Consider the following 72089-nt stretch of genomic DNA (forward strand, 5'->3'; position numbering starts at 1 on the left):
CCGGCAGATAGCGCGATTTTTAAAAATAATTGTGTTTGGCTTCTAGTGACGACGTGGTGGGTCCATGGGGCTTAGTGGGGCTTTGCCCCTACGCCCCAATGGACGCACCGCGCCTGCCTACTGGCGGTCGCCAGTAGGTATATATAGTTAGGATTTTTTCTCTATGGGATTTTTGAAAATTCTATGTCTAATAACTTTGGCGTTTGTGGACGGAATTGGCTGAAATTTTCAGGAAAATGGAACATTTTTTTCTGAGCAGCCCCTGAAAATTTGGGGGGGGGTTCGTCAAGGGGGGGCCGAGAAAAAAGGGGGGTTCCAAAACGTGTTTTTAACATTGAGTTTTCCATAGGGCGGTTGGCCTCACTTTTAGCCCGAACGGCTGAATGGATTTCCACAAAACTTGGCAAAATTGTAGGGACTGGTAGCCCGATGTGCCTTTGCTAGGTCTCAATATATGTGCTTCAGTGGATTTTGAGAAATTAACGTTCAAAAAAAGATATATATCTGTAACAGCGGACCGGGCAGCGCTCCGGTTCGCGGACTTTTCGCGGTACGGAGCTTTGTGAAGCGAAGCTGATTGGTTCTCCGGCGTCTGTGAACATTCCAAACAGTCCGTAGCGGCCGCCATCTTGTCTCGCGGTAGGATCGAGAGACAAGAGGAGGCCAAAGCGAAGGGGCAAATGACCATAAGGGGGCATAGTAGATCCTCGCTGACCCCCTAGGTTTGATGTGGAGGTTTTAAAAGGGCCCCGCAGGGCAAAAAATAATAATAATAATAATAATCGAACGGCTGAATGGATTTGCACGAAACTTGGCAAAATATTAGGGACTGGTAGCCCGATGTGCCTTTGCTAGGTCTCAATATATGTGCTCCAGTGGATTTTGAGAAATTAACGTTCAAAAAAAGATATATATCTGTAACAGCGCTCCGCTTCGCGTACTTTTCGCGTTACGGAGCTTTGCGAAGCTGATTGGTTCTCCGGCGTCTGTAAACATTCCAAACAGTCCGTAGCGGCCGCCATCTTGTCTCTCGGTAGGATCGAGAGACAAGAGGAGGCCAAAGCGAAGGGGCAAATGACCATAAGGGGGCATAGTAGATCCTCCCTGACCCCCTAGGTTTGATGTGGAGGTTTTAAAAGGGCCCGCGGGGCAAAAAAAAAAATAATAATAATAATCGAACGGCTGAATGGATTTGCACGAAACTTGGCAAAATTGTAGGGACTGATAGCTCGATGTGCCTTTGCTAGGTCTCAATATATGTGCTTCAGTGGATTTTGAGAAATTAACGTTAAAAAAAAGATATATATCTGTAACAGCGCTCCGCTTCGCGGAGATAAAATTATCTCTGTATTACCTAGCTGTTGCTAACACCAGTTAGCGACCGCTAGTAGGAGATAGCGACCATCTTGGGCCCCACTTTGCATGTCAGTGATATTTATCACTAATGACATGCAAAGTGGGCATGCCAAGATGTTAGCGACTTGAAACAGTCGCTAACATCGCTATCTCCTATTACCAACTTTTGGAGATATTCGTGCTAAGCGCGAATATCTCCAAAAGCTACCACCTGCCCTGAGCAGTTCTTAGCCATGTTATCCAATGGGAGGTGGATAACATGGCTAAGAGCATTAGCTCGGTAATGCATGAATATCGCTGAGTTTTCAGCGATATTAATGCATTGCGGTCGTTTTTTATGGCATTTGCGATAAACCTTGATAATAGCAAGGTTTATCTGCGATAATTTCTGACGATGCTTAGCGGTAAAAAATTAGTTGCTAAGCATCGTTAGGGATAAATATCGCTTAACTTTGGTAATATGCCCCAACGTCTGTTAACGTTCGATTCGAAGGAAATCAGGAAGTGTTGAAAAACATTGTCTGCGCCATCTTGCCTTTTTTCAAATGCCACACTTTTGTCGTGCACGGCAGCCATTTTAGATGACTTGACCAGACCCACTCTCTGCACGCTGTCGATCCTTAGCATGGCTCCCCACCCTCGCAAGCATCTCCCCCAGGCACTGGTCACCCCCGCTCTCTGTCTTATGCATGGGTAATAAACCTCCCCCCATCTGCGCTGTTCTTCCCTGAGAATCACACCCTGTGCCCGCCCGACACCTCCCTTTCGCCCTATTTACTACCGCACCCTCTGACACTCCTTTTCCTCTGTGTCCGATTGTCCAGGCCGGTCCTAGGCTATCAGCTAGCCCTGCAGATGTAGTTTATGGCCCCAGCTGTAAAGAATCACCCCTCTTCAAAGGAGTTATAGTAGATCAAGGCCCACACTCGATGAGATCCGTCACAGCACACGCGTTCCTACTATCTGAAAACCATCCTGTATTGTGATTGGGGAGGGGACCGAGCCTGAAGCGGAAGATTCCAGGGATGACTCTTTGTACATCAAAGTTTTTACAATTATGTGTCACATTAAAAATATATAGCACTCCAACAAAGTAGTAAGATTATAAAACTTTAATAACATAAATATATACAACAAAACAAAAACAGTAAAAACATATAAACATTTTTAGGGAAAAACAACGAAGTAGCGGTCGGCTGTGCGAATAGTCCCAACGCAGCACAACGTCCAGATTTCTGGACGGCACCCAGGTGATGTTGCCTGGGTGCCGCACTGATTTCGGCATCCGGCGTGGGGCGTCGCGGGGGGTGGGTCATCAGTAGCAAACTGTTGTGCGAATAGTTCCAAGGCAGCAGAACGATGGCACCAAGGTGATGTCCAGTAAGTTGCCGCACTGGTTTTGGTATCCTACAATGCTGCTCCGAATAACGGCGTGGGGCGCCCCGGGGGGGGGGGGGAGGCGGCGTGAACGGGCCTCTCCAGGTGGAGTCTCGTCTGTTGTAGTGGGGCGCCCCTTTACCGTTTCAGTTGCCATTCCGTCCGCTTTTGGTCCACTGTGTCAAAAGCCGCAATTCAGCTGAGTTGCGCCCACTCTTGCGGTGCAGCGATAGGCGGCTGCCACAGGACTCTCAAAATGGCGGCAGGCTCTTTTCTTTTTGGGCCTGGTCCACTGAAATGGCCCTGGGACACCTTGGAAATCGGACGACTGTCTGCTAGGTCTTGGACCCCATTCTCGAAAGCGTCCCCTCCGCCTTGAGGATTCAACAAAAGTTTTGGGGGCCCCCGACTCCTGCAGGCTTCTGGTGGGGAGCGGCTGCCATGATTGCTCGCGGAATGACCACGACGGAGCCACGAGATGGTGGTGCTTTCATGCTGACGCCAGCTTCAGTCTGAAACATCCAGAAACAAGGTGGGGCTTTCATCGTTTGGGAAAAAAAAAATTTTCATCCAATGAAAAGTGTTATTTTTAGGTCATATGATCAAGCCTTCCATCATTAGGAAACCAAAAGTAAAATGAACCAATGAAAAGTTTTATAAACAAGTCACATGACCTGTTATGCGGCATAGGGTATAAAATGCGGAGAAAATACGTTGGCACGTGAGGCGGCGTCAGTAGCGGACCGATGGCAACACAACGCGCCAAGATCCGGATGGCACCGAGGTGGTGTCCAGCAAGTTGCAGCACTGGTGTGGCCATCCTACAATGCTGAAAGTCAGCGTGGGGCGCCCCGTTGGCCTGTGAGTTCGCGTCAGTAGCGGACCGATGTGCGAATAGGCCGAAGGCAGCACAACGCGCCAAGATCCGGATGGCACCGAGGTGGTGTCTAGTAAGTTGCCGCACTGGTGTGGCCATCCTACAATGTTGAAAGTCGGCGTGGGGCGCCCCGTTTTGGCACGTGAGGCGGCGTCAGTAGCGGACCGATGTGCGAATAGGCCGAAGGCAACACAACGCGCCAAGATCCGGATGGCACCGAGGTGGTGTCCAGCAAGTTGCAGCACTGGTGTGGCCATCCTACAATGCTGAAAGTTGGCGTGGGGCGCCCCATTAGCCTGTGAGATGGCATCAGTAGCGGACCGATGTGCGAATGGGGCCAAAGGCAGCGCAACAATATTTTCTGAATAGAAGACACCACAAGGCGCTGAGATGCCAAGATCCGGATGGCACCGAGGTGGTGTCTAATAAGGTGCACTGGTGTGGCCATCCTACAATGCTGAAAGTCGGCGTGGGGCGCCCCGTTGGCCTGTGAGATGGCGGCAGTAGCGGACCGATGTGCGAATGGGGCCAAAGGCAGCGCAACAATATTTTTGGAATAGAAGACACCAGAAGGCGCTGAGATTCGGTTAGCACCGAGGTGGTGTCTAGCAAGCTATGCAGCTGAGTTGCGTGTGCACTTGCGGCGAATAGGTCGAAGGCAGCACAACAATGTTTTCTGAATAGAAGACACCACAAGGCGCTGAGATTCGGTTACCACCGAGGTGGTGTCTAGCAAGTTGCTGCACTGGGGTGGCCATCCTACAATACTGCTCCGAATAACGGCGTGGGGTGCCCGAAGGGGGGGGGGGGGAGGCGGCGTGAACGGGCCTTCCTAGGTGGAGGCTCGTCTGCTGTAGTGGGGCGCCCCTTTACCGTTTCAGTTGCCATTCAGCTGAGTTTTGGCCGCTCTTGATGCTACAGCGACAGGCGGCTGCAACAGGACTCTCAAAATGGCGGCCTGTTCTTTGGATTTGGGCCTGGTCCACTAAAATGGCCCTGGGACACCTTAGAACTCGGACGCTCGATTTTTTTTCCTTTCCTCTACATGCAAAAAAAGGTAAATGCCCGGTACGTTATACGCTTCATCTGCCACGATGTACTCTCCAGAGGAACCGAAAAAAAATATAGTTATGGTAACTATACCATGCATCGTCATATGGAGAGGTGGCACCAATTAATTATAGTGCTGCATAAAAGAGAGATTTGGAGGAGAACCCCCGACCTGCCAGTACATTCATCAAAGAAGTGGCACTGACAGCATCAGAGGCAAGGGAAACGGTCCCAAATATTTAGAAGAACTTTGCAAAGATTAAAATGACATGTTTAGATTGTGGCAAATTAATTTCATGTGGACAGATGAGTGTTACTCTATAAATACAGCATATGAACATCATCATAGTCGATGGTTGGTAGAGACATTTTGACTATATCCTGGACCTGCCCGTCCTCGCCCAAAATGGCGCCGGAATAAATGGGACTCGTAACTCCTTGTTGTGTACTGGTTGCAGAACCTTGAAATCACGAGATACGTATGCAATTTTGAAGCACATGGCGGGCGGGGACGAGAATTGATTGAGTATTTCGACATCCCTATTGATATTAAGTTCTGATGTGTTATTGATTACTGTACTATTGAAAGTTCGAATTAACGTCACGCATGGTACTTGCCCGCAAATGTATATCTAGATAATTTTATTGTAACTGGCCCTGTCGTATTTTAATTATAAAATGTACGTCCACCGATTCCGCAACTGTTAGACACCTTAGTTCTTGCAACCTAATGGCCCGCCCGTTACGTTCCTCTACAGTGTAAATGTCTACTCATCATATACGATTACAGTTTGCTCCGTGGTCGGCCCACGTGGTTATAGGCTCGTATTTGTATAATGAAATTTTCACAATAAAGGTTTTTAAAAGAAAACATGGTAGTAGTATATACATTGGTAAAGTTTTTAATAATAGTCACTGTTTTAGAATCATTAAAAGGCAAGTGAAATAAAGCAGACCAATCACATGAAGGGTAAAAGGTATAATACGCAGGAACGCAGTAAAGATAAATGGTCAAGGGCTGTTGTGTTTTCTACTCCTGCAACATAAAGTGATCGATAAGAATCTCATATTCAGGCGTATCGGCGACTAAGACAGCAGGTCGACCCTCTTTTGCTCAACGGCTCCGTCATGGGACGAAGAAACGCCCTTTTTCTCGAAAAAAGAATATATTTTACTAGCAGGACAGTTGTAAATTTTCCGGGAAAGTACATTAGCCTGGAACATTATAACATATATTTAAGAAAAAATAATGTTCGGAAGTAATACTCAGACATGAGTCCCTTTCTCACTGCTCCATCATGATTCAAGCAAGCCGGGCCGAAGAGGCTGAAATGAAGAGGTTCTGAGCTGGGATGGGGCAGTGAGATAAATAACGGTGATGGATCAAGCCCTGATCTTTGGACTGGGTAAGAGTGGTCTGCTTAATTCAGACACTCTGTTCATCACCACCCCCTTTTCTGTATCGGAAGTAATAAAAAGCGTAATTTTTAGGTCATATGACCAAGCCTTTCATCATTAGAATAAGAAAAGTAAAATGAACCAATGAAAAGTTTTATTAACAAGTCACATGACCTGTTATGCTTACGTTACGCGCTGCGCGTCGCGCCCCGGATGACTTCCGGATGCACTAACGCGGCGCGTCATATGACGCATTACGCGACAACGCAGGTCCAGAATATAGTCAAAATGTCTCCACCAACCAGCGGTCGGAACACAACCCCTTTCAGCAGGCTAAATAGTTCTGTTAAATGACAACAGAAGGGACAGGCAACAAGAACCATCAGTCAAAGAGGGGAGGGCTAGTTCTTCTCTACCGGGTTACATTGGGGCGCTACCGGAACTGATCGAATTGGTAGTCTACAGTGTTTCTGGATGTTTCAGACTGAAGCTGGCGTTAGCATGAGAGCACCACCATTTCGTAGCTCCGTCGTGGCCATTCCGCGAGCAATCATGGCAGCCGCTCTTTATCGTTATTTTGGGCGGGGTGGGTGGCGGAGCCGAGCTGTATTGCAGCCATCATGGTGTGGAGTTCAGTTCATCTCACTAGTTTCGTATTTGTCATGAGGGGTTGTTCTTAATGTTTCTATTTTAGCGAGGTCAAAAAGAGATCCCATTAGTGGCCTACTGATTTTGCTCGATTCCTTTTGTTTTTTCTAACGATTTTTCGTTATCTGCAAAGACTAAACAGAGTATTGCGACTCTGTGTTTGTTTGTAAATAGAGAATGAACCAAAGAGAACCAATTCTAAAACAGTAAATGCTTGGATAACAATCAATCAAATGGAGAGAGAAGCAGGCACGACGTATTACAACGGGGGCAAAGGCCTGCGTTAACTACCTTTCACTATCTGCAAAGAGAGAGTACTCCTAATAGAAATGAGGGGGGGGGGGCAGCATTCAAAGCAGATCAGTGTGCATAAACACGAAAATGTTTTTACTTACCACGTACTTGACATTCGACAGCTTATGATATTTGCTATTAAAAAACCATTGAAATTCACTGAAAAAACCATAGGTTATAGACCATATATAGTTAGGAATTAGCATTTACAAAACCTTGAAAATTCACTGAAAAAACCATAGGTTATAGACCATATATAGTTAGGAATTAGCATTTACAAAACCTTGAAAATTCACTGAAAAAACCATAGGTTATAGACCATATATCGTTAGGAATTAGCATTTAAAAAACCTTATTTTACCCACACAAAACCATTGAAATTCCATATATAGTTAGTTGCACTAACTATATATCGCGCACCCGCAATCCACTGCTGATGATGTCACATATTACATCATTCATGACATGGTCAGTGACATCACTGATGACATCACTGATGACATCTCAAATGACATCACTGATGACATGACTGATAACAACATCCAGTGATTTTTTGTTTCTGTAAAGTTTAAATATGTCTTACATATTGAAGAATGAGTTAGGATTTTTTCTCTATGGGTTTTTTGAAAATTCTATGTCTAATAACTTTGGCGTTTGTGGACGGAATTGGCTGAAATTTTCAGGAAAATGGCACATTTTGTTTCTGAGCAGCCCCTGAAAATTGGGGGGGGTTCGTCTAGGGGGGGTCGAGAAAAAAGGGGGGTCCCAAAACGTGTTTTTAACATTGAGTTTTCCATAGGGCGGTTGGCCTCACTTTTAGCCCGAACGGCTGAATGGATTTGCACGAAACTTGGCAAAATTGTAGGGACTGGTAGCCCGATGTGCCTTTTGTAGGTCTCAATATATGTGCTCCAGTGGATTTTGAGAAATTAACGTTTAAAAAAAGATATATATCTGTAACAGCGGACCGGGCAGCGCTCCAGTTCGCGTACTTTTCGCGCAACGGAGCTTTGTGAAGCGAAGCTGATTGGTTCTCCGGCGTCTGTCAACATTCCAAACAGTCCGTAGCGGCCGCCATCTTGTCTCTCGGTAGGATCGAGAGACAAGAGGAGGCGAAAGGGAAGGGGCAAATGACGATAAGGGGGCATAGTAGATCCTCCCTGACCTCTTAGGTTTGATGTACCATTTTGCCAAGTTTGGTGTAATTCCGTTCAGCCATTCAGGCTGTAGACGTATCTAAATGTCAATAATCGAACGGCTGAATGGATTTGCACGAAACTTGGCAAAATATTAGGGACTGGTAGCCCGATGTGCCTTTGCTAGGTCTCAATATATGTGCTCCAGTGGATTTTGAGAAATTAACGTTCAAAAAAAGATATATATCTGTAACAGCGCTCCGCTTCGTGTACTTTTCGCGTTACGGAGCTTTGCGAAGCTGATTGGTTCTCCGGCGTCTGTCAACATTCCAAACAGTCCGTAGCGGCCGCCATCTTGTCTCTCGGTAGGATCGAGAGACAAGAGGAGGCCAAAGCGAAGGGGGAAATGACCATAAGGGGGCATAGTAGATCCTTCCTGACCTCTTAGGTTTGATGTACCATTTTGCCAAGTTTGGTGTAATTCCGTTCAGCCATTCAGGCTGTAGACGTATGTAAATGTCCTATGGAAAATTGCATGGGGAAAACACATTTGAAAGTGTTGAAATTTAGAACCAATTAAAATGTTACTTTGGTTTTGTATTTGTGTGTGATGAAAGTTAATTGGTTATGTATATATGTCAAATGAGAGGAAACCACAGCCATTTTGTGATACTACTGTCTGAGGTACATTTGTGAGGAATTTTTGGTGGTGAATTTCTGGTGTTTGATTTACACAGTACTAACACTTCTCCTACTTTTAAAAAGGTGAGTTGTTAATTTGTAAGGGGAACTATGTTGTACACTTTAAGATAATTTGAAAAATGTTTTCTGTTATTTATTTACAGTCCTTCTGTTATACTAAATACTTGATAAAGTTAGTTTTATATTATGTATTACTAAAAACGATAAATGAAAGTGATTATTTTTTTCTGCAACTTACAGCAAGCAATTTCAAAATAAAATGGCTCACAATGAAGAGACCGTGGCAATTTCTTTTGAATTGTCCACTACATTGATTGAAATTGAGAGCACCAATAATGAAATATTGTTACATGGAGGAGATGACTTGTATGATTCCATTAGATTGATTGAAATGGACAGCACCAATAATGAAATATTGTCACAAGGAGGAGATGACTTGAATGATTCCACTACATTGATTGAAATTGAGAGCACCAATAATGAAATATTGTCACAAGGAGGAGATGACTTGTATGATTCCATTAGATTGATTGAAATGGACAGCACCAATAATGAAATATTGTCACAAGGAGGAGATGACTTGAATGATTCCACTACATTGATTGAAATTGAGAGCACCAATAATGAAATATTGTCACGAGGAGATGACTTGAATGATTCCACTACATTGATTGAAATTGAGAGCACCAATAATGAAATATTGTCACAAGGAGGAGATGACTTGAATGATTCCACTACATTGATTGAAATTGACAGCACCAATAATGAAATATTGTCACAAGGAGGAGATGACTTGAATGATTTTTTTGATCAATCTGTTGATGGCGAATTTATCGAATGTTTGGAGACCATAGAGTTACAAGAATCATCATTGCAGACTTTTCATGAGGAAATTGCTGATGAGGACATGTTACTAGTTCTTTCAAATTTAGAAAATTCTGAAGAATAAATTTATATTTAGAAATCAAAAATTGTTTGAGACATTATTCATTTTTATTTTTAATTTATGAGGTTGTAGCGAAGTGATTGTAGTATAAAATGAGACTTATAGTATAGAGTGCAACATTTTTATGTTACATGGTAAGTTTACTCATATTTACTTCCCTTCTGCCACTATATTATCTCCAATGTGTATTTGACATCTCTTCTTCATCTCCGGCCTCCTTTCTCTCACTGTGTGTCTCCGATGCATCTTATCGCTGCTATTTTGTGTAATTACAGAAGAGAGTAAAATAAAATAGTTCGGAACGTGAAAAGGGGGCAAAGTAGAGTACCCCTCACCCCGTAGGCCTTTTCAGGCGGTCCCAAAAGGATCAGTTTCTGCTTTCCTGAGAGATTATGGTATGAGTTCCATATACCACAATAATTTGCATTACAACATGCAAGATATCTATCTCCTATTACCAACTTTTGGAGATATTCGCGCTAAGCGCGAATATCTCAAAAAAGTTATACCTGCCCTGAGCAGTTCTTAGCCATGTTATCCAATGGGAGGTGGATAACATGGCTAAGAGCATTAGCTCGGTAATGCATGAATATCGCTGACTTTTTAGCGATATTCATGCATTGCGGCCGTTTTTTATCGCATTTGCGATAAACCTTGATAATAGCAAGGTTTATCTTCGATAATTTCTGACGATGCTTAGCGGTAAAAAATTCGTTGGTAAGCATCGTTAGCGATAAATATCGCTTAACTTTGGTAATATGCACCAACGTCTGTTAACGTTCGATTCGAAGGAAATGAGGAAGTGTTGAAAAACATTGTTTGCGCCATCTTGCCTTTTTTGAAATGCCACACTTTTGTCGTGCACGGCAGCCATTTTAGATGCCTTGACCAGACCCACTCTCTGCACGCTGTCGATTCGTAGCATGGCTCCCCACCCTCGCAAGCATCTTCCCCAGGCACTGGTCACCCCCGCTCTCTGTCTTATGCATGGGCAATAAACCTCCCCCCATCTGCGCTGCTCTTCCCTGAGAATCACACTCTGTGCCCGCCCGACACCTCCCTTTCGCCCTATTCACTACCGCACCCTCTGACACTCCTCTTCCTCTGTGTCCGATTGTCCAGGCTATCAGCTAGCCCTGCAGATGTAGTTTATGGCTCCAGCTGTAAAGAATCACCCCTCTTTAAAGGAGTTATAGTAGATCAAGGCCCACACCCGATGAGATCCGTCACACCACACGTGTTCCTACTATCTGAAAACCATCCTGTATTGTGATTGTGGAGGGGACCGAGCCTGAAGCGGAAGATTCCAGGAATGACTCTTTGTACATCAAAGTTTTTACAATTATGTGTCACATTAAAAATATATAGCACTCCAACAAAGTAGTAGGAATATAAAACTTTAATAACATATAAATATATACAACAAAACAAAAACAGTAAAAACATTTAAACAACGAAGAGACCGTGGCAATTTCTTTTGAATTCCTGATGAGGACATGTTACTAGTTCTTTCAAATTATGAAAATTCAGAAGATGTTGCCTGGGGGTGGGTCGTCAGTAGCAGTCTGTTGTGTGAATAGTTCCAAGGCAGCAGAACGCGCTGAAATCTAGATGGCACGAAAGTGATGTCTAGTAAGTTGCCGCCCAGCAAATAACGGCGTGGGGCGCCGCGGGGGTGAGTGAGTCCAGTAGGCACCACAGCTATTCTTACCGGCATTGCAGAATTACTGCTGGGGACAATGCCTGTGCTGTAGCAGGGTCACAGCAGAAACAAAAAGGATTCTGTTGAAGATGTTGAACTTGTTGGTTTTCAATTTGAAAACAGTTCTGGTGTCAACTGCTATGCTAATGTAGTGGTTAATGTTTTGTTTTCTCTAGAAAATGTAAAAGAGGGGGAGGCAGTCCAAAGTTCCGTTAAAAGGGCAAAGGAAAGGATCGGTGGTTTGAACTATCAGTCAAAAAGGGGAGGGGGTGCAACAATTTTTCCTACCGGGTCACACTGTGCTTTCACCGGAACTGAGGTCTGCAGGATTCTAGTAATTCAAAGTGAGGCTGGCGCCAGCATGGGAGCGCCGACGTCCCGCGGATACAGTTTCGTCACTCCACGGGCGATTATGGCAGTCATTCCCCATCGGGGGTGTCTGCGGGGGTCGGAGACTCCCGCGGCTCCTGTAGAATCTTCAAGGTCGTGGAGGACTACGGTGGTGGAGTCAACCAGTGACCGGGCCATTTCTTTATGCTGGGCCCGCTCTTGCCAGGTCGACCGCCATTTTGAGAGTTCGGTAGCTACTGGCGATCGCGGGGTCAAATGAGCGGACGGGCTCCACCCTGCCGGGCGAGACGTTGCAGCATCGCCACAGTGGAAGAACCCTTTTCCGGGCGCTTGGAGCGCCGAGGGTGCAGGTGGGAAGCCTCCACTGGGGAGGCGGGAGAGGCCTGTTCGCATCGTCTCTCCCTCCCAGTGCACCCCACGGCGTCTCGCTTGAGATTTGTTATGGCCGGACCAGGCGATGAGGATGAGGGGGGGGGGGGTCGGAGGCATGTGCAAGACATCCCCCCCCAGTGTTGTCGCAGCCATTATTCAAGAGAGAAGAAGTGTCCCGTCCGTCTTCGGGCCGGGCTTCCGGTGGATGTCGGCCGGACGCCCCTGGCTCTGGCCCCATGAACGGGTTTCTTGGTTTATCGGCTGCAGCCGGATCTCGTCGGCCTCGGCCCCCCGACCGTTGGTAGCCGGACCGGAAGAGCATGTGGCGGGACTACCTGCAACTCTCAAGGGCCACCGCGGCCGGACTGGGAGAGAGAGGGGAGGGTCGAGGAGACATTCCCCCCCTGAAACTCTTCAGCGTTGTAAAGGCAATCCCCTGGCCGGGTCCGTGGCAGCAGGATCCGCCTTATATGGGCTGCTCCCGGCTGGGCGTAGCCGCAACCCTGCCCCACCTTGGAAGTTTCCAGAGTGGGGGCGGATGTTCTACTGACTTGCATTTTCCCTAGTCTATCGATTTTTTTGGCGTGGCAGGCGGTGGGACAGCGAGGGGTGATTTGGTTTCTCTTACTGTTTTTCTGGTCTCTCACCACTGGCATATTTCTAACGTTTTCTTGTTTCTAGGACATTAATAGGTTTTATCATTACGTTATGTTATCGTTTCTTTGTTCGTTGTTTAATAAAAGTTTATGTTCATCAGTGGCCTACTGATTTTCGTTTTCCTATTCTTTTCTTTCCAGGTTGTTTCATGCTAAAGTTTCTGTTAACAGGATACAGTGATCACTTCGTTATTATTGCATATGTCCTTTTCACTAGGGGTGCTCTCTGGTCGGGCCAGATGACGTATCTCTAGTAAATGGTCCGGGTGAAACAGGTGCATCAATCAGTGGGGAGTAGATAGGCATGACAGATTACAACGGGGGAGAAAGGTCCGCATTACGTACCCTTTCACTATTTGCAAAGATTTTCCTACGTATATTTGCAAACAGGGAATACCTCCAAAAAGAACCAATTCCCAAACAGTCAATGTTTGGGGAAACAATCAATCAATGAGGAACGAAATAGGCACGACGTGTTAAAGGTTTGCGTTACCTACCCTTCACTATCTGCAAAGGGAGAGAGAATATTCCTATTCTTCCTCGTTTGCAGGCAGAGAAGATTCTTAAGAGAACCAACTTCGAACAATTCAATGCTCGATTCAAACAATCAAGAAGGGGTACTGTGAACACAAATGAACGCCGCTTATGTACATACACATTGGTATTATCAACAGAGTGTTCCTAATGTTTCTATTTTAGGGAGGTCAAAAAGAGATCCCATTAGTGGCCTACTGATTTTGCTCGATTCCTTTTCTTTTTTTACACGATTTTTCGCTATCTGCAAAGACTAAACAGAGTATTGCGACTCTGTGCTTGTTTGTAAATAGAGAATGAACCAAAGAGAACAATCAATCAAATGGAGAGAGAAGCAGGCACGACGGATTACAACGGGGGCAAAGGCCTGCGTTAACTACCCTTCACTATCTGCAAAGAGAGAGTACTCCTAATAGAAATGAGGGGTGGGGGGCAGCATTCAAAGCAGATCAGTGTGCATAAACACGAAAATGTTTTTACTTACCACGTACTTGACATTCGACAGCTTATGATATTTGCTATTAAAAAACCATTGAAATTCACTGAAAAAACCATAGGTTATAGACCATATATAGTTAGGAATTAGCATTTAAAAAACCTTATTTTACTCACACAAAACCATTGAAATTCCATATATAGTTAGTTGCACTAACTATATATCGCGCACCCGCAATCCACTGCTGATCATGTCACATATTACATCATTCATGACATGGTCAGTGACATCACTGATGACATCACTGATGACATCATCCAGTGACTGTGTGTTTCTGTAAAGTTTAAATATGTTAGATATATTGAAGAATGAGTGGATGTATAAGTGTCTCGATGAAGGATTTAGTAGGTGCGTGACTGACTGTATGAGTGAGTGAATAAATGTGTCGTACTAAATGCATGGGTTAGTGACTAAACTGCCTGAATGTTTGCTTCAGTATGTCTGTTGTGATGTAAACTGCTGCATGTGTGGATCATTAGCTATACGAGAGGCTACATATGTTATTGATTGGTTGCCCAAATATTTGTATGGGAGATTGAGTTTGTGTGGGGGTGGCTGGGAGGTGTGTGACTCTGTGCATAGATGTGTGAGCAGTTGATTCACTAGGTTATGAGTTCAAGAGTGCATGTGGAAACAGCTACATGGGTGGTTGACTGTGTGCATGAGTGTATTGATGAGTGAATGGATATGTCAATGCTACATGTCATAGTAAGTACATATGTAAAACACAGTACATGTGAGAGTTGGCATATATAAATAACTGTGCATGAGAGCCACTGAATGTGTGAGTGGCTGTATGGATCATTGTGAACTTGTATCAGGGATTGTATAAGAGAGTAAATATGTGTTAGTATATGTTTGAATAAGTAAGGTGTGTATAACTGTATAGTTGAGGAAATAGAGGTGTGATTGATTCTTTGCATGACTGACTAGGTGTGTGAGTAACTCCATGGATGAGTAACAGTGTGTGAGTGTCTGTATACACTGAGTGTATCTAAGGTTTTATTAGAGTCTGAAGAGGTTTATCTTATTAGCACAAGAATGATGTCAAATGAGATGTCATCAGTGATGTCATCAGTGATGTCATGTGAGATGTCATCAGTGATGTCATCAGTGATGTCACTGACCATGTCATGAATGATGTAATATGTGACATGATCAGCAGTGGATTGCGGGTGCGCGATATATAGTTAGTGCAACTAACTATATATGGAATTTCAATGGTTTTGTGTGAGTAAAATAAGGTTTTTTAAATGCTAATTCCTAACTATATATGGTCTATAACCTATGGTTTTTTCAGTGAATATATATATATCTGTATGTTTAATAACTATGCAATTTTGAATACTAAACATGTTAGTCTAATTAATATAATAGAACATATACTTACATTAGTGTTGCTTTACTTTTCTTGATGGTATGTTTTGATGGTCGTTGGTTATTCAGGGATGTGGAATTCCTATAGCCCGATACCCGGGACATATTGTTTGGGGTCAAGGGCAACACGTTTTCATGTGTATTTTGTCCTTGGGAGAAGTAGGCCCAACCCCCTACAGCACAAACCCTTTGGCTGTCTGTTTACAGTACTACATTATGGATCAGGAGAGGGCTATGTCTGCAGTTACGGTAATATTTGTGTCCATGTGTTAAATGCTCTTCAAGCTTGTATTAATGGTTCATTAATGCAAAGCCTTTATTATTAGGGTGAGAACTAAAAGTAAATGTTGTAAACTCGGCCTGCACTACTGACGTTGGTTCCCTTATAAATGTGTACACACAATTTCAAAGTTTAGTAGTATGAGACTAAGTATAATGCTCCCAGAATGCTCTCTGATTATAAGCAAATAATTGTCGAAGCTTGAAAGCAAGAGTGATGATTCTTTGCTTACAAAATAAAGTGTTCACGAAAAAATGCAAGAAGGAAAAAAAACATTTAGCTAAACTACTGTAAAATGTTAGATACCATATTGTTGCAGCATCATTTAGAAACATGTTGAGGTATGCTTGTATTTCCCAAAAATATTCATAACAGAAAATCAGTGTAACCAGTTTAAATACGATTATGAAAAGCAAAAATAAACAAGCATTGGCAAAGCCAATAGGTCTGAAATTGGTGGTCAGCCCTTTGGTTTTGTCAATGTGTGACTTGTTTAGGCATGGTTTATGTAAAACCTTATCAGTGTGAGAGTTGCTGGGCCCTCATCATTCCAACAAGCATTGGCAAAAGCAAAAAATGTTTTTGGTCTCAAAAGGCGCACATTGCCACAGCAGTTCCGGGCACTGAACAAAACTACTTTGTGTGCCAATAGGCTCCTTGTAAAAGAGCAGAATACTGTCACTTACAGTGAAGCCAGCTGATATACCGTGAGAGAGACAGAGAGAGAGAGACAGAATTTTATTAAACACAAAATGTCACGGTTGACACAAAGCCTAATTAAAGGCCCAATTATTAAAGAAAGTCTCAAAAGTGCATCCATGGTATATATCCTTGTATTAAGTGCATATATACAGTTTCCGTGAATTCACAAGAATTTACAGAAGTAGGCCAAAAAATAGTACTCCTCGAAAATATTTGTGAACTGCATTTTAGCATGAGAAAATGTGCATGTGTGGATTTACTCATGTGAAAATCTGAATGTTTCAAGTTAATTTTTTCTCCAATCACTTTTTTCCCAGCCCTGGAAGTAGTTTTACATCTGCCACTGTCAGGAGCAAATTTCCAACTTTTTCAATAGGGGAAAGGATTAGAAAAGAGTTGGTGCAAACCCTTAAAACACACACGTTAGTAGGCTTGCACAGACTCAAAAGGGCATTCAAACATTGAAACATTGTTTACCACTACCTTCAACCCCAGTATGTAGACCTGCAGAAACCTAGCAACATAAGGGAATTGCTAGTATTCAACCCTACTATGGTATGAGTCCTGGCATAATTAAACAGGCTATATCAGAACTCTTACATGCCGAGATTTCTGATGTAATTTGTTGCCACATTAAATGGCACAAAAGGGACAAGTGGACTTTGTTATAGGACAAGTAGATTTATGAGGTAACCTGCCCCATGGACAAGTAGATATTTGGTTAAATTCCACACCCCTGTATTTTCTGTTGGTATGAAAGCAAAATGTTTGTGTTATTAAAATGTTACATACATTTTTTATTTTATTGTATCGTTTTGTATTTAGTAGTAAAACAATTAACACTTACTAATTGTAGTTGATGAATTTAATTTCGTCAATGTTGTTTGTTGGTGCAGTTTGTGGAAGCTGTGAAGAGAAAAGTATTTATTAGTTGAAATTGTTTTTTATTTAATGTATCGTTTATTAGTTTGTTCTATTTGTTAGTTAATTTAGATACTTACTTAGTTTGATATTTTTCTTTAATGTAGATTTAGTAGTTTCCTTCGTAGTTGGTTGTTGTCACGGTTTTTGTTGCAATTGTAGTGAAGTGTAAGCTGTGAAATAAAAGAGAAAAGGTTATAAGTTTTAGTTAATTAGATTACTTACATAGTTTATGACCACATGTATGAAGCTAAAGATTTGTGAATGCTTAAGAGCGATTTTTAAGGAATCGCTATTTAGGAGTCGCAATTATTAATGCATGTAGAAATCGCTAAATAAATTGCTATTTATATACAATCTGTAATAGGGAGTAGAATCTTTTGTCATTAATTCCTATGGGCCTATAGGGCAATATGAATGAATTGGAAACTATTTGCAGTTTGATAGTAGCTATTTTGGTATTGCATTTTGAGTTGATGTATCCTAAAAGTTCTTTTACCGATCTCTAATGAGGCTATCCTGAGAATCAGCTTGTTTGCGACTGGTAATAAGCTTGATGCATGTGCTCATTAGTCTTTATTTTAAAACTTTTGAAATACAAGTTATATACTTACTATTCTTCGTTGATGAAGTATCTTTTGTTGATGTTGTTTTGTTGAATTTTGTGGAAGCTGTAAAAAGAAAAGTATTTGTTAGCTATGTTTTGTATTTTTTTTTGTTTAAAAAAATCTAAATAATTTACTTTCTTTTTAGGTTCAGTTATATACTTACTTTGTTATATTTTTAATGATGTTGATTTAAATATTGTGGGCATGAAAACCTTTATCCTGTATTTTGTAAGTGGATTTTTAATAAAGTTTAATCTGTGATATTTAAAGAAAAACATGTAATGGTTTTAGTTAACTAAATTTAAAAAGGCGAAGTATTTATATTTTGTTATAAAGTTTTATTCTTACCTGTATTGTTGCATTTTTGATATAGTTGTTTATTTAGTTCTTCTTCCTTTTGTGTTTTCTCTCTTGCAAAGTATCGCTCTTCCTCCTTGTTTGGCTGATATACAGTAAAATTGGTGTTCATTAATTCATTGTTTTTATAGTGTTTATTTAATTAGTTCGCTTTTCTATTGGTTTGTGTTCCGTTAGTTTAAATGTATTGGTCGTGATAGATTTTTTTTTTTTTAGCAGTTACCTTTTAATTTCTTTAATACATCAAGGGGTCTATTAGAATGTCGGTGTCGATCCGCCCGACATTCTTCTTCGCCCGCATCCCATTTCCCCCCGCCATATTAGTATGGCGGGGGGACCCCGGCGGACGGAAAGCCTGTCTGCCGGTTTTCCGCCAGATTTCCATGTGTTCCACAGTCCCATCGGAAAGCTTCTCCTACACTCCCCCTTTCACAAAATCCTGGCCTACAAACCAACTTACACACTTAATAAATGCGCTCAACAGCTCCTTCCCACTACCTCCAGGAGCCCACCCCTCTGTTGCTACAAAACTCTTAGAGGCATAGATTAGCACATCTTTGGAAGATATGGCCACTCTTAAAGCTTGGGCACATCAAAAACATCCAGCCACCTCCAGGTATAATGACTGGATTAGCACTTTGAAAAGGCAATGCAAAGCACTTGAACATAAGTGGACATTTGCCTATGAAGCAGGTGCCAGATCCACATACAAAGCTTCCATCAAATCTTATCAACATGATGGTTGTGCTGCTTGTTTAACTGCTATGATTGATGCTGTCTCTAATTGTCCTAGGGAAAATGTTCTCCATAGTTCACGCCCACCTACAGTCAAAAATCACCAATCCTACTTCATCTCCTCCTGTATTCTGCAATATGCCATTGAACATAAAGATGTCAAGCTTTCATCTACCACTGGCTCATCTCTGTCAGAACTTTTATATTTTAATATAAAATACTTTCTCTGTCTTGTCTTAGTTAATGATAACCTTGTTGGCCTCGCAATACAAGCTTGCAGAGCCCTGTAGCACTGTAGCCCAATCTTCGTCTTATCAGCCAGGACAGCTTCATCTGCATTCATTGTGTAAACAAGATATTGGAAACAGTCCTAATTCAGGGGGAAATTATCTCTCCTCTTCTAGATGTTTTCGTCACAATCACAGAGACCACTGTTCTCTTGCCTTCTATCAAAATCCAGCTCTCATTTTGATACTTGCTTCACTCAACAGATCTTCAAATAGGTTGTTCCTGCAAATAGCCCCTATAAAACTAATCTCATCAATCTTTCTTCTGAGACACACATGGTATCCACCTCCTGGAAGAAGGCTATGGTCCTTCTGCCTCTCAAGAAACCTTCCCCAGCCCTCAATATTTCAGCCAGATTTGGTCTTGCATCTTTATTCTCTTTTCCTGCTCAAATCGGTGTAATTCGTCTACTCCCAGCTCTCAGACTTTTGGAATGCAACACACTTCTTAATCTATCTCAGTTTGCATTCCATTCCTCTCATAGCATCAAAACAACCCTGCAGTGATTGACAATATTAGATCCCTCCTCTTGGACACAGAAAGCTTGGTTGCCTTACTCCTTTTGGACCTCTCTGCAGCCAGAGGTTCAACATAGATTCCTGGTCTGCATGAAGACTGCAGCCTTTTGGATCAAACATCTGTCTCATGCAAAACAGTGAGAAAACAGAGGTCCTCCTTTTGCCAATCACATCTTGCTTAGGCACCAGCCTGGTAGCCGGATATCTTTGAGAAAACCTGGCACATTCCTCTATAGTAAAGATTTTGGGGGGTCATTAGCATGGTGGGTGGATCGTCACCGTCCGACCGGCGGTGGCAGTCCACCCGCCAAAACACCCTGCTGGGCGGCCTGTTATCCCTGCCAAATTAGCATGGCGGGGGTACCGCGGCGGACTGAAAGACTGTCCTCCGCTTTTCCGCCGGTAGGCAATCATTCAGATTGATTGCCTACCGGGCGGAAAAGGACCATATTATCGTGGCGGTGCCTGCACCGCCATCCATATAATGATGTAACATTTTCAATGCCTTTCCATGGGGGAGACGCCACCATGGAAAGGCATGCAGAGTTTTCTTTGGGGGCCCATTGCGGCCCCTAGGGGGTGGGGGACTGCACCTGGGTGGTACCCATGGTACCCCACAACATTGGCCTGCCACGTTGTGAATGCCAATGCACAACATTTATATATTGCATTGTGGCGGGTGCTGCCTACAGCACCGTCCGCCACAATGTAATGTATGTGGGATGCCACCACCACCGTGACGGCTGCATCCTAATTGCCAGTGCGGGACCGCTACACCACTGGCGACCGCTCCCAACACTGCTAGGGTGGGGGCGGACTTCAGTGACCATCACCTACTTTTCCCTGCTCAGGGCACTGAAATGTTTTACCTTTTCGACCGGTCCCTGTCCACAAAACTGCTGTGCAAGCACTGATAATTAGATTACTTGGAGTGTCCTGTATTTTGGCCTGCAAAAATATATTTTTCATCTGCTTCAAATAACCCAGAATGCTGCAGCCAGTCTTCTCCTGAAAGTCCCACACCAGCACTCCATGTCTATCCACCTCGCCACTCTTCACTGGCTACCTATTGCTAAGTGCTCAAATTTTAAACCCTCTGTATGGGGCACCGAGCACTCCATAAAAAAGGCCCAGAATATTTTTGCATCCTAGCAGTACATTACGACCGTGTTAGAAATCTCTGCTCTTCCCATAAACAACTAATTCTGATCCCCGATTCAGAAGAGTCAGACAAGGCAGTCACACCGCCAGCTTTCTGGCTCCCACTCTCAGGAACACTCTTCAAATGGACCTGTGTCTTTGCGTTTCACCTTACAGCAGAATCATTCTTCAGGCTCCCTAAGCAGTTTGGGCCAGGGATGCCACATAGTGTGTAACAGTGTGATTTACAAATCCCTCAAAAACATAACATGTTGGTTGACTATTTGTGCTGCCCCGATGAAAGGCCATAGGAAAAAACCCACTACTGTGGAAAAATGACACAATAAAAAAAAAGAATGGCGGTTGCATACAAGAAATGATGAAAGGAAGAGGATTAAGAACTGAAGTTCACCATCCCTGAAGGGAAAAAAGCACATTAGGAGCAAGAAAGATACAGTTAAAAATAGTATCCTATGAACTCTACAGAAAGGCACAACTGTGTTCTAAAATGTGTGTAAGGACCTGATGCAACATAAACATGCTTACGAAATGTAATTTTTATTTTTCTAGTTTCTTAATCTACTCTCATATTGCTCCTCCAACCATACTGGGCCCTTTACGATTAGGCAATCAAATCAAATTCATGTACCACAGAGGTACTGATCATCTGATGAATCTTCCTCCACCGATAGGAGGGGTGGAAATTAGTATGACAAAAAATCTCTGTTAGCTGTCCAATGATTACCATTAATTGACATCCAACTCACAAGTTAGAAATCAGATTTAGATGCACCACTCACAAGACCATACAGTAGATATAAAGAATAGCAACAGGAAGTCCCAACTTCCTAAAGAAGTTAAGAAGAGTAAGGATTATACAAACCAATAGATCTGCGGTTGTTACACAGAATAAGAGGATTAACACCCAATGTTCTGTCAGAGCTTGCTAATTCTTCCACAATACAGTTACACCATAAATCACAGTCAAATGGACAAATAAACAGGACTCAAGAATAGACTCTGAAAAAAAGGAATATATTGGTTATTGTAGTAGAGATGCAAAATTCATCATAAGTAGCATTTGCTTAAGAAGTTCAGTCAACATTATAACAGATTTAATAAAAGAGCCTAAGCAAGCTGTCAAATCAGCAAATAGCCACAGAGTTAGAGTCCAATCACCAAATAGGCAGAAGGATAGTTTGTAGACTAACAGCTCAGATGCTAAGGAGATGGAAAGCTTCAATTAGCATTCTTTTAAGGGCGAGTCCATTAGCATAACCAGAATTAAAGAAATTAGAAAAGTTTGGCATAGAAGCTCAGTCCGTATGCTACTGACTGTAGCATAGACCAAACAGTCCAAAGTTAGTAAATAGTTCAAGAATTGAATAGCATCCAAGTCTGCAATGCAGTGAGATGAGCTTAAAAAGAAATTGCAAAGAGTGTGATATTGTATGTGAGTGGATTTCTCCTGCGGTGCCTGCGTACATTGAGAAAGCTGTGAGATGGGTGGGCTGGCTTCCATCCCACCCCCGTTTGGGGTTTCTTCTTTTAGAAGTTCTTTGGGAAAGTCCTAGTGGTGTGGCATCACACCACCATCGAAAAACCCTCACATGACTATGGCCACATCATGTCACCTAAGATAATTGAAACATTGAGCTGGTTTCCCATGCTTGCCATGAGAAATGAAACCTTGTGAGTCCACACAGTCCTAACTTTACTAAAAAAGGAACTACAAAGTTGCAGCTTATGGTCATAGCTAAGATTCTATTCCACCAAGAATATTTCACTGTGAACATTTGAAAAAGAAATGAAAATATTTCAAGGGACTGTAGTGTAAAGAACAAACAAGTTACATTAGTCTTTTGCAAAGAACAATTCATTTATTTAAATCCGGGAAAAGGTCAACACCAGTGAAAAGGGCATCTATTAAAAGAAGGCCTTTCAGTTAGCATCACACAGTTAAATGAAATAAAGGTTTAACACTAAACCTCAAATATAATGAAATAAAATCAATTCATATAAAAATGTATAAACTTTCACAAAATGTTATTACACAGAAAAATCTAACGTCAGGAATATCCTACCACTACAAATTTTAACGTTATTCATATAAAAGCATGTTTTCCAAAAATAAAAAATTCTAATATCGTTTGGAGGTTTTCATAAACTATAATGTCTCGAATACCATTCTAAAATATCAAATTTATACTTCACTGCTTATACATTTTTGCACCGTCTTTTCCGGTGCATATTAGCAAAATGCATTAAAACAATAGGCCCCTTAATTTGGCATAAAACTCCATAAATATAGATTATTATGCAAAAGTAAATCATTAGTGCAACTTTATTTATATGCATTGATATTACCTTATATGTTTTCTTCAACTCACATTTTAAAGCACACTTTTTAAGTGCTCCTATGACACTTGTCTCTGTTTCATGTATCTCTGTATCTATCAGGTGCAACGTATATTTTCTGTGTTCTTTATGTATAAATGTGTTGTGTTTTATGATTTCAAAATCTCACTAGATCCGACTCAAGTAGAGGCCTAGCACATCCAGTGACTGCAAACACAAGGATAACATGCCCAAATTGATACCTTTCCATAGCAGCAATGCTGCCACGGAAAGGCGTGCGGTGTTTGACATTGCGGGCCCGTTGCAGGCCCCCAGAGACTCTGGGGGGTGGGGGGTGCGCATGGGGGGTACCAGTTCCATGCACAACATGGCAGGCACCGCGCGTTGCCTGCCATGTTATGCATGGAAGTGCACAACATGCCTTCCTGGCATTGTGGTGGGCGGTGCTGAGTGCCCGCCCGCCACAATGTAAGGAATGCAGGATGCGCCCCCCACTGTAGCGGGCGCATCGTAATTGCCCCCACGGGATCCCGTCCTTATGGTGGGCGGTCCCGTTTCCCGATAGGGTGGCAGGTGGACAAAGTCCGCCCGCCATCCTAATGACCCCCTAGGACTACATGAAAAGGCTGCACTTGATTACAAATTTTAGGGCTCACAGATTGCTCATGAGAAAATAGGAAAAGCATATAATGATAATTGTTTAAATAGCTCCACTAACTTAAAAAGGAGCTTTAGAAGATAATGAATAATCTCTGAACATTGGATATTGAGAAAATAAATATTCCTTTTACCCTTTGTGATAAAAGTGCATATTTTGTTGGTTCAGAAAGAGAAAATATTTATCACAAATTAGACCAAAGTCACCCTAACTCTGGAAACAGTCTAGGTGTTATCAAATATGACTTTATTAATCATTTTACTGAGAATTCTCTTATGAAACTATGATGGTCGTCAAAGATGTTAATCTGCAGGTACCATTGTAGGTGTCTAACCCACAAATATTTTTCAGCAAATCATGTTTTATCTACATTTATTCCTATCTTTACTGCAGCCTTAAACGACTCCCAAATTTCAGACACACTTCCACTCGACTGAAAAATGAAAAAATATATAAGCTGTCATAGAACCTCTGATAAAATAGGCACAAGCAAACCCTACTATACTGACGAATTTTAGAACTTTAGAATTTCAAACTTTTATATAAGTAGCCAGGAATCAACACCAAACATATGTCTGCAGTATCACTGGCCCTTCCAAACATAGGGGTCTATTATGATAGCGGATGGATTGCCCTCGCCGGGCCGGCGGTAGCCACCACTAGCTTGGCAGGGGCGATCCGCCCGCCATCCATGCCTGATTGACCCCCGCCATATTAGTATGGCTGGGGGGTCTGCGGCGGACGGAAAGACTGCCTGCCACTTTTTCGCTGGTCGACTTGTCGACCGGGTGGAAAAGGGGCATAATATGGTGGCGGTGTCTGCAAGACACCACCATCCATATTATGATAATGGCTGAGATCAGCCTTTCCATGGCGGCGTTGCCGCCATGGATAGGCATGTAGTTTTTGCTTTTGGGGGCCCGTTGCGGGCCCTCTGGATGTTGGGGGTGAGGAGTGCACATGTGGGTACCTATGGTAGCCCCCTGCATTTGCATGCACAAGTTGGCAGGCACCGCGCGGTGCCTGTCATGTTGTGCATGCAAATGCACAACATGCATTTTTTACATTGCAGCGGGTGCTGCTTACTGCACCGCCCGCTGCAATGTTAAAAAAGCGGGATGCGCCCGCCAGTGTGGCGGGCTCATCCTAATTTGAATGGCGGGACTGCCGCACCAATGGCGGGTGGTCCCCTTTGCAGTTGCTGTAACAGGGCGACTTTGTCCGCCTGCAATCGTAATAGACCCCATAGTCTTAAAACATGTTAGTCGCAGGGATGAAACAATCAAATTAGTGGCCATGTACGTGTAAAAATCTGGACAAAAGTAGGGCATTTTTATCTTCCGTTATGACTTCAGTTACTTGAACAAATATGTGTTGGGGGTCACCATTTCCTTTGTGTGTTTGCCATAAAAACGGGGCAAACGCACAGATTATGGGTCAATGACTCCAACTAATATTTAAAATTACTCTAGAGGGTAATCTGGGTTTCGATTCTGGAAAAAATTCTCAGAGGACAATAAACCAAACCATAGCTTAATAAACTTAATACATTTTTATGCTAGCTAATGGCAATCACTCATACAGAAAATTAAGCATGAATTTATAACTATATGTATTTATCACCACCCTGCCGTGTCTCCTGTTTTTTAAATCTCGAAAGTCTACCTGCTGGCAAATACATTTCAGTCGATGATTTACTCTACTTTTAAATGTAGCAAAGCTAAATGTTTTCTCCGAGAGATCATTAGCTTTTAATGAGCATAACGCTTCACTTGGAAACACCCCCCATGGCTGGCAAATGAAGCTGCTTTTAATGACCCACTGCATTGTTGCCAATTTTAAACCATGCTTTTAAAAAAGGCACCTCATTTGCTCTGACTTGTTTCACAGGTACAATTTGTAATAATTCTTGTGCTCAATATGGGCACCCCTCCCTACACGAACTGTACAGTGTGCCATATCCAGTCTTCTTGATATTTTCCCAGACAGGCTTCTGCTTTATGACTTAATGCTGATATAAAGGTTGCTTTTGTGACATCTAACATGCAGCCTTAGTAGGTCGCTGAGGTGTTGCACGACAAGCAACAAAGGAAACAAGCAATTGCAATGAAATAGGACTCGAATTTGCGAGAGTTAGAGCTATTGGAGTTGTAAATGATAATATTATTTACCCATGTGTTTTGGTTTGGAGTGTAGTGGATGCATGTGGTGTGGAGTGGAATTATGTGGGTTGAATTGGAATTGTTGGTGGTTGAATTGTGTGGGATTGAATTTTGTGGTGTGGAGTATATTTGTGTTGAGTATTATGTTGCATGGTGAATGGATAGGGGTGACAGCTGCACAGAATAGATTGAAAGAAAGATCGAGTGGGATAGTTAGTTTGTGCAGAAAGTGGTAAATGAGCTCAAGATAGAGGAGCAGTAAGAGTGTGTGAGAAAGAAAGAATAAGGGGAGAGCAGGCCATAGACGCATAAAGAGAGAAGACCTGTTTACACAGAAGACACCCTAAGACGAGAAGGAGTGCGTGGGTTTAAGGAACAGACACCTTGAAAGATTTTGCAACATGATTCAGCACATTTTATGGTGTTGTTATTTCGTAATCTGTTTTTTTTTAACTCAAATCATTACTGTCTGGGCATAGTTTTACCTCATCAGTGCCAGTCTTCAAGCAACTAAAAGGTAATCAGTTATCCTTTGAAAAATAGTATACTATTTTACAGCACTACTTATGGCAACATTTTAGTAACTTTTGACCTGTTTGCACTGCATACATTTGGTTGTTGGCTTCTGAAATAATGCAGCATTTGGTGAATTATGTGGTAAATGCAGTAAATCCATAATTAAATAGAAAGCCTGTCCACAGAATTGCTGAGTTTCAGTTGCCCCAAACATCTAAAAGCAGCATGACAAAGTAAAAATAGATTCAGACACTTCTCCTACACTAACTCACATGCATAGTTATGTCAGGTTGCTTATTTCATTTCTGTATGGAAAATAAATAAACTGAAGAAGGCAAATACCAAAAAACAGTTAAAAGATGGCATAGATTCTCTCTGTATATCACAATAAGACCAATCAACAGAAAAGAAAAAAATTCACTATTTGACAGAAAATAGCCAGTTGCCAGGGTGTATTGTAAGTAGGTTTTTGTAGCAAGCTATAACCATTATGCAGTGTAAAGCGCATGTATGGATTGGAAATGCAGTACTCCGTGGGAGTGCTACTGATGAAAGTGTGTTCTGGTTAGGTGTCCCCAAGCTTGGACATTGTGTAATATTAACATACTGATTTTACTTGCTATCCCAATTAAGCATTTTTGGGGGGTAATCGCCTCACAATAGAAGGTGGGGGCGGTGACATAGCAAATAAAATAACATTAGAACAGATAGGGTGAAATAAGGACTCAAAAAGGGCATGCCTCTGTGAAAGGTAAAAATCCTGTAACATGGGTTCAGTGTGTGTAACGAGAAGTGTTTAGAATGGGTTAGATTGTTTTAATGCCGGTGTACATGACCTACAGCCAGCTTAATTGTTCCAAGCTATCCGCGAGATTAACTCAACACAAATAAAATGCAAAATTTACTTTTTTAAATCAAATGCCTGAGTTCTTTACCTATAAAAAAAAAGAAACACCTATTGCGTATGGACGTGGTCCTAACGAACCACAGAATTAACGTACATTGACATAACTATGTTTTCTAGTACTAGATTTGATGTGAGCGCTGATGATAATGTAAACACACTGTGGGTGGTCCTATTACTGGAGTAGTGAGTGATGCTGCAGAAGAAGTATGAGACATATGGTTAAATGTTTATTTATTACAAACCAGTGTGCACAAACTGAGTGGCATTCATCTCGGACAGGCTAACAATAAAAAGCAGTGACGGGCGAAAAACAACAATTCCAAAAAAAGAGTTCCAAAAAAGAACAGAAAAGAATGAAATCATAAGGAGACCGTACTTGGCCGGTGCTCTTCTGCCTTCAACTGAAGCGAGGTATTGTCCGTCAGAACAATATAGGAGGCAGCAAATAATAGCGATACTGGATTCAACCAATCGCAAGCAGTAGGTGGGAATAACGTTGTATCAGTGATTACAGCAGGTCTTGCAAGCACATGCGCGCTGGCTTGGCCTGACCTAATAAACGAGAGAGTGTGTCTTCCTTTACGCTGTTGCCATGCACAGTCTATGGCCTCCCCTCATGCATAGCAAAACACAATATAACTCCTTACTCTCTTGTACCAATAATTTTTTAAGAACTATGTAACATGCTTTTTATATTTTAAATATAGATCTTTTTTTGTCATGTCTGTGTTAATGGTAACTTGGTTGCATTGCAATAGAGACTTAAAAAGCCCTTCAATACAGTAGACTGATCATTGTCTTCTCAACCAAGAGAGTGTGATCTGTTTGGTGGAAACAAGCTGTTGGGAGCAATCTTAATTTAGGGGTATATTATCTCACTTCTTCCAGATCTGTTTGTAGGTCATCCAAGTGCAATTTCAAGCTCCTAGTTGAATACATCTTTCCATACTCTAATGAGTTGCCCTTAACTTGACCCTCACCCTTATAATATTTGTAAAGCACAAAGAAGGGTTAAGGGGATTCCCCAATCATAAAGCTTCCACCATAGTTTTTCTGACTCCATATAATCAAACACAGCTTTAAAAACAACTGAACAAGAATGTAGAAGTTGTTTAGAAGAAATAGGTCATTAGATTATTAGGTGATGTGACAATGCTATCAGTAGTGCTGTTTCCTGCTTCCAAGGCAGGTTTATTAATCAAGATCAAGAGTTTTTGCAATGGTAAGCTCTGTGATCCAAACCAAGCATGCATGGGAAGAGGCAAAGAAATCTTATAAAGACATTTAGTGCAGTGCAAACGTTCCCACCCATTATGAGTTACAAATACGTCACAAATACTTAATAGATACATGATAAAAACGTGCACTTGACACACAATTGGTGGAGGGAATGCAGAACAAATAAAAACATTCACCCCTAGTCAAGAGATTTGGGTTAAATCCATCATTCTTTTGCTCACCATGCCACCCCAGTTTAGACCTGGCCATATGCAAATCAGTCTTGACCATGTGCCTCATAGGAACAGTCCAGCCAGCCCGAACTGCCAAGCCAGGTCCTCCCTGGACCGGAAACAAGCATCCTAGAACCAGTTTCGCGGTTTCATCCCTCATCAGCCAGGAGAGCTTGAATCCAGTGGTACAGTGAGCCTGGGACCCACGTCTGGGAGTTTTGCACTTGACATTATTTTTAGAGTGCATTTACTGTAGAACTAGTGAACTTACTTATGGTATGTGTTTTAACTGAATCAAATAAGAAATAAATAAATCATCCTTACTTAGTATACATGTACTCACTATAAAACAAGTTTGACTGACATAATATGTGCCTTAATTCAGTAATTTACATTTACTGTTTAGATGACTGTATAGAAACCATCCTCATATATGTAGAATGTGATTACTCTACATATATGTCATTAAAATGTAGTTCTTAGCCATACACAAACATGATTATTTTAAAGATTTACTGTATGTTACATGTAATGTGAACCTAATGCAGTAGAAACTTATATTCAGTTGTTTTTAAATGTGCACATGCCTACTGAATGAGAACCATTGAATTGATGCTTTAACTTGTTCTGACTAGGCCTGTATTTCACCATGCTGCATTAATACTGTTGTCCATTTTCTGCTAATGTGACATTTCCTGCAGGTATTCAAAGACCGTGTTAGAATGAGAATAGATACATTACTGTACTAGAGGTAGAAGAGAGAACATGAGAAGAAGACCTTGCCAAAAGAACAAAAGTAGCCAGAGCGTCAACTGACATGCCTATTCAGCAACGTTGCGCTCTAACCTTAGCGTGAGAAGGTGATGTCGTTCCCATGCCCAGTGTGAGATTATTCCTTGATGTTGCAGTTTGCAACATGAGAAATAGACGAGAACAATGGGCCTGTGATGATGCGTATAAAGGGGTGTTACCTTGAAGAATCCTGTGTGTTCTAACTTAGGGGCCGATTATGATGGCGGACGGACCTGAGTCCGTCAGCCACCATAGAGTAGGGGGGAACGTCCGCATGGGAAGCTGCACCCGCCGCAATGTAAAAAATGCATACTTTGCTTTTGTATGCAGAAAGCGGCAGGCACCGCGCAGTGCCTGCCGATCTCTGCATACAAATGCAGGGGGGTACCATAGGTACCCCCCATGTGCACCCCCCTTCACCTAGGGGGCCCGCAACGGGCCCCCGCAGTGAAGTTCCACATGCTTTTCCACGGCGGAAAATCCGCCGCGGAAAAGCATCTTTTCAAGCATTTCCTAATATGGTGGACGGTGTCTGAGAGACACCTCCACCATATTAGAGCTTTTCCGCCGCGGTTGTAAGCCAACCGCGGCGGAATAGCTGCGGACGGAAACCAGGACCACCAGCCATCCTAATGTGGCGGTGGGTCTCTGGTGGGTCCGCTGCGGTTTTTCCGCATCCTCTGGGCCGGCGGTGGCTTCCGCCGGCCCGGAGGATGCGGAAAAACCGCAATCCTAATAGGCCCCTTAGTGTGTTCATGTTAGACAGCAGATGCCCTTCAGATTTTTCCAGACTTCAGAACCGTTTTCCAGAAATGCTTTAGGGTATCTCATTCAGAACCTTCCCTGCCCCTTCTAACCCTACCTGTCCTTTGGACTCTAAGAATTTGAGACCGCAACGGTTATTTTTGATTATTTCTGAAGTGCGACCTAGGTTAACACTTATTCTTTGACCCATTCAAAACTCTTGACCAAGCTTCCAAAATGCTGACACCTTCCTAATTAATTCTCCCTTGCCATCTTCTAATTTCCTTTATGAAAACTGCCTGATTTTTTAAATTCTTTAGGGTATGAAATTATCCCTTTAGCTGGAGCTCTACTTTAGGTGATATAGGTTTATCCATGTATAGACAACAAAACGCGTGACTCTTCTCTGAGCATCAAATACTTCTCCTGATCATTTATATTGCTGTGACTGAATTGCTTGTTTACCTCACATTGGTCCACCTCAATTTCTTCCTTAGATTGGGCCTACCTGTTGCTATTTTGTAATTTTTTTAGCATGGTGTTGAGTCATGTATATTAACTTGATTTTGAATTTGTGATAAACCTTCTTAACTCTAACTACCGATTCTTGGTCCTCATTGTGTAGCCACATGGGTTGCACTGTTGATTGATGTAAATACTAACTCCCATCACCTCTCAGTCGGACAAAAAGGACAGTCGGAAGACCAATGGTAAGCAAGTGGGCACAGAAAATGCTGTATCAAATCTGGTAGCATGTCGGATGGTTTTCCACTGACATGAGGGAGTTAGGCTATCCTATTTAGAATTATTTGCCCAAGCCCAGTCCAAACCCCAATAGCCAGTGGTTCAGTCAAAGGATTAATGAAGTCCACCGGTTTGGAAACAACTTATAGCAGCAAAGGAGTGTGAGTAATATTAGAGTTGTGCATTGCAATTGTTATGCTTAGATTGTGGTATTGTGCAGTGATTGAGTGGTGTTATGCAGAGATGGTTTAAGTTGCTCTGTGAATGTGGCACTTAATGCAGATAAGCTGAAGTGGTTATCATTCTGTCGTGGCATAAGAGCCCGGGATAAAAAGATGAAAAGTCAAGTTTCAGGGTAGAAGACAGTGGGTGTAGTTGTCAGCTGTGTTGTGGTGCTGATCTTGAGACTTGTTAACAGCATTATTGACATAAGGACTTTATCTTTGTGTGATTGTGAGATATGGTCGGTATAGTTGATCTCAGTGCACAGAGAGGAACTGTATCAATGTGAATGAGATCCCGAAGTTCGAGGTTTCACTTGAGGTGACTGTCAGGATTGGTTGGAAAGTGTTGTTTCGAACTGTTCCCTGTGTGTGTGTGTGTACATCTGTAATTTCTTTAGAGGAGCAGACCTAGAGGCCTATTAGGATGGCGGACGGACTTGCGTCCGTCCGCCACCCCCGAGGTGGAGGCACCGTCCGCAGGGGCAGGGGCGGTCCCTTCGCTGCAATTAGGATGTGACTGCCACCCTCGCGGTCACATCCCGTATCTTTAACCTTGCAGACGGTGCAGGTTGAAGCAGCACCCGCCGCAAGGTTAAAAATGCATGATTTGCAATTACATGCATAACCCGGCAGGCACTGCGCAGTGCCTGCCGCTTTGTGCATGTAAATGCAGGAGAGTACCATAGGTACCCCCCCATGTGCACCTCCACCCCCCCTTCACCCTGGGGGCCAGCAAGGGGCCCCCAGAAGCAAAGTTCCACATGCTTTTCCACGACGGACAAGCCGCCGCGGAAAAGCATGTTCAAACACACATCCTAATTTGGCTGACTGTGTCTTGCAGACACCGCCACCAAATAGCGCTCCACACCCCGCGGATCAGCGGTGGACCACCGCTGTTCCCACCTCCATCCCACCACCATACTAATCTGGCGGTGGGTGTTTCCTGTGACCTCAGCGGTGAATCCGCATCCTCCGGGCCGGCGGTGGCTTCCACCAGCTCGGAGGATTCGGATTCACCACCATCATAATGGACCATTGTTTCTTTGGGGCAACTAGTGCACCGGCGCATTTCTCACCAGCCAGACCCCACACCGTAGCTCGGGGGAAAGTTGCTGCGGGTCTCCCTCACCGTTGCCGGAACCATCACGCGGCCGGTGAGTCGGGAGACTACAGCCCCCAGCTTCCTCGCAAAACACGCCCACTCCAGCCCACATCTGCGCCCGGAGGCGCTTAAGAACGAGTCGCTCCTGCGGTGGAGCGGGGGCCATTGATTCTTTGGGGCAGCTAGTCCACCGGCGCATTTCTCACCAGCCAGACGCCACACCGGAGCTCGGGGGAAAGTTGCTGCGGGTCTCCCTCACCGTTGTCGGAACCATCACGCGACCGGTGAGTCGGGAGACTACAGCCCCCAGCTTCCCAGCAAGACACGGCCACTCCCGCCCACATCTGCGCCCGGAGGCGCTTAAGAACGAGTCGCTCCTCCCGCGTCGCGGGACACGTGCGGGCAGCGCCGGGAGAAGCCCGGGACAAGGGCGGGCCGTCTGTGGCCGTCCGGGGCAGGAGGAGGCAGGGCTGGGCCAGCCCTCTAACAACTAACTATGGGTAAGCGCAAGAAAGTAACAAATGCAGAGGAGGGGGGGAAGAAGGCCAAAGTGCCGAGACATTCGGAGACAATCATTTCCTACCTTTCATCAGCCGTGGGGGCCCTCTCTAAGGAAATTGCAAATGCCGAACAAGAGCTGGGCTTGGCACCCCCCCTTCAATTCGATCATACTCTACTGACATTGCCCAAGCACCGCACATCCCACTAGAGTCGGAGGTGGTTGTGCTGAACCCCAATCCCATTATTGCTACTACTGCACGTCTCTCCCCTGGTAATTCCCCTGCTCCACCTTTGTTACAGCAGACCCAGGTGTCTGGTCACGTGCCAAAGATGAACATAAAAAGGAGGAAAAAGATAGAACGTGTTTCAAACATTGCATCTGTGTTGAAGGATAATCTTGGTGACCAGTTAGAGGCCTTGTTTATTGCCCGCATTGAACCTCTGTTATTGGGTATAGCGAAAAACATTGTGGAGACACTGAACACTTGCCTTGCTGGCCTATTAAAGAAATGTGCCCTTATTGATACATTGGTCAACAAACAGGCCCCAGCCCAGGAACCCCACAAGGAGGCCGTGGATCCCTCAGGCAATAGAGTAAACGATGTAGCTACCCTTTCTGAACCCATGCTGACCAGTAACGGGGTGGCCTTAGATAACCCCAGGATCCGGGACTCTTGCACAGCTCTTAGTAGCTCAGATATTATTCATACCAATCTAGGCCCCTCAGACAGCCTTGCACATCTACATTGTCCACCCATCAGCACACGGGTAAGGGGTTGCCAACTTAAATTAGACCTGCCCCGGAGCCCGCCTCCTTAGTTGCTACATTTATTGGAGTTGCCCCTCTCGGAAAGGGAGAGTCCGAACCCGTGTCTTACCTAATATATAAGGCTAGACAATGGTGTGCTCAAGAGTCAGCACACCATTGTCTAGCCTTATATATTAGGTAAGACACGGGTTCGGACTCTCCCTTTCCGAGAGGGGCAACTCCAATAAATGTAGCAACTAAGGAGGCGGGCTCCGGGGCAGGTCTAATTTAAGTTGGAGGGATGAACATTTCTAACAGGATAATCATGGCAAGAAGGGTGGGCTGGATTGGAAATCGTACCAAGATCATAGAGGGGGACTGTGTTATAGTAAACTTTGAGAGCTCTGATATGGCTGACAGATTGTTCTGGGATGGCTCGGAGATCTCAGATACAGGCAAAATGAGACCAGTTCCCCTGGGTTTTTTCTACCCACCCCCAGACACACACTACCCACCCTCAGATATACACTACGGGGCACGTCGTCCAGCTATGGCAGGGAGGGGCTGGAGTTCAGTACCAGGAGGTATAAGAACAGGTGGGAATTTACGCCCGCATCCCACAAAGGAGGGGCAAGTTGCCCCGACGGCACTCCACCTTCAGACAGCTCACACATCTGGTATGGGGCTTGGGCCAGTTCTGAGCAACCGTTTCTCCCCTCTCTCAGACATAGAGGAAATTGATTGACAGCTAGCCACAACGACGCTTGCCACGCATGGGGTTTCTAACCCCGATGTGACAGCGGCCTGCAAAATTATTAGTTGGAATGTAGCCGGCATCAGAGCAAAAAGGTCAGATACAGCTTGGGTAGATTTTGGTGCCAGCCATGACATTATAGCCATCCAGGAATCGTGGGACCCTTTCCCTAGCTTCTGGCTGTACGGCTTTACTAGCTTTGCCGTCCTGGCCATCCCAAGCATTGTGGGCAGAGCAAAGGGTGGCCTCATTTCCCTCTTTTCGTTAAAACTCATGGAGATACTAAACCTGATTGAGGCGGGGTCTTCAAACCTTTTAATAGTGGAATGGGTAGCTTCCCCTACCCGTAAACTTATTCTAATTAATTTTTATAATTCCTGTGAAAGGGACGATGGTAACGAACACATTGTCTCCCTGGAAAAGTTTTTATCTAATCTCAGTCTAAATAATTACACTAACTTCGAGCTTATTTTAATAGGTGACTTTAATATTCACCCCTGTAGCGATTTTTGCTACACAGGAGAGCATGAGGGACCACCAGGTACGATGGCCCCCGATTTTGAGCATACTAAGTCAGGAGAGGCCCTTGAAGAGTTGCTGGCTAATTTTAATATATCTGAACCGATTAACACAGAGGGGGGAGCAAGAACAAGTACGTATAAGGGTACCAACCATGGCTCAGTAATAGATTATATCTTTTTGACCCCTGGCATCTTCAATAGGGTTGTGACGTACAAGGTAATTGTCTCGAAATGCAGTGATCACAACCCGGTGTTGCTTGAGTTGTCCTGGGGCGACCCCATGGATAATAAGTCTTGCTCCTCCCAATTGGGGGCTGCACTAGTACCCACGGACCAAGGGAGAAGGCTTAAGTGGGCAAAGGTGGTCCCCAAAAGCTTTACAGAAAAATGACTCCCCAAAATTGAGAGTAATTTAGCTATCTGTCAGGATCATAAAGCTGCCAACTCAGAAATTATGGGGGCCTTTCAGCGAATATGCGCACAAATCTCAAACGATTTGACGACCAATTCTAGCCAGAGAGGTAACAAACCATATAAATGGTTTGACTCTAACTGTTCAAGAGCCCATAGGGCACTAAAACAAGCATTGATATCTACCCCGAGAGATAAGGTTGTTATCGCCAATTTGAGGAAGGAATATAAGCTAACCATTAGTGGCAGGAAAAACGCCATAAAAAAGGAAGCATGGGAAAAACTACTCTCAGTAGACGTACTGCGCGACAGCAGTCAGTTTTGGGCCACAATCAATCAGCCCTTTTTCTCAGACCTAGATAACTCGGTCATGGACTGTGTTAACCCTGACGATAAATGGCTCCTTCACTTTAAAGAAGTTTATGGTGATTCAGATTCTGGCGCCCAATGTTGTTCACCGGTGGCCCCCGAGTCTGCTCCTCTACTCTTCAGTTATGATGAAGTGGAGAAAGCAATCCTAGAGACCTCGAAAAACAAGACGCCGGGGCCGGATGGTGTACCGAAAGACCTTTACAGACATTCACCAAAACTTTGGGCAAAGGTGTTAACAAACGTCTTTTGCGCCGCCAATGGTAACACTTTTCCTACCACCTGGGCCACCTCAATTATTGTGCCGATCTTCAAAAAGGGGCAGCGGGATGACCCGGCGTGCTATAGACCCATCTCCCTCCTAGACTCTGCGATTAAGATACTAGGCAGAGTCTTATTGCTTAAGCTAAGGGCCAACATAGAGAGTAGCGGGGGTCTTTCAAACATACAATATGGGTTTAGAGAGAAAAGAGGCACCCTGGACCAATGTTCTAACCTGCACCTTTTAATTTCTAAATACACGGTAGCCAAGGAGGGGTCGTAATTTTTGGCATTTCTGGACCTCTCCTCGGCTTTCAATTTAGTAAACAGAGCTAAGCTGTGGTCAATCCTATTGGAGATTGGGATTGACCCGTCACTTGTTAACTTCATGGCGTCCCTTCACCAGGAGCTGTTTGCCTCGGTTAGGGTCACCAGGGAGGGTAGGTGCACGAGCCGTTTTAAATCTGAGAAAGGAGTGCGCCAGGGCTGCATTTTGGCCCCCCCTCCTCTTCACCATTTATATTAATGGCCTGGGAAAGTATCTAGAGGTAGCGGGGGTGGACGTTCCGCGTGTAGGAGATGCTACAATACCGGCTCTCCTATACGCGGACGACGCAGTATTAATAGCGTGTACTGGTGTCGGACTCCAGAGACTGTTGGATCTATTTGGGGCTTTTATGGATCGGCTAGATCTAAAGATAAATGCTAAAAAATCCCATTCGATGGGGGTTGGCCACCACAGATGTAAGTCAAAATCTAAAACCTTTGTTTGCTAGGGCGAGGTGGTTTCCAGGGTTGCCGTTTTCCCTTATTTGGGGGTTCTCTTCGATGAGAAGGGGTCATGGGCCCCCCAAATTAAGGCTAAGAGCATATCTGTGGCTCGATCCACGTCAGCCCTTATGGGTTTCTCAAAAAGGCTAGGGGCCAGGCCCATGGAGGCTCTCTTAAAAGTCTATAACACCAAATGTATCCCAATTGCCACTTATGGCTCATCTCTGTGCGGCTATGTATCTCAAGATAAGTTACAAAGAGTGGAAAATTGGGTTTTGAGATACCTTTTGTCTGTTCCCAAGTCCACCCCCACCTTTTCGATCCATTCCGAGGTGGGCCTGGACTACGTTACAGATAGGCTGAAACTGGCCCCACTAACATTCTGGGCAAAAACATGGCTCAATCTAGAATTAACTCTGAACCACTCTATCCCGACTGACTTCATGGCACTGGATCACGCAAAGAAAATACCCTGGTTGAAATATCTGAGAAATGCTTTCACACAGTTGGGACGCCCGGAACTCTTTCTGTCACCATCTAGCATTAGGAGGGAGGACGTTAACTGGATCAAGAACCATTTTCTAAATAGGGCTAGATTGGCTTGTGAGGAGCAGGAATTTGTGAAACCAACAGTTAGATCGCACTTCATGTTAACAATTTCCCCCTCACTCGAGCCATATCTCAAAATCGTAACCAAACCCTTTCATAGATTCTTATTGACAAAATTCAGATTCAATCTGATCCATTTTTCCCTGGGTAGCTACCAATCATGGGTAAAACCAGAAGGGGGCCCACCCTGTAACTGCGATACATTTTCTCAACAAGATACAATGCATTTCATCATGTTTTGCTGGCTTTACACGGGCATAAGGAACAAATATCTGTTACCAATTCTGAGAGAGGCCAGCTTTATTCAAGTCAGGCCCGCATTAACCTACCTCCAGTTGTTGAGTAACACCCGCACCATTTATTGCGTAGCTAGTTTTCTAGTGGCGGCAATTAGAATTAAGACAAAAAATGCACCACTTAATGTATTATCTTAATCAACTGTATTTTTTATGCTGATTTTATCTTGATTAACTGCAGCGTATCTGTTTACAAAGATCTTGCACTGATTTGTAAATATATGAATTGCTTGTTTTTATGCATGTATGTAAACTTTATGCCTTTTATGATTTTAACAAATCGAATAAAGTGTATTTGACTGACTGACTGACATCATAATCGACCCCATAGTTAGTTGTTGAAATTGCTTTCATTTGGTTTGCGTAAACTGCTTATAGAGCGCGCTTGTGAAAATTGTAAAGGATGGTCAGCTGCTGCAAGGAGTGAGATTGACGTTACAGTCTGCTGCGCTGGTATTGGTCGGTTGGTGTACAGCTGCACTGCATTGGTTGAATACCTCATACAAAATGTCCAGCTGGTAGTGCTGAGCAGAGAACTGTGGGTGGAAATCATTTCCTGGTTTCCATGAACAGTCAACTGTGAATACTGCAAATTGTTGATAGAAAATGACATTCTTTAAAGCATTACAAAGCCTAATGAAGGGAGATGTGACTGTGCCTGTTAAAAAAGGGGAAGAGGCACCACCTGAAGGTACGGCAGGTAATGTTATGGAAATATATGTGGGTCTTCACACATCTGTTTGGCTCATACATTGGCATAAGATCACTGACAAAGAGGGTGCATTTACATTTCCTTGTTATTGTACATTTGATTTTAGAATCATTGAACATTTCAGGAGGATGCTGTGTGAAATGAAATAAGAAAACGTAACAATTTGCCAATACTGAGCAAAACTGCAAAATACTTTTTGTTAGCCAGAACCTACGAATAAAACATATAGGTCCACGTTTCTACTACACCATCAATTGTTTTATTTAACAACTCACTTAGAAATCTCTTTATCAATAATGCTTTATCTACATGTGTATCAATAATGAATAAAAAACAGAGCAAAAAGCTATCTACAATAAACTACATTACATCATACATGACACCAGCAAACAATTAATACAAACCTTCATACATACCTCATACAGATTTGGCCAGACACTAATAGCACACACTCACACCATCCAAACAACACACCAGAGTGGGTCAACAACACTTTTGCATGGGCCTAGATCTGGTGGACAAAATTCTTAATCCCAACGTCAAACGACACCATAAATCATATGTACTCCTAAAGGGATGTAGAGATGATTCAAAGTAATCACTGTTTCCTACATCTAATGCCTAAGGCATTACATCAATAAAACAAGTGTATTGCATGATTTGTTTGACAAGGGAAACACAAGGTCGACGCGTTTCAAACCCAACTGTTTTTCGGGTTCTCATTAGAACCGTAACATTCTAAAAAGAAAGAAACAAGACAAACATTCAAATTAACATGACCTCCAAGCGCAGTTAAACAGAAGGAAACACCCACCGGTGCACACCACCTACCTTATTTTCTTGATAGAACTAATCTGTGACTTCACTATTATGAGGATGTTAGCATTCTGAAATGACAAACATAAGACACGACACACTCTATAAACCTAATGTCAAAGTCAGGCTATTACCTCACGTCTGAGAGGCTCACTCGAGTCCGCTTACCAGTTGCTGAACTTGTATGTATATTCCCTGTTGTTATATTGCCGGTACCAGGGTCACCTGCCAAAAATGGCCAATTATTAAAACATGTAACTTAAAGACCTATAGCATGTTTGATAAACATAATGAGGCTGGTCTCACCTTAATCGCAAGCCGATACAGTTCATCAAAGCTCAAGTCGATCTATTAATTTGCCAGTACCGCTGGAGGGAAGGAAAGACATCCGTTTAAATCCTTTGCACGTCATCCAGATGGACAAGCAAAATATTAATAAACCGCATGCTGGTTACCTTAAACAATTCTCACTCCTTTTCCACAATCGCATACACGTCCTCCAAGTGTGTTTGTATCAAGCGTTCCCGCATTGAATGATGGGATAGTGGGGTAGAAGGGAAATGTAGTATTTAAGCTGCTTACTGTGTGCGCCAATGCCTACTCAGTTTACGAGGTCACGTGTAAGTCTACCGCGTTGTCATAGTAACCTTCGTGAAGCAAAAAAACGTTATTGCTACTTCACCTGATAATACAGTAAAAGAATATTGTGACAAAGACTAAATAGATCACGTACCCTTTCAAATGATGGAAACACTTGTTTGAATATGTCGGAGATTTCACTGGGCTGCCCAGCGCCGGTGGAGCATGGCTTCAGCAAGTTAATTTTCAGAATCGCCTTCCACACAAAGATTCAAATTTAGTCAACTTTGTTAGATGCACGGACAGTGTCAAAAATGGGGATTTAACCTCATTTTCATAGAAGACATTGGTATAATTCTTCACCACATTCCCATGGTGCTTTACAAATGATGCGCTTATCATTAATACAGCAATACATGGATTAAATGAGGTATCTGACATTTTCAAGTCATGAAAAGGCCATAAAGTGTCTGCGAAAATTATATGTTGCTGATAGGTTAGATTATTGATTCACTGTAATTGCCCTCTAGTTGCGGTACTATATAGTCTACAGAACTCAAGAAGCATAGCGTTTTCCCAGGTCAATGAGGGCGACAATCCACCTTCGATGTCTGATTACAGCAGAGCAGGTTGTTCAATGACAAAGGTGCAAGTGTGTAAAGAAAAAGTATAGTGAGTTAAAAATGTATTTATTGTTCCCTGAATTTCAATATGGAGCAATAAGACAACATTAAAAACAAAGTGTGATGCCAGTGTAGGTTAAATTGGCCTAGGGCATCTGAATAGTTTCTATTCAGATGCCCTAGGCCAGGTTGGTGAGTAAGGGGTTCTTTTTAAAATAAGAATAACTTTTTTCTCTTTTTAAGCGTACTGTTTTATCTTTTGTTTTGGGGCAAACTCCCTCATTTGATTACTGGATTATCTCTAAGGGATTGGGAGTGTTCCCCATCTAAATAACCCTTTCTCTTTTATGATGACTGAGTGGGGTAAATAATTAACATATGACTGAAACTTTTGATGTGACCACCGCACCAGTGAACAGGAACCCTGATCCAAATATATATATATATATATATATATATATATCAACACAAACGTTTGGCTGAACCTCTGCCTCTGTGTCGGCGGGCTCACGGCAGGGGTAGCCACCCCCAGACATCAACACACTCCACCAGCGTCGCCTTTCTCGTACTCACGGAAAGAAAAACACAGGAGCCGTGGCCTCAATAAACGGTGCAGGTTTAATGCAGTTACAACGTCCTACGCGTTTCGGAGTAAGCCTACTCCTTCATCACGGGCAAACTTTGTGCATATTACTGTTTGTTATAAAGTAAAAAAATTATGTCACGTGATAAAGAACATAAACAAAATACTTTTGCCATTTACATACTTTTCGACAGTGTAAACCTTATGAGTGACCTTATACCTCATGTTATTATAGTGAAACTATAAATCATAGCTCTTATTCGACACTGGTTATAATTATAAGTGAGTTTGAGCGACCTGCGCTTTACGTACCGCCCAAATCCTTTACATCAGGAAATAGCATGATACTTGCAGTACTAAGTCCAATAATATGGCATTTGAGTAATAAAGTCATCGTGTGCACCACTAACACATATTATAATTCAAAACATCACATTTTGAAAAAATTTATATAACAATTGAAAAAAAGGGGGCTTAAAGCGACCTAACTGATGGAGGAAGCGAACCCCTAACCTCAAAAGAGTATCGTTCATGATGAGCCAGCCCGCTGCGCTGTGTGTTCACCCTGTTAACACGAGCTGAAAATTACCCGTCATAAAGCAACAATCCTGCGCCTTAAAGTAACGGACGGGAAAGAAACACTGTGTTGCCCAAGTGGGCAGACTCAATTGCGGTGCACACATAAATAAAATAAACCAATTAATGCCCCAGTGGGTCTAAATAGTACATTCATAATATTGTATTAACGAAAAAGTTCATAGCGCAAGTAGGTCACTTAAATCCCAGTTCAGCCCAAGTGGGCAAGTGCTCAAAGCAGTGCCAGCGAAAGTCTTCTTGGTCAGGTTTTGTTACACCTATGGACAATAGTAAAGGCAACCTATTAAAATCTTCATAACCAAAAAAAAGAGTATCATGAAGAAATACACAAAATTCTGAAACAACATGCAGAAGTTCATGAAGCAGCAACAGTCTCCAGACAAAAACTCATAGTTTCAATATAAATGTACTGACAATTCCTCGTCCATATTCAACCCCTGGGGCACCATGGTGTTGAACCGTATGATAAATTTGGACTCCAATTTCCTAAGTTCCAGAAGTCTATTCCCACCCCTTATGTTGGGGGGGATACAGTCAATGACAGCAAATTTTATAAGATTGGCATTGCTCTTGTGATATTCCTGAAAGTGTCGAGCCACTGGGTAGGTTTTGTCATTTTTGCTTATGGCTCGCAGATGCTCTAATACACGCTTTTTACCTTTGTGGATAGTGCTACCAATATAGTATTTGGAGCACGGACATTTCAGGGTGTAGATGGCATACTCAGTGTTGCAGTTCAGATGTTTTTGTATGATCCATGGGGTATCATTGCTGTTAAGTTTGAGTGATTTAACGCTACTGCTAAATTTACAGGCCTTGCACTGGTTACACGTAAAGAAACCTTTGACTGCATTGGGTTTTTTGGGAGTGGATATCATGTTACTGCATAGTTGATCTCGTAATGATCTGGGTTTACGGAATGTTAGAGAAGGATGTTCACCTATACAGTCTCTTAAGTCAATATCTGTTTTTAGTACATCCCAAAATTTGTTCAAGCTTTTTTTCACTTCCCATGCATGAGTGCTGTAAGTGGTAATAAATCTTACTGTATTTTCAGATTTAATAGGAGATTCTGATATTTTGGGAAATAAAAGATCTTGCCGGGTAAGAGTTTCCACTCTAGAGATGGCTTCACTCACAACCTTGAGACTATAACCTCGTGTCAGGAATCTATCCTTCATGATCTCCTTCTCATGTTCAAACTTGACAGCTGTGCTACAATTTCTACGTGCCCGTAGTAGCTCCCCATAAGGTATGCTGTTGATTAGGTTACGGGGATGGCAACTTCCCGCATGAAGCAAGCTGTTGCCGGCCGTAGTTTTCCTAAACAGTGAGCTGACAATTTTATTATCAGCTACCTCCAATTTGAGGTCTAGAAACTCCATGCTGTCCTTACTCATCTGATGTGTAAATTGAAGATTCAGCTCATTGTTATTGAGCATTTGCACAAACTCTGTAGCTTGTGCAGTGGTGCCATTCCATACACAAAAAATGTCGTCTATATAACGTAGCCAGAGGACGGCGTGGTCTTTGAATAGCCTGATGTTATAGACTACCTGTTCCTCCCAGCGACCCAGGTAGATACCCGCGAAGCTGGGAGCAAAGCAGGTTCCCATCGCCGTCCCCTGTGTCTGCCTGAAGATGGAATTGTCAAAAAGGGAAAAATTGTTACTCAAGCACAATTCTACCATCTTGAGTAACATCTCAGTGTGTTGGACACCCTGAAATGTCCGTGCTCCAAATACTATATTGGTAGCACTATCCACAAAGGTAAAAAGCGTGTATTAGAGCATCTGCGAGCCATAAGCAAAAATGACAAAACCTACCCAGTGGCTCGACACTTTCAGGAATATCACAAGAGCAATGCCAATCTTATAAAATTTGCTGTCATTGACTGTATCCCCCCCAACATAAGGGGTGGGAATAGACTTCTGGAACTTAGGAAATTGGAGTCCAAATTTATCATACGGTTCAACACCATGGTGCCCCAGGGGTTGAATATGGACGAGGAATTGTCAGTACATTTATATTGAAACTATGAGTTTTTGTCTGGAGACTGTTGCTGCTTCATGAACTTCTGCATGTTGTTTCAGAATTTTGTGTATTTCTTCATGATACTCTTTTTTTTGGTTATGAAGATTTTAATAGGTTGCCTTTACTATTGTCCATAGGTGTAACAAAACCTGACCAAGAAGACTTTCGCTGGCACTGCTTTGAGCACTTGCCCACTTGGGCTGAACTGGGATTTAAGTGACCTACTTGCGCTATGAACTTTTTCGTTAATACAATATTATGAATGTACTATTTAGACCCACTGGGGCATTAATTGGTTTATTTTATTTATGTGTGCACCGCAATTGAGTCTGCCCACTTGGGCAACACAGTGTTTCTTTCCCGTCAGTTACTTTAAGGCGCAGGATTGTTGCTTTATGACGGGTAATTTTCAGCTCGTGTTAACAGGGTGAACACACAGCGCAGCGGGCTGGCTCATCATGAACGATACTCTTTTGAGGTTAGGGGTTCGCTTCCTCCATCAGTTAGGTCGCTTTAAGCCCCCTTTTTTTCAATTGTTATATAAATTTTTTCAAAATGTGATGTTTTGAATTATAATATGTGTTAGTGGTGCACACGATGACTTTATTACTCAAATGCCATATTATTGGACTTAGTACTGCAAGTATCATGCTATTTCCTGATGTAAAGGATTTGGGCGGTACGTAAAGCGCAGGTCGCTCAAATTCACTTATAATTATAACCAGTGTCGAATAAGAGCTATGATTTATAGTTTCACTATAATAACATGAGGTATAAGGTCACTCATAAGGTTTACACTGTCGAAAAGTATGTAAATGGCAAAAGTATTTTGTTTATGTTCTTTATCACGTGACATAATTTTTTTACTTTATAACAAACAGTAATATGCACAAAGTTTGCCCGTGATGAAGGAGTAGGCTTACTCCGAAACGCGTAGGACGTTGTAACTGCATTAAACCTGCACCGTTTATTGAGGCCACGGCTCCTGTGTTTTTCTTTCCGTGAGTACGAGAAAGGCGACGCTGGTGGAGTGTGTTGATATATATATATATATATATATATATATATATATATTCACTGAAAAAACCATAGGTTATAGACCATATATAGTTAGGAATTAGCATTTAAAAAACCTTATTTTACTCACACAAAACCATTGAAATTCCATATATAGTTAGTTGCACTAACTATATATCGCGCACCTGCAATCCACTGCTGATGATGTCACATATTACATCATTCATGACATGGTCAGTGACATCACTGATGACATCACTGATGACATCTCAAATGACATCACTGATGACATCACTGATGACATCTCATTTGACATCAATGACCACATCACTGATGATATCATTCATGTGACAATACAATGCATCTCCTCACATTTTAATATAACCTCTGTTTCACCCAGTGTTAAATACAGAATATAATTTTTGAAACCATTGACACACCAATACTAGTTACTACATACGCACTCACTGATTCCTACGTCTACACACACCTTCACTCATTCACCCATACTATCATTCATACATACAATCACTCATCTTTACAACACTATCATATGCACTCATACACCTATACAGACACTCACAGTCTGCCACTCATCCATGGAGTTACTCACACACCTAGTCAGTCCTGTAAAGAATCAATGACACTTCCATTTTCTTGTCTATACAGTTAAACATAGAGCACCTTACATTTTCAAACATATACTAACACATACTTACCTTGTTATACAATCATTGATACAAGTACACATTGATCTGCACAGAGTCACACACCTCCCAGCCAGCCACACACACACTCAGTCTCCCATACAAATACTTGGACAATCAATCAGTAACCCATATAGTTAATCATATAGCTACTGATCAAAACATGCAGCAGTTTACAGAACAACAGACATAATGATGCACAAATTAAGACACTTTAGTCACTAACCCATGCACTCAGTGAGACACATTTAATCACTCACTCATGCATTCAGTCATGCACCTACTAAATCCTTTGTCCAGACACTTATACTTCCACTCATTCTTCAATATGTAAGACACATTTTAACTTTACAGAAACATACAGTCACTGGATGTTGTCATCAGTGATGTCATCAGTGATGTCATTTGAGATGTCATCAGTGATGTCATCAGTGATGTCACTGACCATGTCATGAATGATGTAATATGTGACATCATCAGCAGTGGATTGCAGGTGCGCGATATATAGTTAGTGCAACTAACTATATATGGAATTTCAATGGTTTTGTGTGAGTATAATAAGGTTTTTTAAATGCTAATTCCTAACTATATATGGTCTATAACCTATGGTTTTTTCAGTGAATTTTCAAGGTTTTGTAAATGCTAATTCCTAACTATATATGGTCTATAACCTATGGTTTTTTCAGTGAATTTCAATGGTTTTTTAATAGCAAATATCATAAGCTGTCGAATGTCAAGTACGTGGTAAGTGAAAACATTTTCGTGTTTATGCACACTGATCTGCTTTGAATGGTGCCCCCCCCCCCTCATTTCTATTAGGAGTACTCTCTCTTTGCAGATAGTGAAAGGTGGTTAACGCAGGTCTTTGCCCCCATTGTAATCCGTCGTGCCTGCTTCTCTCTCCATTTGATTCATTGTTATCCAAGTATTTACTGTTTTAGAATTAGTTCTCTTTGGTTCATTCTCTATTTACAAACAAACACAGAGTCGCAATACTCTGTTTAGTCTTTGCAGATAACGAAAAATCGTGTAAAAAAAAAGAAAAGGAATCGAGCAAAATCAGTAGGCCACTAATGGGATCTCTTTTTGACCTCGCTAAAATAGAAACATTAGGAACAACCCCTCATGACAAATACAAAACTAGTGAGATGAACTGAACTCCACACAATGATGGCTGCAAAACAGCTCGGCTCCGCCACCCACCCCGCCCAAAATAACGATAAAGAACGGCTGCCATGATTGGTTGCGGAATGACCACGACGGAGCTACGAAATGGTGCTGCTCTCATGCTAACCCCAGCTTCAGTCTGAAACATCCAGAAACACTGTAGACTACCAATTCGATCAGTTCCGGTAGCGCCCCAATGTAACCCGGTAGAGAAGAACTAGCCCTCCCCTCTTTGACTGATGGTTCTTGTTGCCTGTCCCTTCTGTTGTCATTTAACAGAACTATTTAGCCTGCTGAAAGGGGTTGTGTTCCGACCGCTGGTTGGTGGAGACATTTTGACTATATTCTGTACCTGCGTTGTCGCGTAATGCGTCATATGACGCGCCGCGTTAGCGCATCCGGAAGTCATCCGGGGCGCGCAGCGCGTAACGTAAGCATAACAAGTCATGTGACTTGTTAATAAAACTTTTCATTGGTTCATTTTACTTTTCTTATTGTAATGATGAAAGGCTTGGTCATATGACCTAAAAATTACGCTTTTCATTACTTCCGAACATTATTTTTTCTTAAATATATGTTATAATGTTCCAGGCTAATGTACTTTCCCGGAAATTTTACAACTGTCCTGCAAGTAAAATATATTCTTTTTTCGAGAAAAAGAGATTCTTCGTCCCATGCGGAGCCGTTGAGCAAAAGAGGGTCGGCCTGCTGTCTTAGTCGCCGATACGCCTGAATATGAGATTCTTATCGATCACTTTATGTTGCAGGAATAGAAAACACAACAGCCCTTGACCATTTATCTTTACTGCGTTCCTTCGTATTATACCTTTTACCCTTCATGTAATTGGTCTGCTTTATTTCACTTGCCTTTTAATGATTCTAAAACAGTGACTATTATTAAAAACTTTACCAATGTATATACTACTACCATGTTTTCTTTTAAAAACCTTTATTGTGAAAATTTCATTATACAAATACGAGCCTATAACCACGTGGGCCGGCCACGGAGCAAACTGTAATCGTATATGATGAATAGACATTTACACTGTAGAGGAACGTAACGGGCGGGCCATTACGTTGCAAGAACTAAGGTGTCTAACAGTTACGGAATCGGTGGACGTACATTTTATAATTAAAATACGACAGGGCCAGTTACAATAAAATTATCTAGATATACATTTGCGGGCAAGTACCATGGGTGACGTTAATTCGAACTTTCAACAGTACAGTAATCAATAACACATCAGAACTTAATATCAATAGGGATGTCGAAATATTCAATCAATTCTCGTCCCCGCCCGCCATTTGCTTCAAAACTGCATACGTATCTCGTGATTTCAAGGTTCTGCAACCAGTACACAACAAGGAGTTACGAGTCCCATTTATTCTGGCGCCATTTTGGGCGAGGACGGGCAGGTCCAGGATATAGTCAAAATGTCTCTACCAACCATCGACTATGATGATGTTCATATGCTGTATTTATTAGAGTAACACTCATCTGTCCACATGAAATTAATTTGCCACAATCTAAACATGTCATTTTAATCTTTCCAAAGTTCTTCTAAATATTTGGGACCGTTTCCCTTGCCTCTGAAGCTCTCAGTGCCACTTCTTTGATGAATGTACTAGCAGGTCAGGGGTTCTCCTCCAAATCTCTCTTTTATGCAGCACTATAATTAATTGGTGCCACCTCTCCATATGACGATGCATGGTATAGTTACCACAACTATATTTTTTTTCGGTTCCTCTGGAGAGTTCATCGTGGCAGATGAAGCGTGTAACGTACCGGGCATTTACCTTTTTTTGCATGTACAGGAAAGGAAAAAAAAATCGAGCGTCCGAGTTCTAAGGTGTCCCAGGGCCATTTTAGTGGACCAGGCCCAAATCCAAAGAACAGGCCGCCATTTTGAGAGTCCTGTTGCAGCCGCCTGTCGCTGTAGCATCAAGAGCAGCCGAAACTCAGCTGAATGGCAACTGAAACGGTAAAGGGGCGCCCCACTACAGCAGACGAGCCAGGCCCAAATCCAAAGAACAGCTATCTCACAGGCTAATGGGGCGACCCACGCCGAGTTTCAGCATTGTAGGATGACCACACAAGTACAGCAACTTGCTAGACATCACCTCGGTGCCATCCGGATCTCGGCGCCCCACTGCAGATGAAGTGCCTCTCAACTATGAAACCACCACGGTGACATCCGGATCTTGGCGCGTTGTGCTGCCTTCGGCCTATTCGCACATCGGTCCGCTACTGACGCCATCTCACAGGCTAATGGGGCGACCCACGCCGAGTTTCAGCATTGTAGGATGACCACACCAGTACAGCAACTTGCTAGACATCACCTCGGTGCCATCCGGATCTCGGCGCCCCACTGCAGATGAAGTGCCTCTCAACTATGAAACCACCACGGTGACATCCGGATCTTGGCGCGTTGTGCTGCCTTCGGCCTATTCGCACATCGGTCCGCTACTGACGCCATCTCACAGGCTAATGGGGCGACCCACGCCGAGTTTCAGCATTGTAGGATGACCACACCAGTACAGCAACTTGCTAGACATCACCTCGGTGCCATCCGGATCTCGGCGCCCCACTGCAGATGAAGTGCCTCTCAACTATGAAACCACCACGGTGACATCCGGATCTTGGCGCGTTGTGCTGCCTTCGGCCTATTCGCACATCGGTCCGCTACTGACGCCATCTCACAGGCTAATGGGGTGACCCACGCCGAGTTTCAGCATTGTAGGATGACCACACCAACTTGCTAGACATCACCTCAGTGCCATCCGAATCTTGGCATCTCAACGCCTAGTGGTATCTTCCATACAAAAAATATTGTTACGCTGCCTTTGGCCCCATTCGCACATCAGTCCGCAACTTAGACATCACCTCGGTGCCATCCGGATCTTGGCATCTCAGCGCCTTGTGGTGTCAGTCAGAAAATATTGTTGTGCTGCCTTCGGCCTATTCGCACATCGGTCCGCTACTGACGCCATCTCACAGGCCAACGGGGCGCCCCACGCCGACTTTCAGCATTGTAGGATGGCCACACCAGTGCGGCAACTTGCTACACACCACCTCGGTGCCATCCGGATCTTGGCATCTCAGCGCCTTGTGGTCTCTTCTACACCGGAAATATAGTAGAAAATATTGTTGCGCTGCCTTTGGCCCCATTCACACATCAGTCCGCTACTGACACCATCTCACAGGCCAACGGGGCGCCCCACGCCGACTTTCAACATTGTAGGATGGCCACAGAAGTGCGACAACTTACTAGACACCACCTCGGTGCCATCCGGATCTTGGCGCGTTGTGCTGCCTTCGGCCTATTCGCACATCGGTCCGCTACTGACGCAAACTCACAGGCCAACGGGGCGCCCCACGCCGACTTTCAGCATTGTAGGATGGCCACACCAGTGCGGCAACTTCCTACACACCACCTCGGTGCCATCCGGATCTTGGCGCGTAGTGAAGCTGCAGCAGCTGCAAATAAGCCTCAGACAGTGTTACAACGGCTGCTCAGAACTCTCAACTATGACACCACCTCGATGCCATCCGGATCTTGGCGCGTTGTGTTGCCTTCGGCCTATTCGCACATCGGTCCGCTACTGACGCCGCCTCACGTGCCAACGTATTTTCTCCGCATTTTATACCCTATGCCGCATAACAGGTCATGTGACTTGTTTATAAAACTTTTCATTGGTTCATTTTACTTTTGGTTTCCTAATGATGGAAGGCTTGATCATATGACCTAAAAACAACACTTTTCATTGGATGAAAACTTTTTTTTTCCCCCAAACGATGAAAGCCCCACCTTGTTTCTGGATGTTTCAGACTGAAGCTGGCGTCACCATGAGAGCACCACCATCTCGTAGCTCCGTCGTGGTCATTCCGCGAGCAATCATGGCAGCCGCTCCCCACCAGAAGCCTGCAGGAGTCGGGGCCCCCAAAACTTTTGATGAATTCTCAAGGCGGAGGGGACGCTTTCGAGAATGGGGTCCAAGACCTAGCAGACAAGCGTCCGATTTCCAAGGTGTCCCAGGGCCATTTCAGTGGACCAGGCCCAAAAAGGAAACAGCCTGCCGCCATTTTGAGAGTCCTGTGACAGCCGCCTATCGCTGCACCGCAAGAGTGGGCGCAACTCAGCTGAATGGCGGATTTTGACACAGTGGACCAAAAGCGGACGGAATGGCAACTGAAACGGTAAAGGGGCGCCCCACTACAACAGACGAGACTCCACCTGGAGAGGCCCGTTCACGCCGCCTCCCCCGGGGCGCTCCACGCCGTTATTCGGAGCAGCATTGTAGGATACCAAAACCAGTGCGGCAACTTACTGGACATCACCTTGGTGCCATCGTTCTGCTGCCTTGGAACTATTCGCACAACAGTTTGCTACTGATGACCCACCCCCCGCGACGCCCCACGCCGTTATTTGCTGGGTGGCAACTTACTAGACATCACTTTTGTGTCATCTAGATTTCGGCGCGTTCTGCTGCCTTGGAACTATTCGCACAACAGTTTGCTACTGATCACCCACCCCCCGCGACGCCCCACGCCGGAAATCTGGACGTTGTGCTGCGTTGGGACTATTCGCACAGCCGACCACTACTTCGTTGTTTTTCTCTAAAAATGTTTATATGTTATTACTATTTTTGTTTTCTTGTATATATTTATAAATTATTAAAGTTTTATAATCTTACTACTTTGTCGGAGTGCTATATATTTTTAATGTGACACATAATTGTAAAAACTTTGATGTACAAAGAGTCATCCCTGGAATCTTCCGCTTCACGCTCGGTCCCCTCCCCAATCACAATACAGGATGGTTTTCAGATAATAGCAACGCTTCTGCTGTGACGGATCTCATCGAGTGTGGGCCTTGATCTACTATAACTCCTTTGAAGACGGGTGATTCTTTACAGCTGTGGCTATAAACTACATCTGCAGGGCTAGCTGATAGCCTAGGACCGGCCTGGACAATCGGACACAGAGGAAAAGGAGTGTCAGAGGGTGCGGTAGTGAATAGGGCGAAAGGGAGGTGTCGGGCGGGCACAGGGTGTGATTCTCAGGGAAGAACAGCGCAGATGGGGGGAGGTTTATTACCCATGCATAAAACAGAGAGCGGGGGTGACCACTGCCTGGGGGAGATGCTTGCGAGGGTGGGGAGCCATGCTAAGGATCGACAGCGTGCACAGAGTGGATCTGGTCAAGGCATCTAAAATGGCTGCCGTGCACGACAAAAGTGTGGCATTTGAAAAAAGACAAGATGGCGCACACAATGTTTTTCAACAATTCCTGATTTCCTTCGAATCGAACGTTAACAGACGTTGGGGCATATTACCAAAGTTAAGCGATATTTATCCCTAACGATGCATTGCAAAGATTTTTTTACCGTCAGAAATTATCGCAGATAAACCTTGCTATTATCAAGGTTTATCGCAAATACGATAAAAAACGAGCGCAATGCATTAATATCGCTGTAAACTCCGCGATATTCATGCATTACCGAGCTAATGCTCTTAGCCATGTTATCCACCTCCCATTGGATAACATGGCTAAGAACTGCTCAGGGCAGCTGTTACTTTTTGGAGATATTCGCGCTTATCTCGAATATTTCCAAAAGTTGATAATAGGAGATAGCGATGTTAGCGACTGTTTCCAGTCGCTAACATCTTGGCATGCCCACTTTGCATGTCATTAGTGATAAATATCACTCACATGCAAAGTGGGGCCCAAGATGGTCGCTATCTCCTACTAGCCGTCGCTAACTGGTGTTAGCAACAGCTACGTAATACAGATATAATTTTATCTCCGCGAAGCGGAGCGCTGTTACAGATATATATCTTGTTTTTGAACGTTAATTTCTCAAAATGCACTGAAGCACATATATTGAGACCTAGCAAAGGCACATCGGGCTACCAGTCCCTAATATTTTACCAAGTTTCGTGCAAATCCATTCAGCCGTTCGATTATTATTATTATTTATTTTTTTTGCCCCGCGGGGCCCTTTTAAAACCTCCACATCAAACCTAGGGGATCAGCGAGGATCTACTATGCCCCCTTATGGTCATTTGCCCCTTCGCTTTGGCCTCCTCTTGTCTCTCGATCCTACCGAGAGACAAGATGGCGGCCGCTACGGACTGTTTGGAATGTTTACAGACACCGGAGAGCCAATCAGCTTCGCTTCGCAAAGCTCCGTAACGCGAAAAGTACGCGAAGCGGTCCGCTGTTACAGATATATATCTTTTTTTGAACGTTAATTTCTCAAAATCCACTGAAGCACATATATTGAGACCTAGCAAAGGCACATCGGGCTACCAGTCCCTACAATTTTGCCAAGTTTCGTGCAAATCCATTCAGCCGTAAGATTATTATTATAATTTTTTTTTTTTTCCCCGCGGGGCCCTTTTAAAACCTCCACATCAAACCTAGGGGGTCAGCGAGGATCTACTATTCCCCCTTATGGTCATTTGCCCCTTCGCTTTGGCCTCCTCTTGTCTCTCGATCCTACCGAGAGACAAGATGGCGGCCGCTACGGACTTTTTGGAATGTTGACAGACGCCAGAGAACCAATCAGCTTCGCTTCACAAAGCTCCGTTGCGCGAAAAGTCCGCGAACCAGTGCGCTAACTGGTCCGCTGTTACAGATATATATCTTTTTTTAAACGTTAATTTCTCAAAATCCACTGGAGCACATATATTGAGACCTACAAAAGGCACATCGGGCTACCAGTCCCTACAATTTTGCCAAGTTTCGTGCAAATCCATTCAGCCGTTCGGGCTAAAAGTGAGGCCAACCGCCCTATGGAAAACTCAATGTTAAAAACACGTTTTGGGACCCCCCTTTTTTCTCGGCCCCCACTGGACGAACCCCCCCCAAATTTTCAAGGGCTGCTCAGAAACAAAATGTGCCATTTTCCTGAAAATTTCAGCCAATTCCGTCCACAAACGCCAAAGTTATTAGACATAGAATTTTCAAAAAACCCATAGAGAAAAAATCCTAACTATATATACCTACTGGCGACCGCCAGTAGGTAATATATATATATATATATACAAGGAGCAGCAGTAAATACTACACATACTTTGGCTGTTCCTACTGGAATGAATGCTATAGCTAACAATTCAGTCGGCTCAACAATGAGACCCATTCCTCAAACTCTTATGGGTCTGACACAATATCCCATGTGCCGTGAGTGCAAACCTTACATTAAATCAGACAGGGTTTAATCTAACAAGGAGATTTCCTCAGATATCATCATCCTGTTTCATGCCCAACCAAAATGTACATCTGAGCATGAACTACAGTACTCCTAGGGCATAGGTTCCTATGGAAACATCAACTTCTGACGTGTTTTTTTAACTCACCACCTGGTACAAGTTAGTGGAGAACTAATTCTTCGTAACCCAGCAGAAGAGCCAGGTCTTACCCACAAGAACTTGATGATTGGTTCAAAGGTATAGATACCCCGACATGCAAATGATCAGGTCCCAGAGAGAGAAGGGGTCGTGGATGTGGATAAGCTGAAGGTAGAATTAGAAGAAATGATCATTGGAACTCTAGACTTGTCAGGAAGATGATTTATTGGCCTGATGCAAAGATATTACTAGGTGTGCAGGACAGGCTCATGAAAGATTATCTGAATTAGCTCACAGATAGGGAATTGAGTTACGGAAATCCAAAGCCTTACAAAGAAGCTAGAGGTTAAGCTTTAGTGATAGAGATCTCAAAACGCCAGAAATGAAATTACAGATCAAGGAATCAATTTCAAATGTTCGAAAGTGGAGTGAATTAGATAAATGGGAAGGTAGATGGTCAAAGAAGAATGAACCAAAGATAGTCAGGGTGCAAATTCCTCCATCTGGAAGAGAGGAGGAAGATGAGGATATACACATGCTTCCCATGAGAAGATGTGTCTGGTGGAGGGTATGTCCATATACCATGGAGCAGGACTTATCTTGCATCATTCACAAACTACTTTTCAAAATTGAGAGAGATCCCAGTGAAAAGCTACAGACAGGTTGATTGGTTTGAAAAATAGCAAAGGTTTTATGGAAAGATTTGGATACTCTATTTGAAATTGTAGTTCTAGGTGATCTTTGGGTTGAATGCAAAATTTCTGTGAATTTGCCCGAGGTAGAGCTGATTAGTAAGCCTTAATTACATGCTCCATCACCATTGGTAATGAAAAAGTATAATCAGTTGATTACATTTCTGAAGTCGAAAATCTCTCCTAAGAAGATTGATTGGCCAAGATTGACAGAACGACCCAAGAATCCAAAGAGTCAATACATGCTTACTATGAGAGACTGTTGCAGGCATTTAAACAGGTCAGCAGGACAGAGTAAGGCTATTGAGGCAAAAGATATGGGACATTTTGTTTAAAGGTTTGTGTATGGATTGAAGCCTGAGGTTAGTTCCATGATTTAACAGCATTTCATTTGTTGGCAAAGTAGATCCATTGATGAGATATTGAGGTATGACAAATATTACAGTGTCAAATTGAAAATAATACACAAGAAATTTAAGAATAAATTAATGATAGCACAGATTAAATCTGCACAGTGAAGTCAGAATCAACAGTTTGTTGGGAATGCTGGTCCCATGCAGGGAGTATATCAGCAGGGAGCTCTGATGATGCAAGGTGGTAAAGGGTTTCAACAGCAAGGGTTTCAATGCAAGGTAGAGGACCTGGTGCCCTGACTGATCTGAGTACAGTTTTTACTGTGCAGACTTTGGAGAAGACTAATCCCTGCCATGTCTGTGGACGGATAGGGCATTGCCAGCACAACTTTTGGTTTAATACTGGTAACCTGGTTAATGGCAATCAGGTTCAGAATGGTAGATTTGTGCAAGCACAAGGAAATATAATGGTTCAAGCACAGCAAGTACAGAGACAAAGAATTCACAATACAAATGTACCCCAAGCTCAGGTGATGCATGTTCCACAAGCCTCAATGCTACAACAAAATGTGAATGTCCAGAGATACAAGGTGAATCAGATTCCCAATGGAAATACCAATCCTTTTGTGAATCAGGGTACTTTTCAACAGTACTCCATGATTCAGGTAGATGATGATTTTAGCTCTGACCTGTCACAATGACGGGACCTGAGAGGGGAGAAGGGTTGCATAATTGGCGCAACCTTAGAGGTAAACCAAAGTAGTCTATTCGTGGATGGTGAGGTAAATGGAAATCCCGTTTCATTACTCATTGACACTGGTGTTACCGGCTGTACTGTGAGAAAATCAGAGGTTCCCAACATACCCCTCTTGGGACAAAGGATATAAGTTGTAGGAATTGCAAATAAACAAATGACTAGGCCAGTTTCAGAAACGGTACCTTTCAAGATAGGGTCCATTGAAGAGAATTACTGATTTGTGTCTTGTGGTTCGAGCCCTGTAAATCTGCTTGGACAATGTCTCTTGTGCAAGCTGAATTGTTCCATTTACTGTACCCCCAACAGGACTGAGTTTCAAACTCATGATGAGGGCATTGCTTTTAAACTTGCCAGACAGAGATCAGAAATGGGAATGTACCCTATGTAGACAAAGGGTGATCTGCCTCAAGAGTTGAGAGGCACAGTGTAACCTAGAGTCTGGGACTTTTCAGGTAAAGACCTGAAAAGGTCCAAGGTGTTGAACCAATCAGCATTACAGTGAAGCCAAATGCTGAGTATCTGAGAATCCCATAATCCAATCTGACCCCTGAAACCATTGCTGGGATTACTCCTGTAATTGACTCAATGGTTGAGTAAGGCACTCTGAAGGTGATTGTTGGGAGTCCATGTAACTCACCTATTATGGGTTTGCAGAAACCCTATAGCAAGAATTGTATAGTGCAGGATTTGAGAAGGGTTGATTCTATTGTTGTTCCATGTTGTGTTGTAAACCATTTTAGGACACTATTGTAAATTTCACGATTCATGCCGTTATATAGGTATAAATCACCATGTCCTTATATGGGCATAAGAATCATAACCATATTTAGTCATAGCTCATGCAGTCCAAATACGGCAGGGCTACTTCCACTAGTTCCAAAAATCTATAAAGATTTCTTGGAAAACTTGGCTTTAGCAGCTAGGGACTTTCCCTTGCTCGAGAACTGACTTGTTCAAGAACTCATGGAGTTTTCAAAGAACTGAGAGTCTTTAATGATGTTATTATGTCCACCTTTATGTCAAACTTGGCAACTTCAAGGTATAAATATGCCCACACTTGCCTTAGCAAACACACGGTGGTTTGGAGCAGTTCGACTATCTACTTGCCCGACGCATAATGCTACAGCAAGTGCCGAAGGAAGCCGACCCTCCAGCAAACTCACTGAGAGAGACGCTGTCTTTTCTCCTGCCGAGAAATCCAGCTTCAGTGTTTCCAGGCTACCCTTGCGGGTTGCTGGGAAATTGAGTCCTGAGCCTGACCTTCTTCATTCCAAACTAAGGTACGGAGCTGATTAGACCCTAAGAGAAATCTTGGACATATTCTTGGCAAAAGAATATTATATTTATGCTATACCTCACTTACTTCTTCCCTCGTACTAACCTTAGGTTGGGTACATCGGGGTAGGCGTATTTTAGAAGCACCAGTTGAGTACTTTTAGCCTCTGTTATTTTTGTATGTATTTATCTATGGTTTAGGAACCATACAATGCTCTTACAGTATTATTTTATTCTTCTCTTTATACTGTATGCATTCTATTTTAAAACCAGTTTTACGATTGTAGCAGTTCATTTCCTATGCTCGAGAAAGAAGACTGTTTAATAAAACCTTTTTATTGACAATGCCCGTCTATCTATTTCTCGGCACCTCTGGTGAAATGAAGCATGCACGATTGACTGAGTCAAATATCTATCTATTGTTTCCACGACTCTGATGATCAGTTTTATCTTGGGGAAACAAAGTTGTCATGTGTATGCGGTTGTCAGAAACAAATTCCTTCTTGTGAATTCGAGAAAGTTTCTAGTGACCTCTGAGTTAGCTGGCACTCACAATTAAGTCTAATGTATTCGATAGAGACCTAGTAGACCTCAGTCCTACGTCTAATCTATAGGATATATTATTCCAATGCGCAGAGCCTATTGTGAGTATAGGACCAGTCGTGCTTTTCACAGAGACCTCTTTTTCCTGTAAAATACTCAAATAGACGTCTGGAGTGGGTTAAAGGATAAAATATCTGCCTTAAACTGAGTGGGATGAAAAATCCTATTTATTAGTTTTTGGTTTTGTTCAACGTTGAAGGATACAGTGTTCCAAAACATTGTGCACCTTATCTTTATTTCCCTAAAACTTGCTCTGCAAAACTTTCAACAAAATGCCAGACTCCGACGAGGATAATCCCGGGGGAAGTGGAGCTACAAGAACTGCGACCCAACCAGGATTAGACATTTCAGGTTTCAATGAAGCCGATACGGATGCTATAATCATCCTGGAAAACGTAAGGAAAACCATAGCTATGAAGCTTATAGAAAATGGCCTATCATCAAGAGGTGGTAGGATTATATTTGTCATAGAGGCACATGAATATCGGAAGACAGAGGTATTCTATTCATGGATTATCTTTCCAGAAGCAAATCCAACAACACATGAGTTCCACTTCTACAAGATGGTGGAACCTCTAGCAGAATACGCTCCTTTCGAGGACGTTGAAATTCCACTAACTTACCAAGAGTATCAGCTCTGGTTTAAAGGCGCCCTACAACATCAAAATCACATTACCAGGCTCGGTCCACTAGGTAGACCAGGAGCAACATGGCCGGTACTAGCCAGCTATACACCACATCCTAACATTGAAAGAATGTCAGATGTACAACTGTTAGCTCAGCTAAAACAACTAATTAAAATACATAGACAATTAGTACAATATGTCATGCGGACTTTAACAGTCCAACCTACTATAAGAATTCCACAGCACACCCCTCATCAGGGGAACACAAACAAAATCACACCACAGACTATACAGTCAGTAATCTGTAAGTTGCCCGAAAAAAGGGAACAAATTCCATTCTGGTTAGCCCAGAAACTTACTCAAATAGAGGCAGTATTTACCGATAGTACACCTCATGAGAAACACAGAATTCTAAGAATCTGTTTACCAATGGGGATTGCACCACACGTGGTGGACAGTCTTTGCTTCAATCTACACAAAAACACATGGTGTCCGTCTATGGCGGTAATAGGGAATCTGAGACAGATTCAAAATGAATATGGTCCAGAACCAGCCTTGAAATTTGGTATGAAATTACTGAAAGCTAAAAAACAAGTCAGGGAGAACTTAGATCAACTTGAATACCAAGGGGTGATTGAAACATGCACCTCATCAATGAACAATCCTTCGTTTCCTGTCTCCAAACCAGACGAAACATATCGTCTAGTTTTGGACTACAGACATTTAAACTCTTGTTGCAAAACTTTTGCAGTATAAAATTCACACAGTGCAGCACTGATGAATAACATCGTTTGCAAAAAATACAAAACAAAATTAGACATTTCAAACGGTTTCTTCTGTCAAAACATTGCACCAGAAAGCAGGTATTTGACCGCTTTCTCAATAATGGGGACACAGCATCAATTTTGCCGTCTCCCCCAGGGATTCAAGAACAGTCCTAGATTATTTTCAGCCAGAGTAACAGAGTTACTACAAACGTACAATGATGAGGCATTATCTTATGTCGATGACATTTATCTTACAGATGATGATTTGGACAGGCACTTGACCAGGGTGAACACCATAGTACTTGGATTCGCCTCTAAAGGGTATGAATTCAATTTTAAGAAATCATGAATTGCCCACCTCAACGTCCGATTCTTAGGATACGAACTTTCAAGTGAAGGCAAAAGCCTGGCAACAAACTTTTTAGAAAAATGTGCACTGCTCCAACCTCCAAAAACACTGAAAAACTTACAGTCAATTCTAGGATTCCTAAACTTCGGAAGAACTTACATTTTGAATTACGCAGAAAGGGTTAAACCTCTCTATGAACTAATCAAAACTGATTTCAAACCTACTAATTGGACTCAAAAACACACAGAAATTTTGCGTACATTGTCGCGTGTTTGTAAGTGTGTTGGCAACAACACACTTACAAACACGCGACAATGTACACAACCTTGTAATCCAAATCATCCCAGGGAGATGCGGATTCACATACCTAACCTTTAATGAAGGTGAAAAGGTACCAATAGCTTACAAATCACACTTGTACACACAAGCTGAAATGAAATTCACTTCAACAGAAACAATTCTGAAAGCGGTTCAAACTGCGGTAGCAAAAAAAAGAGCCCTCGCACAGGGTAAACACATTAAAGTCATTCCACCTGTACCTGCCTTAGAGGCAGTGACAAAGGCAAGTATTCCAAATGCAAAAGCTCTACATCCAAGATGAACACAATGGGTTCATTCTCTTGCTGCAACAGACGTCAAATATGTTTTTGACCCTTACTTGAAGACACAAGAATTTCTTCAATACGAACAAGAATGTCCTCTGCCTACTGAAATTCTACCTCTAGAACATTACGGCTGTATAATATATACAGATGGATCAGCACAGCTCGCAATTGAGGGTAAACAAGCTTATAGTGCAGCGTGCGCCATTGTTAAAGGTCGCTGGCGTGATGGTAAATTCAGACCTATGGTCACAAAAACTCAATCTCTAGGAGACTGTACAGCTCAGCGAGCTGAACTCCAAGCTTTCAAGATGGTGCTGGAAAATACCGATTGCAAATTCCCCACACTCATAGTGTGCGATTCGTATTACTGCGTCCAGTCTTACAATGAATATCTGCAGAACTGGGTTCAAAATGGTTTTAAAGAAGCAAAAGGTGGCACAATCAAGCATAAAATACTTTGGGAACAAGTAGTTCTTTTGCAGAAAGAACTACAAAAACTCATGTGATCCATACACTGAGTCATCAGCGTGATGGCGTTCACATTGAAGGGAATTCATTGGCTGATGAAGCCGCGAAGGCAGCTGTGTAAACGGCTTTCGTAGCTACAATCAATAGTTTAAAAACAACAAAATATGGTGAAACCATGCTCGCTGTCAATGCCACGAGCAAAGGCAGCGGAGCCGCGTTACCTCTAAATTTTCCACTCGAGTATACATACATAATTGATGCAAACTCTGTTCCTTTTGCTCGAATCCCTGGAGTGGGGGATAGGGTAATTCCAAACAGGAACCGGAGAGGTGCTCTCATTTGCGAAGCACATATGGGAGAGGGTCTGATACATCAAGGGATCTCTAAATCTCTAATAGAATTAGAAGAGATGTACTGGTGGCTAGGGATGAAAGCTCATGTGTACGAATTCAGAATTAATTGCGATGAATGTTACAAATATCACAGCTTTGAACACCACCAGGTTCCTGACTACAGTATAGCCAGCCCAGTACAGACACCATTATTAGATAGCATTAGACTATCCACGCTCAAACGTCCCAATGGACAAAAATGGTCCCACAAAAACTAGGACAAGATTCATTTGAATGTGGCCTCAGCGCTCGGCGGACGCCCGAACTGTTATAAAAGATTTACGAGTCTTTAGTGCCACATACGCAATCGGCACGCTGCATTCTGACCAGGGTCCTGCTTTTAGCTTTAGGGCTTACAAGGAGGCCATGGCCAGCTTGGGCGTTGCATTGCGATTTTCGAGTCCATTCCATCCTGAGGGAAATACGGTTGTGGAGAGAAAAAACTGTGACATAAAGCAATCTATAACAGCTAGGGTATTAGGTTTGGGTGATGGGTGGGTCAAACATCTAATAAATGTCCAACATATTCTTAATAACCTGCCAAGAAATTCTCTGGATGGAATCACTCCATATAAAATCCTTTTTGGTACTAGAATGTTGGTTGAAGATCTCAATCATCGCATTACAGTGGTGGAACAAAAACCCTTTGATATCAATGATCGTTTGGCTGTTTTACAGGACTTAAATGAAACAAGAAGTCGTCTATGCAACAACAGCAAAAAGCCAATGACCACTGAAGAAAAACCACCTGCCCCAGCAAGACCTGTCTGGATTCCAAAGATTGGGGATCTGGTCAGGGAGAAAATAGCGGACAAGAAGGAATTTGGGCCTTCTTACAGAAAACCAGTACCTGTACTAGCAGTCCACATATCAAGAACAGTGCTACTGCCGCCCTTTGCTGGAAGAAAGGAGAACCGGTCTGAATCAATTGACCTGGTAAAACCACACCATGTGGCCGATAATAAGTAGTAGGCCCAGTGGATTCCCAAGATGTAGCAGACGACCAAATCTTGCTACTATCCAAGAGGTTCAAACTGAAAGACTCATCACCTTTGTAGATTCTAAAGTGAGAAAACAAAGCCATGGAATTTGTGCCTCTTGAAACCCAAATAACAGTTCGTCAATAAACTCCTGTCTACAATGATGTAGCATCTGACTATAAAAACATGTCAACGGAACATGCAGCACCAGCGATTTCAAATAATCCGGATGTGATACCAACAATTGACAGAACTGCCTCTGGCTATTTTATCAACTTTGATAACTTTTCTGAGGATCCCAGTGAACCTGAAACAAGGCCAGCAAATAAAACTTTCAAGGAAAAATTAACGGAACTTGGTCACCAACTTGAAAAAACATATCTGGTTTCACCATGGGTTGAATTTTGGATTGGGTTAGCTGTATTTTATCTCCTGCTATGGCTGATTCTCGTTTTAAGTTTGGGAAAGCTGACAGATGGAAAACACATTAAAATGGACACAGCAAGTAAGAACATCAACTTGCTTCTGAAGCCACACAAATCATCTCATCGTGAACAAAAAGACCTGTCATCAGCGAACATCACAGCGGTTCCTCTACCTGGTGGAATAGCTGGGATACAACTGATTATGACATTTATGGCCCTGTTGAGCTGCTGAAAATTCCACACCAATTTAAGGTTTCCTTGAGTGATTTTGTTTCACCCAGAACATTTTCTGATGATTGGGGCTTTGAAACTATTAATAACATGATGGCAGACTTTGAAATGTCAGCAAAATTTACAAAACATGAATACTTAGAAGATTCATCAAATTATGAAGAAATGTATTGTTTTAATAATTTTGCCCATCATTACTTGCATAAATCTGCAAACCCTAGAAATGTTTTAACTTATAATCAATGGGAACATTGTCCAACACCTCCAAAAGGTAGTTCTAAAACATTTATTAGAAAATGTCCATATTTTACAGGTTTTAATGTTACAAACCCAGAAAGTTTTTACTTTAGAAATGTTTATAAGACAGGCATGAAAAGTATGTTAACAAACACTAAACAGATTTATTCTGTGGCCTTTTATGCTCAATTGTACACATTAGGCTTTGACTTTTGGAAAGACAACATTGAGACAAAAACTGTCGTGGGTACAAAAGACTGGCAAGTACAAGGTTTAGAAGCACTGTTCAGAGCCTGCATCATCCCAGAACAAATACTGTTCTTAAATGAAACTGTTCAACAGACATCTTGTCTTGGCATCGCTAAGATAAAAAATGTAAACAAACCGTCCATACCTAAGCCCACACCTGATAGTAATAGAACTACAGATGAGGAGGTAGAAGGTAGACGTAAATTATATTTTACAACAAAACAGAACAAATCCTGAATGGAAAATCTGGCCCACAGACACGAATGACTGTCAAGATAGATTCCTGAACAAGACACAAGGGCTCACAGTAACTCGGCCAGATCCAAGATATATCCAAAGACAACATCCAGGGATAATAACAACTTATAGTGTAAGAAAACTATGCCTTGAGTGGCTGCAGAAATCCACACTTCCAGAAATAAAACAACACTTATCTTTGCTTAAAGATGGCGTTGGTTTATGAGAATTCCTACTGGGACCTCGTAATCCACGTCATAAACGTTTCATATACGCCGGTATATACGCTGCATACAATGAAGCATGGAAAGTCACGCAAATGGAAACAGCTGAAAGAATACGAGAAATTGATTGTATTCATTTAGAGAAAGCACTCTCTGTAGTTGACAATGGGTTAACAACTCTGTCGTACAGAATATATTCTTTGGACAGCATTGTATCCTCTGCCATAGACATAATGGAACAAGACTTGCTAATGTTACAACATGGTCAGTCTCAAATACATTCTATAATGCTGTTAGGCTGGACGTTACAAAAGCTTCGTTCAGGCTATGTGCCTTGGCGTCTAATCAACATCACGTCATTGTTTACTGTATTCAACCTTACAGATAAAAAAATCTCTTTGACACAAAGGGGAGCAGACTATACAGTGCTGAGCATAGATAAACTGGAGAGATTACCATTGACCGTTTATGAGAAACCATCAGTTGAATGGATAATACATGGCACCATCACGATATCAGTGACGACTTTCCAGTTTCAGTATTGCTTAAAACACATACCAGCAGGCCTGTATGAAAGGTTGGGTAAAGAATACCTTAAGTCGACCTGGGATTTACCATACACACACAAATGTTGGAGTGGGGGAAAGGAGGTATTTCTTAGTGGTAAAAATTGTAGAAACTCACTAAGCGGTACACTATTGTGTCAAGGTATTAATTTACATGGAGCCTGTGAGGGTTCTTCCAATAACCTTTCTTGCCACCTGCAGGGTTCGCCCACAGCGGTGATAGATCCAATTTTTAGGCAGCTTTCCAATTGTAGCTACATTATGTTAAATGATCACAGCTGTTGTGGAATGATGCCAGGAATAGGCTATCTCGTTACTGTGTCAGCCAGGGTCACTTGTTGTATGCAAGTATTGTGTCCTAAAACCAAGACAGATGGGAAGTAACCACTATGGCCTTCACTGAACATCTCTTCTATACAAATTGATACTTTAAGCAGAATGAAAGCCAATCTTTTACAAAAAACTGTGCCACTGACCTCGTCCAGAGAGACGTATGATCTGCAAGAAATGTTAGGTCGTATCTTTAACATGTCTGATACCAGCGGTATTGCACATGTATTTAAGACGATTTTTTCGGGACTGTTAGCACCCTTTGAAGCCGTCCTGGGCATTTTTTCCTAACTTCGTACACTCTGTGTTCGGCGGCCAGCCTCTCATTTTGGGACTCGTAGCAGGGATCTTATTTTTATTCCTCCTGCTCCGTTATGGCAAATCCGGCCACCAGCGATACCCAAGCCAGCATGGATAATGCGCTCCTGGCCATGAGGTATCGTGACAGAAAGACACAGATCCATGGCTGTGCTCGTTTGAGGGATCTGAATACCACATGGTTCCTACCATTCAGACCAATCTGGCAAGATTGCATCTTACCTGTTCTACGATGCCTGCTTTGTGTAGAGGAATGCATGTTAGATATCTGTCTAACACTACCATTGGCTATGCCAACGGATGTTGACACATTACTGGGTCCAGTAACGGCTCATGTGTTGTATTGCCCCCAATGGCTAGCAATCCTGATGATGGCATTCATTGAGATCTCACCGACAAATCCAAATAGAGGTGAGATACGGACCAACAGGCACACAGGTACCATCTGCTGCGAACATTGCTAATGCGACTGACGCTGAAGGCGATGCTTCACATCTGTATACAATTGACATTCTTAATGAAGTAGTCGAACTTTCATCTACTGTGGTAGACGATTTCTTTATCAGCCTTGATGACTTAATGTTTTTCCAGACACCGAGAATAACTTTTGAAATTAACACAAAGCGTTATTTTGGTACTCTGAAATTCGACTTTCACTTTTTTCAAAACAAAAACTTCCAAGTTTGAAACTCTATTTCACTACAGATTTATTTGACTTTTTTCCAAAACAGACTGAAATTTGGCACAAAGTAATCTGCTTAAAGTAGAACCATTCTTAGAGAACACAAATTCTTTGACTACTTCCTAGAAACAATATTGACCTGATGCACAAATCAGACTAGCTTGTATATTCTGCTATGGAATGGTCTCGACCTTTTTTCTGTATCTAGAGCCATTTCATAAATGTAAATTTTGTTATTCATTTGGTTAGCATTGCTAATATAATATCATAAGCTTACAATGAAATCATTGTTTTTAGATGCAAACCGTACAAATGCTCATTTTGTGTACGACCATTTTGTTGAAATACATTTCATGTATTTTTAGGGTGGGATTGTAAAAACACATGCTCTAGCTTCTATGTTTTAGTCTTACTATTAGATGACCATAATAGCGTGGAGTGGGTGTTGTAAACCATTTTAGGACACTATTGTAAATTTCCCAATTCATGCCCTTATATAGGTATAAATCACCATGTCCTTATATAGGCATAAGAATCATAACCATATTCAGTCATAGCTCATGCAGTCGAAATACGGCAGGGCTACTTCCACTAGTTCCGAAAATCTACAACGATTTCTTGCGAAATTCGTCTTCAGCAGCTAGGGACTTTCCCTTGCTCGAGAACTGACTTGTCCAAGAACTCATGGAGTTTTCAAAGAACTGAGAGTCTTTAATGACGTTATTGTGTCCACCTTTACGTCAAACTCGGCAACTTCAAGGTATAAATATGCCCACGCCTTAGCAAACACACAGTGGTTTGGAGCAGTTCGACTATCTACTTGCCCTACGCATCCTGCTACAGCAAGTGCCAAAGGAAGCCGACCCTCCAGCAGACGCACTGAGAGAGACGCTGTCTTTTCTCCTGCCAAGAAATCCAGCTCCAGTGTTTCCAGGCTACCCTTGCGGGTTGCTGGGAAATCGAGTCCTTAGCCTGACCTTCTTCATTCCAAACTAAGGTACAGAGCTGATTAGACCCTAAGAGAAATCTAGGAGAGGTTCTTGGCAAAAGAATACTATATTTATGCTACACCTCACTTACTTCTTCCCTCATACTAAGCTCAGGGTTAGGTACATCGCGGTAGGCGTATTTTAGAATCACCATTTGAATACTTTTAGCCTATGTTATTTATGTATGTATTTATCTATAGTTTAGGAACCATACAATGCTCTTACAGTATTATTTTATTCTACTCTTTATACTGTATGCATTATATTTTATAACCAGTTTTACGATCGTAGCAGTTCATTTCCTATGCTTGAGAAAGAAGACTGTTCAATAAAACCTTTTTATTGACAACGCCCATCTATCTATTTCTCAGCACCTCTGGTGAAACGAAGCATGCACGACTGACTGAGTGAAATATCTATCTATTGTTTCCACGACTCTGATGATCAGTTTTATCTTGGGGAAACAAAGTTGTCATGTTTATGCGGTTGTCAGAAACTAATCCCTTCTTGTGAATTCAAGAAAGTTTCTAGTGAACTCTGAGCTAACTGGCACTCACAATTAAGTCTAATGTATTCGATAGTGACCTAGTAGACCTCAGTCCTATGTCTAATCTGTAGGATATATTATTCCAATGCTCAGAGCCTATTGGGAATATCGGAAGTACATTACAGTTGTCCTGTAGTACCAAATCCAGGTGTGATTGTATTTCAGATTCCGTTTGCCTCTGTCATTGATTTATGTCAAGCCTACTTTTCTATACCATTGCATGAGGATAGTCAGTTTCTTTTCTCTTTCCATTTCAGCATTCATGTTTTGGCATGGTGCTGTGTCCCACAAGGGTATACGGAGAGCCTCTCAATGTTTAATCTGTTACGCAAAAAGAATTTGGAATCATTGGTGACTTAGTCCTAGTCCTAGTCCAATACATTTACGACTTACTGGTGGTGTCACATACAGAGAAGGCTTGTAAAAGAGACACAATTACATTGTTGAACCACTTGGCTGAGAATAAACATAAAGTGTCCCCAACCAAGTTGCATTACTGTAAGAAAGAAGTCCTGTATCAAGGACACACATTGAGAAAGGGGCAAGGAAGGTGTCACAAGAGAGAGTCTCAGCGATTCGAAAATGAATCCACCAACAACACAGAAAGAAATCAGAATGTTCTTGGGAATGGTGGGCTACTGTAGACAGCGGATTCCCAACTTTTCCCTGATGGCCAAGCCTTTGCAGAGGATGACACACAAAGATGTGTCAGATCCTGTACCATGGGATGACAGCTGCATGCATGCCTTCACTTAGCTGAGAAAATGTATCTTCCGTGCCCCGGCACTGGGAATACCTCATTATAATAAATGTTTTGCATTGTTTTGCAGTGAGAGAGAGGGCTATGCTCCTTCAGTGCTAACTAGATGCATGGGAGTGCTCACAGAGGCATGGCATACTTTTCTGCCACACTTGACCCTGTAGCTACTGTTTTGCCGGACTGCCTTAAAGGAGTTGCCTCCACAGGTGTCAGCATCGAGCAGTGCGAGATCTTTGTTATGAGTCACCCCCTTACAGTTTTCATCCCCCATTCCATGGAAGTATTGTTAGCACATACCATAGCACAGTATCTCACAAATCGTTGGCTTACAAAGTATGAGCAAGTTGTCCTTGGAGCCAAGAATGTTGCATTTAGAAGTACTGTACTAAATCCTGTTACTTTGTTGCCCATCCCTGGAAATTAAAAGGTTGAAGGTGAAGTTGTACATGACTGCCTTGATGTTACCTAACTACACACCAAGCCGAGACCTGACATACAAGATGGGCCACAACCTGAATCAGATTATGTGCTGTTTGTTGATGACTACTGCTTACGAAACCATGATGGAAACCTGAGACCTGCTTATGCAGTCTGTACAGTCTCAGGTGTAGTCGAAGCTTCCTGGCTTCAATGAGTATTTTCAGCACAAGTGACAGAAAATATTACTCTTACTAGAGCCTGCTGTATTTCAGACCAGCTGAGAGTGACACTTTTCACCGATAGTCAGTACTGCTTTGGTGTCGTTCAAGACTTCTGACAGTTATTGTCCCAATGTGGGTTCATGATATCTTCAGGTTCACCCATACACAATGTCAAAAGTGTACAAAATCTTTTGCAGGTTTTACAGTTACCTGCCCGAGTTGCCGTGGTTAAATGCGGTGCACATCAAAATGGCACCGACTATATGACTGTAGGCAATAGGTATGCTGATGAAACAGCAAGATACTTTGAACTTTATTCTTGCACCTTTAATGGGGAATATGGCGATGAAAATTCAGATGCCACAATTTGCAATTTGTTGTCAATAGCAGTTGATACTTGAGAGGAAGTTTAGAGTTTTGTTTTGTTTTTTGGGTGGAGTTTTATATAGCGCTAACTAGACCCGAAGGTACCAGTCGCGTTACAGATGGACACATTAACTTTTGTTAGGCACGGGGAGATTAAGTGATTTGGCCAGAACCGCAGAATGTTGAGCATCCCTGCTTAGACTCGAACCTGGTTCCCCAGGTCTAAGGTTGACCTCCCTAGGCGTTAGGCCACATTCTCTCCCTTTACAGAAAGAAGTGCCTGAAGCAGAACAGCAAGGTTGGGTTATAGCAGGTTGTGTCAAAAGAAATGAAGATGACATTAGGGTTTCAGGAGATGAAACTTGTATTGCCAGATAGCTTGTTACCAACCCATGGCGAGACATTATCCTGGACCTGCATACGTATGGAGAGACACCATGGTACGCCTGTTTAGGCAAACATGGTTTAATCCCAGATTCAGGTTGATGGCGGAACGTTTGTGTCACAAATGTGTTGTGTGTCAACAGGAGAATGGGGGTAGAAGAGCAGTAACACTGAGTAACATAGGGAGATCAGGAGGTCCCTTCAACAGAATACAACTGGACTTTATTGAGATGCCTGTGTGCATTTGGTTGAGATATGTCCTAGTGAATATGTGCATCTTTTCACGGTTTGTCGAAGCTTACATGACTAAGAGGAATGATAGTCTCACAGTGGCCAAGTTGTTTTTGAAGGAATTAATACAGCATTTCAGTTTCCCAACTTCTGTGGAGTCAAACTGAGGAGCTCATTTTAGTACCGAGGTCCTGAAGATGTTATGTGCAGCATTACAAGTCGAACAGAGGCTCCAATGTTACCAACCAGAGGTTTCAGGGATTGTGGCACTTTGAATTCCAGATTGGCTAAAGTGTGTGCTTTTGAAATCTCTGGAGTTACTGGATGCATTGCCCCTTGTACTGATGAGTCTATGCAGCACTCCAGATAGTAGGCCAGTATTGTCACCCCTTGAACTCATCATGGGAAGGGCCATAAAACTACCAGCTGTGCCTGCGAATGTGCATGTGAACATTACAGCTGACATGATTCCTAATTACTACAAAGGACTGGCTGATATGGTGTGTTCTGTGCCTCACCAAGTTAGAGGGGCTACTGCCCTGCCTCAATAGGAGCAATGTCATGACCCAGCGTCAGCACCTCGGTTATGGTGAGGAAACACATTCGCAAGTTGTGGTTGGAGCCTCAGTGGCATGGGCCGTACCAAGTGATATTGTCACCACAACTGTTGTGAAGTATTGAGGTTTCCCTATTTGTGTACATGCCACTCATACTTGCAGAGTCATTTGTCCCCTTGATGATATAACAGCACCTGTTCCTGATGTACTTGTTGTTACAGTGAGACATAGGTAGCGGGCTAGTCAAGCTGGTGTGGACCCACAAGAAGCTGGGACAGCACTTGTTGGGCAAGAGGGGTGCCTGAGAGGGTCAACATATTAGGTTGGTACAGAAGGGCCCCATCTTGTAGTTTTGACGCCACCAGATTCAAACCCTGGTGAAGGGCCTATTTCAATAGTAACGCAAATTGTACCTGGAGACCAGTGACCAAGAAGGCAGTAGAGAGGGAGACGCTAGCTGTCTGAAGTGTGTGTACCACACACTATCCCAGAAGATACTGAAGGACTTGGCCTAAGTGACAGTGATGACGAAGGGCCAACAGTGAGAAGATCAACAAGATCTAGCGTTCCCTGTCAGAGGTACTCTTCACCTGAATGGACAAGCAGTCAATGACTGGGAGACAGAATTTTTCAACTTTTGCTATAACAATGTGCATCCAATTGAGCCTCCTTGAACTGAACTTTATGGCTGAACTGAGTTTTGAATTTGCATTGTGACTAAACAGACTGAGTCAGTTTATCCTGGAAGTGATTAATAATGAGTTTGAACGGTGCGTTTATTAGAGACAGAACTTAATAGATTTACCCAAACGACAAAGAAGAGTACCAAGTCCCAAGTTGGTGAAGGACTGTAAAGTTGTCCCTTAGAAGAACACGGACGGAGTAGGGCTAAGAAAGTCTCACAGATATCATTGTACTTATATAACTGGAAAAGAGATTTGAACTTTGCTTTGCTATTTGCAGAAGTGGAACCAACTACAAGGACTGTGCTGCAATCATCTAGTTAAATGGTAAGAAAGAACTCAAGGAGACTAACGCAACCACTAGTAGACGCATATGTATAGGATTATTTGTTGTTGTGACTTTAGTGTTATTTGGTTTGCTTGTAATTTTGAGTCTGCCCCTTCCTTCACAGATAGAAGAGCTTAGATCTACACGTGCCTTTCAAACACCTTTTCCTACTGACAACATTTTACCTGCAATAGATAAAAAAGAGTTACATGTAGATGCTTCTAGAGGCGACTACTCATTGAATGTTTATTCAAAATTGCTTTACGAATATGTTCACCCTACTGGATACTAGGGATTGCTAGGTTTGCATGCAATTACGTGCATCAGTTGCTGAGTGGATAATATATCAACATCTCCCCTTGACTTATGGAGTTACTTGTAGCTTACTGTTAAGCTTATTCTATGGAAAGGGTAATTTCCTTTTTTTTATTTTTTTTTATTATTTTTATTGAGACCAAACCTTAAGTAACACAAATTCCTACTTACACAGCAGAATTGGTTTAGTACTACACAATAAATAATACAATCATTAAACAGGTTAAGCAAGCAATAAACAAGAGTATTCCTGACAAATTAAGACTGAAGAGAGCAAAGTGTAGGCGAATAAGAACGGTAACAAAAATAGAGTCAAAAGGCCTAGACATTGATTTTCAATTATGTAATCCAGTCAGCGACTGGCGCCCAAATTCGGGTTGCCAATTGCCGCCTCCTCCCCCCTTTACAAGAAAACACTGAGGATTCTAACCGGTATATAGCTAGTAGTCTTGCGTGCCACTGCGAAAATGTTGGAGCTTCCGGAGAAAGCCACTGGGAAGTTATACACAACCGGACCTGCGACTTAGCAATAAATATAAGGGCAGATTCATTTGCAGTATTGCTGCTTGATAATATATTGCCCAATCTCTGTCCCGAAGATCACATGTGCCGGGGTCATTATGCATCTTATCTTTAGTGTATTATTAATAAAGTGCTCAATATCATCTAGAAACCCACGGAGTGTTTGACAGGAGTAAAACATATGTATTGAATCGGCTGCGAGCAGCCCACAACGTGCACAGACATTTCCCTTTATGGCACCCCATTTTGCGATCTTAGCGGGTGTGTAGTATAAATCAAACATTGCCATATAACTTTGAGTCTTGAGAGAGCCGGACACAATAACCTGCCTGGCAAGTGCTAGCGCCGGAGATAAATCGATATCGGCAATTCCTAATTTCAATTCCCATTTGCCGCTTTGGGCTGTCAAATCATCCGGAAATGTTGAAACTATATATTGATACAATGTTCCTATTCTACTTCTTTTCTTAATTAAATCAATAAGTGGCACTT

Source organism: Lissotriton helveticus, chromosome 3_1 (assembly GCF_964261635.1).
Source record: "Lissotriton helveticus chromosome 3_1, aLisHel1.1, whole genome shotgun sequence".
In the NCBI taxonomy this organism is placed as follows: domain Eukaryota; kingdom Metazoa; phylum Chordata; class Amphibia; order Caudata; family Salamandridae; genus Lissotriton; species Lissotriton helveticus.